General features: G+C 37.2%; 1 protein-coding gene across 4 annotated transcripts; it reads right to left on the bottom strand.

Annotated features, from left to right (window-relative positions):
- Nucleotides 1–1,724: 1,724 nt before the first annotated feature.
- Nucleotides 1,725–47,879, bottom strand: hdac11 (histone deacetylase 11). 4 transcript variants are annotated; one of them, XM_053484503.1, is made up of 12 exons: nucleotides 47,660–47,879; nucleotides 47,433–47,499; nucleotides 47,235–47,295; nucleotides 46,326–46,474; nucleotides 45,519–45,619; nucleotides 38,717–38,833; nucleotides 31,090–31,132; nucleotides 28,120–28,196; nucleotides 27,023–27,085; nucleotides 13,859–13,955; nucleotides 4,700–4,878; nucleotides 1,725–3,181 (listed from the first exon to the last, which is right to left on the bottom strand). In XM_053484503.1, the coding sequence occupies exons 2-12, from the start codon at nucleotides 47,479–47,481 to the stop codon at nucleotides 2,942–2,944; spliced, it is 1,176 nt and encodes a 391-aa protein (XP_053340478.1). In that variant the 5' UTR covers nucleotides 47,482–47,499; nucleotides 47,660–47,879; the 3' UTR covers nucleotides 1,725–2,941. The 4 variants fall into 4 exon arrangements, with proteins under 4 accessions (XP_053340478.1, XP_053340479.1, XP_053340481.1 ...); XM_053484504.1 differs by lacking the exon at nucleotides 47,433–47,499; XM_053484506.1 differs by lacking the exons at nucleotides 47,433–47,499; nucleotides 47,660–47,879 and adding an exon at nucleotides 46,807–47,078.
- Nucleotides 47,880–72,089: the final 24,210 nt, after the last annotated feature.

Here is a 72,089-nt window from a genome sequence, read left to right on the forward strand (position 1 = left end):
CTTAAGGTGTAAAATAGCAGACAGCATTGGTTACCAGAATTACAATCTGAGAATTAAAAATTACTATACTACAGGTTCCAGTTCCTGAACATAGGTAGATATTTTAACACTTAAACCAATGATTTTTGGGTACAATTTTACCTAAGTAGGTATAGTTCAATCTCAATTAGCACCAGATTTATTTAAACCAGTTGTTTATTTAAAGGGTTTACTTACATTTTGAATGTTGAATGAGTGTGTTTAATAAGGACTTGAAAGATCAGAATTTTTATAATACATTATTTTTAATTATAACGTATTTGTCAATACTGGCGGAACGGTTTCGCCTTGCCCCTCCAGGGTCCGGGTTCAATTCCCGACCAGGCTCGATTTTCCTGCAGGTACTTCGGTTTGACGTGCAGACTAGATTAACTGCAGTTCCCAAATTGCCCATTTTGTGTGTGTGTGTGTGTGTGTGTCCTTTCCTGCAATGGATTGGCACCCTGTCCAGTGTGTATTTCACCTTGTTTCCTACGGTAAGTGTCCTGGGATAGGCTCCACGTCCCCATAAACCTCTACACGGGAGAGGCAGTATAGAAGATAAATACAGTATACCTCACGGTTTACACTTTCATTTTGTGCCTTCTATTCCTGCGTAATTTATACATTATATTTTATTTTGTAATTTTAAGCTGTAATTCCCAGCTAATGTATTATTTTATTGCAAATCCTATATTTAGTTTAATTATATTATGTGGTGCAATATTTTTATTGTTGTGAAATCTTTCTAGTTTAGATCATGTGTGTGCTTTTCTGTTTATATCCAAATGGCCTTGTGTAATCCGAATATTACTTAAGTCAATGTGTAAATTATAATGACTTTTTTCCTTTTTACTATTTTAATGAGGATCTAGAACATTAAAATAGTAAAAAAAAATTACCCATTGTTTTATATAAGTCATATTAAGATTACACAAGGCCACAAGGCAATATATTTCATATGTGTATATATTTCTCCCCATCTGACCTTGAATTCACATGCACACACTACAGTCTCATCCAGTTGTGTTTTAACTAGGTAGAGGAATTCCTAATATGGAAATAAACATTAAGAATTCCTCCATCTGGTTAAAACGCAACAGGATGAGGCTGAAGTGTGTGCATGTGAATTCAGGGTCAGAAAATATATAAAATCTTTCCCCACTGTAACTGCATACCATTAATGACGTCTTTTAAAGTGAGCCAGCAGGGAACATGTTCAAACGGACGTTTGAGCAAGTGTGTAATTTTATATCACACGTTTGTGTTGTATAAATGACCTCACACATATTTCTGGGCTGAATCAATACCTTTTTAAAGATAGCCTATGACATCATCTAAACGTCTGCTTGCTGTTTGCACATCCAAAAAAAAAGCTACTTCAGAACAGTTCAGTGGTCTCAAGCATTGTGCAATGTGGAACACCTGGGAAAAAATAAAGTGAATAAATGTGCACCCAAATCACATCAAGAATTAACACCAAGGAGACAAAATCTTTGTGTGCAGAACTGATGATAAATAGTACTTGTATCATTAATCACGCTCTCCAAAACTGAAGAGGGGTTTCTAACAATGAAGAAGGCACTTTTGGAAGTCGCATTCTAATAGAGAAGGAGCTACATAAATCATGTGTACAGCTCACACAAGCACAGCCATAATCATGTGATTAGAGTTGATTTATTTGTCCTGTTCTCACACAGAAAAACCAAAATGCCAGTTAAAAAAAAATAAATGAAGAACGCATATAATATTGTGGCACTTTTGTTAGGCACCACAACATGTAGTGTGGATATACAGTACAGTAAGAGGGTACAATTACACACACACAAACCCACCCACACACACACACGCGCACCTTCATAGACTTTCAAAAAGATCAGATTACAATCCCATAAGAAGATTATACAGTAAGTGCAGGAGTCAGTTTAAAGCGTAGTCATGTCAATAAGGTACACATCAAAATCCAAAAAGATTGCATTAATGTGCATTATAAAGTAGTAATGATGACACATTTAGTGTCTTGGAACATACTTATTAGAACTGACAATCTCACCCCAGCAGCCAAACCCAAACCCACCAGACACAGCTAGACTTGGAAGGAAGATCTTGTTATTAACATTAACATGTGAGTGTTTTGACAACATAAATCACATCTAGTCAGAAGATGACTTGCACATCCCACACTATTATTATTATTATTATTATTATTACTTTTTTTTTCCAATGGATTGCGGATCACTAAGGAGGAGTGATTTCTAATTTACATTCTCTCACTCTCGGATATCTTAAAGTAGATGCTGAGTCAGCAGGATGCAAAGGCTTGCTGCAGGGCATAGAGAGGGGGTTACTCGTTCATGAAAATCACCTTTAAATGAAGTCTGCTGAAACAATGGAAGTGGGGGAGAGGGCAGGCAATCCTCCTAGAAAGCACATTCAGTTGGTTAGTACCACAAAGAAGCCAATAAATTTGCTGCTTAACTCTCTAAGGATGTTCCTGCTCGATTGTGCTGGACCTGGGAGCTGCGGAATTGGCATTATTTATGGCTCTATACTCATTTAGAACAGTACAGAAATGTAATAAGAGTAACAAAATTTGTTCCAAAATGACTTCCGGTAATGTTACAGAAGAAATCCGTAATTACTCTGGCTTTTGTTATCCTTTAAAATAAAATTGTGCAAATAAGCATTGCATAAAGTACAAATGTAAAGAATTTAAACTCATCCAAAAGGTTTAATTCATTGTTAAAGTACCAGAGGTTAAAGTAGGCTAGGACAATAAAAAGAAATATACATTTTCCCCTCTGAACAATAAAATGTTCCCTACACCTCATCAGGATTACATGCTCCTGTTAGTTAATGAAAATAGGGACAGTGCTGCTAATCTAAAACAAACGGGCCAGAAAAAAAACAAATCTAACCAAAATTAGATGGCATTAAAAGTTGCCCCTGCTGACACAGACTTGCTCATCATGACTGGCACCATCGACTGTCCCGCCTCTTCCGGCACCTCTCCACTAATCAGATGTTGTCTGTGCAGGTTCAGGATTGAGTCTGCGATGATACGCGCCGTCTTCTTCTGGTAGCCGCCTGATGTCACCATGAGAATGGGGATCCCTCTCCTTCGTGCTGCGCTAAACACGATCTCATCTCTTTTTACAATGCCCTGGAAGTGGAGGGACAACACTGCATTTAGTGCTATATTGCCTGTGATAACATTAACTAATCATTACTATTATAAACAAATAGTATTATTATACTAACAGAATAATTACTATTATAAAACTCTTCCTGAGCTTTTTGGGTAATAAAACACACCGGCGTGTGTCGTTGCAGTAAAATAATCAATGGTAAATTGGTGTGATGCCACTCAACTTTCCAATAACAACAACTCTGTAGTGTATTTACACTGATCAGCCAATAGCTTATGACCGCCTGCCTAATATTGAGTAGGTCCCCCCTTTGCCACTAAAACAGTAATTCACTGTGTTCTGAAACCTTTCTTTCGGAACCAGCCTTAAACTTTTCCTCAATTGAATCTACAGTATCTTTTTTATTGGATCAGACTACACAGACAGCTTTGTGCATCAGTGAGCCTTGGCCACACATGACACTGTCGCAAGTTCACCGGTTTTACTTTCTTGAAGAACTTTGACCACTACAGACAGGGAACATCCCAATGTACAGTAGCTGCAGTTTTAGAGTCGCTTTGACCCAGTCCTCTAGCAAATCACAATTTGGCTCTTCTCACAGTAGATACATTTTCAATATTTTGTGGCAATGACAGCTGGAAGTGGGTGAGATATATGAGCCAGGAAGTGAACCTTTTTTCCTTTAGTTGATGTGTTGAAAGCAGAAACAATGTGAAAGTATAAGGATTTAAGTGACTTTGACAAGAGCCAAATTGTGAGGACTGGGTCAGACCAACTCAAAAACTGTAGGTCTTGGGGGATGTTCCTGGTCTGCAGTGGTCAGGACATACCAAAAGTGATCCAAGAAAAGAAAACTGGTGAACTGGTGAACTGTGATCTTTCCGTTAGGGGAGATGGCTGGTCAAATTGATGAAATGGTTAATGCTGGTTGGGATAGAAAGGTGTCAGAACATACAGCGCATCACTGTTATGGTGGCAAAAAAGGGATCTACTCAATATTAGTCAGGTGATCATAATGTTATGGCTGATCGGTGCATTTCTCTAAAATCACAGCCAGAGTTTTACCAAATATGAAATATTTATTATTAACTATATTATTGATGTTTTTTGAATTAAGACAATTGAGGAAGCATGTGTAAAGACTGTCTTGATGATGCTGATGATTTGTTACTGAAAACCCTTTGCCTTTGGTACTTTTTGCTGAGGTTTTTTTTTTAAGTTCACTTCATGTATTCAATTTTTGTCGGGTTGAATTGAACAAAGCACATTTTGTATAAAACAGCTTCTTATGCAGAAATTCAAAAATCAAATTCAATATTGCTTCTATATTTATATCCAACACAATACTTTATCTGCAAAATAAACCTAATATTACACCTGGTTACGTAACCCAATACTAAAAAACCCAATAATAGTCTAAATAGAAAACCTAATAGATCTGGTTTTGTAAAATCATCTTGGCATACAGCTAGGTTATTGTAAAACCTCGTGTCAAATATCTAGTTGTCTATGTCACTGGGTTACGTACGTACCTGAGGCGAAATTGCCAGGCCTCCTAGAGGATCACCGTCCAAAATATCCGTGCCGGCATTGTAGACAATTATGTCAGGTCTGACCTCATTCAATGTCCCCTCACAGTGGAGCTCCACCTTCTGGAGATACTCATTGTCTTCTGTGCCCCAGTCCAGCTCCACTTTCCTCTTAATTGCCCCTATACACAAATGAGAGGTCGGATTAGTCTTTCATCTCAGTTTTTCAGCTTCATTCTCACAATAATTTAATTCTGCTCCATTTCAGCAGAAGCTGTAGCCAGTGAGGCAACAAAGCTACATCCCACACCTAAAAAAAAAATCTATATACAGTACAGCAATAATATATATATGGTTAAACAGGGTCACAAATATACATACAGCACACTGAATACACAGAAAAAAGTTCAACCACATTTAGCTTTGCTCCCAGGACCACTTCTGGAAGATGGCTGTGCCTTTAGGTTAAACACTCCATAGATAACCACCGGGTTATTTAGTACATTCAGGTCATCAGCTGACTTTATTGCTACATAATGTTGCTGAGCCTAGAACTGACCAACTGAAGCAACCCCAGATCAACATTCCCCCAGAGGCTTGTACAGTGGCCCCAAAGCATGATGGGTGCATCACTTCATGTGCTTTCCTTCTTACACTGATGAACATATTATCGCATCTGAATTTATTAGACCACATGACCATTTTAATTTATTTTATTATATTAACTTTTTATTTTATTTTTAGACTCACTATCAAGTGGTTTTCTTAAAACCACACAGCTCTTAAGTCGCAATCCTATGCGTTCTTGTCACCTTGTGTGTGGAAATGCTCTTACTTTCACTGTTATAGCTGCGATTTCTAAATTTTTTGTTGTTGTTGTTTTTAATGCAACTTCTATTGTTTAAATGATCTCCAATCATGGGAATTGATCATTTTTTTCCTGGACACATTTTTTTTCTGTTAACAGTTTTTTTAATGCAACAGGTTAACAGGTTTTATTAATGCATTGAATGGCTATTAACCCTATGCCAATAATGTTAGCAGACTTTACTTTGCCCTTCTAAAACATGGCAACGCAGGATAATCATTTGTGACAATGTTACGTTCAAAGTAAATTCTAAAATGAATGCTCAGCTGTTCTCAAATCCAGTATTGTTACACTTGCCCAGATCTCCCTAATGGGAATTATTCACCTGCATCCTGACTGCTCACGATAATGTTAATTGACATCAGTTACAGACTAATTTAATTACGGCATATTAACAGAGCAGTGTTCCAAGAGTGACATTAGTGCGTTCCCATCCAAAATTAGTAGATTAAATGAGTGTAATGACCTGAGGTGGCAGAAGAACACAAATTCAATATGCAAGTAAAAGTACAAGTACTTGCCTAAAAATGTTCTCCACTTCAAGCAGAAGTACTACTTCAATTTTTTTACTCAAGTTGAAGTACTAAGTACATGCTCTAAAATGTACTTTAAAAACAAAAGGACATGTACTCCGCAAAGAAACAGATTTTTTTCTGGATACCTACCTATTACTGATAAAACAGCATTTTAAAAACACGTTAATGCTAATGATAACACAAATGTGCAAAACATTAATTAACCTAATAGTGGGTAGCATTATTAGCCTAACTAGCTAGTTGCTACTAATGCTACCCTTCATAAGTCTAAGGTAGTAGTTGATAAAAATTAAACACAGACTGCACACAGAGTACAATATGGCTAAAGGACATGACAACAGACAACAGTCTTATGCAAAAGTTTGGGCACCCCTTAATAAATAATAGATGTTAACACAGTCTCTCTTGGAAATGGAAAAAATGCACAATATTTTCAGCAAAAACATTGATGCATAGTTACTTTTTATGTCATAAATTGAACAAAGATACAAAATAAAAACATTATTGGGGCACTGTGCAAAAGTTTGGGCACCGTACATAATCAGTACTTAGTAACACCTCCTCTGGCAGATATCACAGCTTGTAAACGCTTTCTTTAGCCAGCTATAAGTTTTTGAATTCTTGTCCTTGGGATTTTTCCCCATTCTTCCTTGCAAAAGGCTTCTAGTTCTGTAATATTCTGCGGTCATCTTGCATGCACAAGATGCTCTTTTAAGATCTACCCACAAATTTTCAATGATGTTTAAATCAGGGGACTGTGATGGCCATTCCAAAACCTTCAGCTTGCATCTCTAGAGGTATTCCATAATGGATTTCGAGGCATGTTTAGGATTTTTGTCCTCTTGTAGAAGCCATCCTCTTTTCAGCTTCAGCTTTTTTACCGATGTTGTGATGTTTGCTTCCAGAATTTGCTGGTATTAAGTGGAATCCATTCTTCCTTTCACCCAACACAACCCCAAAGCATGATGGATCCACCACCATGCATAATAGTTGGCAAGGTGTTCTTTTCATTCTTTTTAAAGTATGAAATGCTGCTTCTTTTTTTCTCCAAACATGCCTTTGCTGATTGTGGCCAAAAACTTCTATTTTAACTTCATCAGGCAACAGCACTTATTTCCAAGACGCATCAGGGTTCTGTAGATGTTTTGTTGCATACTGTACTTCTAACGTTGGATTTTATGATGGAGATGCAGGTAAGGTTTTCTTCTGCTGAGACTTTTCCATGAAGGTCTTGTGGAACGGTGCACCACCACTCCTGAGTCTGCTTAATCTTCTTGCAGGTTTTTTGCAGTCAAATGAGAGTTTTGATTTGTCTTTCTGACCAGCATATGAGCAGTTTTCTCCGAGAGTTCATGGACTTACAGATCTCATCTTGACCTCCACAGTTCCCCTAAACTGCCATCTCTTAATTACATTTCTTACTGTGAAAACTGCAAGCTGACAACGCTTTGCTATTTTCTTGTGGCCTTCTCTCTTGTGGGCATCAATAACTTTCATTTTTAGAGTCTTACACAGCTGCTTAGAGGAACCCAGGGTCGTTGAGTGTCCGCAAGTGTGTGCACAAGGTTTGAAGAGTCAAAGTATTTGTAAAGCTTTGAACTTAGTATTAACTAATGACAGCTGTTACCATGCATCAGATCTAACGAGCTGATTAAGGTCTAAAACCCTGTAAAAAGAATCTGAGACTCTGGAACTCTTAGGGTGCTCAAACTTTTGCACAGTGCCATAATACTGTTTTAATTTTTGTTAAATTTATGGCATAAGAAGTAACTATGCATCAATGTAGGCTGAAAATATTGTGCATTTTTTCCATATTTAAAAAAAGACAGTGTTAACATCTTTTAAATAAAAAAAAAAAATCACCAAAATCTGTGATTTATCACGGGGTCCCCAAACTTTTGCATAAGGCTGTAAGCAATATACTTGTTGGCATGAAACACAAATCAAATGCATAAGATTTCACAACATTGTTGCTCAGTGCAGTATACGGTATTAGCTAGATGGCTTTTACCCTTAAATTGACACGTGTGCCCTTTTGAAAAGTAAAAAAAAAAAAAAAGGAGTTAAAGAATTCACAGCCCAGAGACCAAATGGGTGGACGTAATTCCCCATTTAACCATCAATTATTTTAATGCTTTAACCGATCTGCACTTTCATAATGACCTGTCAGTCACATGATGTGAGCAACAGCATAAATGCTTAGATTTAGAAAATCAATGCACTTTTATGTGATCATCAGCCAAAACGCACGTCTGTATTTGAAATTTAGTGGGCAAAAGTACAGGTGTAATTAAAATGTATACATACACAAAAGAATACAGTAACAAAATTAAACTGGCAGTTAAACAGCCCCAAATAACGATGTTACCACCACAATGGATAACAGTTATTTTTGGTTTGAATGGTGCAACTTTACTCCTTTAAAAAATATTTTGGTCAAAACATCCCTAAAGAAATCTGATCATTGTCCATGTGGTCAAGATCTCAGTTTTGGAGCAGGTTGACAAAATGGTACTCTATCAAACAAGATAGAGACAACCCAAATTCCAATGGAAAATGGTAATTAAAAGCAAAAGCTTTATTGAAAATATTACATCAGCACATTGTTTGATGTTTTACCATGTAAATTTATATATTTATTCATTTTAATATGCACTTATTTAAATCTAATAACTGCAACATTCCTTGCAGTATGTAAAAAAAATCTCCTTACCAGTATGAAACTATTTCTGTTAACACTTAAAGCATTTTGGCACTGTTAGACACCAGTTGGTCAAGGTTAGCTAGTGGGATTTAAACCCATTCTTCCATTATGCAGGTCTGCAGCTGCACAGTTGTATGGGGGCTTCATTAGCGTCTTTGGTGCGTCATAATGCACCACAGTCTCAATTGGACAGTGGTCAGGACTGCAGGCAGGACAATCTAACACCTGTACTCTGTGTCTACACAGCCATGATGTATAATCTGAAGAGACTCCGGTTTGGCATTGTGCTGCTGGAAAATACATGGATATCTTTGGGAAAAGATGTCATTTTGAAGGCAGCATATGCTCCAAAATCTCAGAGATTTGCAATTTATGCATGCAACAGGCACTGACACACCCCCATACTATGACTGATGCTGGCTTTTGGACTTTACCCTAATAACAGCTTGCATGGTCATTTTCCTCTCTGGCCCAGAGTACACGATGGCTGTTTTGTTGTTTCCAAAAACTATTTCAAATTTTGACTTGTTGGACCATAAAACACATTTCCAGCATGCCACTGTTTATCTCAGATGAAACTGAGCCCAGAAAAGGTTTTGGCACTTTTGGATGTTATTGATGTTTGGCCTTAAATGGCAAAGTGGAAGCCATACATCAATAATGTCCATTTGTCACTGTATTTGTAAAAAACAGTTTTAATGGACAAAGGTTTGAAAATAGATCAAAGTGCACATCAGTACATAATCTAAGTTCACTTGCATTCAGAAGTGGTTTTGGCCCTGCCCTTTTCTCATTAAAATTTGACTGGTTTTCTTGAATTCATCTATGATATTGCGCACCGTTTTGAGTACAAAGCCCAAAACCCCTAAAATTTTTCTTTAAAGAAAATTATCCTTAAAGTATTGTATAATTCTCTGGCGCATATCTTTAGGCAAATCGGTGAGTGTCGATCCATCCTTGCTCTAGGAGGGCTATACTCTGTAGAGTATACCGTACCATACTATATCATAATTGGTTAACACCATTTGTTTCTCATCACCTAGTCACATCGTTATTAGTCCTAAATTTGTCCCAACTTTTTTAGAGGATGTTGCAGCTACCAGATTTTAATTCAGTATATATTTTCAACATTGTATTCAATTCAAATACAACACAAATAATGTGTTGTAGACTTTTTATACAGTACAAGGTGAAGAAACATTACTGATGGCTCCTTTTTTGTTTTTATTGCCAAATTCCATTGTGTACTTTTTCTAAAATTCAGGTTGTATTTTAGTTTGAACTGATTTTGGAATTTGTAGTTGCCTATACCCTGCTGCCCACTAAATTAGAGCCCCTACAGTTTTAACTGCTCAACAGAAGACTCTATTACCAACACCCGTTATCTGGCAATCTTCCACTGTACAGACCACTTAAACTGTATGTACAGTATATTCAAATACTGATCATAGACTTCAGTTTAGCATTTAACAGGATCCTTCTTCGGAAATTAATTGGAAAGTTGAGCTTGCTGTGCCTGAACTCCCTCTGCATCAGAATCCTTGACATCAGGACTGGGAGACCTCAGTCAGTTTGGATCATGAACAGCATCTCCAGCACCACCACACTGAGCACTGGGATCTCACCAGGGCAGGGTCCTCAGCCCACTGGTATTCGCTCTGCTGACTCATGACTGGGCAGCAACATACAATTCGAACCACATCATTAATTTGATAATGACAGTTGCTGTGGGTCTCATCAGAAAGAACAATGAGTTGGCATACAGTAAGAGGATGCAGAAGCCAATAGGCTGGTGCAAAGCCAACAACCTGTCTCAGGATGTGGACAGGACTACGACTGCTTTCACACTAGGCATGACTGATTCATACTGTGCCTGAGCAAGATTGCTCCCTGCTCCCCTCTCCCCACTGAGCTCTTACATTAATAAAATTATTCTGCACCCAAATATACATATATATTTACACTTAAAAAAAGAAGGTGCCAATAAACACAAAGTGAAGAAGAGTGCAAGGACATCAAACTTTGTACTATGCCTATTTTTATCAGTGTTACAGGAAAAAAGTCAAGAGTGACTCTTTCGCATGCCTTTCTACTTGTAGTTTGGAAGATAAGACTGGCACCTGGTAAGCATACACAAATATTGAAGGGGATTTTATATTTGAGCATTGCTCGAGTATGTCCTAGTGTGCTTGAGACCATCTTGTCATGTAGACTCAAGGGTTGTACACTAATAAGGATAAGTTCATAGTACACAAATGTACCATTCTGATGTTTCATACAGCACCATGGTCTCTTCCAAGAGACATTTCTGACTTGTGTAAATCTACCATTCTCTTTTTCAGATCTGCACTGAGGTCCTTGTGAGTTGGTTAATCCTATGAGTGCTGTCAAACAATCACTTTTCACAAGTTCAAGACTTGGATTTGGTCAATTACAACAGTCCTGACATTTCAGGACTTTCAATGGTACTGAATTAATAATTTAGGAATATGTATTGTCACAGCGTGCACCTGTGATGGGTGTGCACCTCAATCAGTTTTTGATCGCTCCCTTTCTGCAGGTGCGTGAAGGGGTTGGGGCAGCTGGAAGCACCACGGATGCGGCACAATCAGTGCTAATGAATCGCAGGCTTCTGCCTGCCTTATACAGTAAAAGCAGGGTGGGAAGTGTAGCTCGTGGTCTGGTCGAGTCTGGTCTGTCTGATATTACACTGAAGATCTGCGGAGCATACTGTAGTGTGTGGCGGACGCTTCAAAGTGGAAGAGTGGCATGGCGCCCCAGGGACTTTAGAGAAAACGAAACTGAAATGAACGCTGCACAAGCTCCCACGGCACTCCTGCACAGAGCCAGCCTTCGGGATCCTGCCCTCGAAGAGGAACAGGTTGCTACAGTATGCATCCATGTTAAGGCACCTGTTCCCAGCTGGGAAAGCTGCCCAGCCGTCAAGATGGACTTCCGCCTAAGGATGCACCCAGTGGAGAGCTGTAAGGGGCTGGCTGGCCAGGTTAGCCAGAAAAAGAGTGCCCCATGGGCATCTGCTGCCCACATGGGCCCACTCTGTTATCGCTTACCAGTCTGTGCCCCATGCCAGTTGGGCACTGACGGCAGACCTGCACATGCACACACCTCCATCACATGCTTTCCTTCCCTTCCTTTCCATCCTTCCTCCATAAACCCTTTTTCTTTTCCAATTTTTTCTAAATAAATTAATCCTATTTCCCCATAAGCTTGCCATGTGTCCGTGTTAGTGGTGCCACCCATGTGTCAAACCCATTACAGTATGTATAAATATTTTTGACAATAGAAAATCAAAAGATTTATCTTGTGCTCCATATTCTTAAAGTTTTCATCTATTTAAGGTGTACATTGCACCATCACTTTACCCCAGAAAAATAAAAAAAAACTTTTTAAAGAAATCATTGGGAACCCAATATTACTACGACATTTGTGTACATAATACAGTAGGTGTTGTTTTTACCTGCTTCGCTTAATTCTCAAGTCTTAATTCTTAAGTCCACTTGTTATACAACAAGTGGATGTGCCAGTTATTTTTTTTTATACAGTACGTTTTGCTCAGATGGCCAATGAGTGACAGGAAATTTATATTGATACAAATTAAGAAGAGATTACCTGGAATACTGGGGCATCCAAAATTAAGCACTGTGTAATGGCATGGAGACAAAGCACTTTTAGATACTTTTAAGACATAATTAACCTCTTTGCTTTTCAGTGCAGATGAAAACATGTGTGGAAAAATTTTCTCGTAAGGCCCCTTTTATTTAAATGCAGCATAATGTCACCGAAGGAAAATGTCTCGAAAAAAAACAAGGAAACACTAAGCCAAAACACACCTTATCTTGGGAACCCAGACTGCATTTGCTAATGAATATGTAGGATTGACAGACACATTCATTCATATATTCATATAATAGGGCTTTTGTTTAGAAAATAAAGACTAGAAATGTTGAAAAAGAAACCACGCATTTAGTGAAACTGACAGTCTGGAGTTTGTCGAGAAAAATATGGAACGTTGCTTATATATTTGCAAAATGCCACTCAGCTCTAGTACAGAGCTACACTGTATTAGTGACACAGTAGAGCTAATACACATTAGGGTGTAAATGCCACCAAGTGGAACCAAGCGCAAGTGATTCTAGAGCCTTGCATTTGAATACTGGATATGAGGCAAAAATACCAGAATGCAGGGCTATTACAAGCAGTCATACATCTACACATTGATTAACACCTAGGGGCAAAATTAAGAAACCAAGTCATGGGAGTAAAGTGAAGAACCTGAAAGTATCCCATACAGTATGAACACAGGGAGAACTCCACGAGCACTGTAACCTACAGTATATTCATGATGAAACCACGAGTTGTTAGGTGACAGCGCGAAAACTGTTGAGTCTCAGTTAACTTCAGCAAGTAATGATTTAATTAGTACAATCCTATATACGAGGGTTGTTCAAGTCAAACCAGGCATTGTGATTGCACAAACAAATAGAACACACTTATAAGTGTAAAAACTACTACTATTTATTTTTCTACACAGTATAATCCCCTGCTTCACCAATGCACTTATTCCAGCATTTGACTAGTACCTGGATACCATCAAGGTAGAAAGTTCTCTCAGTACACCGTCACCATGATCGAATTGCCTGCTTTACATCTCGAACGCTGGCCTCCCAGGAACTCCTTTAACAGTCCAAAATTGTGGAAATGGTTTAGTGCAGGGCTAAGACTGTAGGGGGGATGTGGTGATAACGTTTAGCCGAGTTGCTGTAAGAGGCAAGTGGTGCTGGTGAATGTACAGTTCCTATAGACAGGTGCGTTTTTTTTACAAGGTGTTAATAAGGTATCCATCAGTTTTAAGCATCAGGCTGTCTTTAAAAAACATTTGCTAGGTTACTATTATTGTGCTTTTTACCATTTACCCCTTTTTAGTTTTTTACTTTACACAGTAAAACATATTGTACTGCATTTACAGTAAATGTACATAGGCTATGTAATAGAAAATATTATGTGATTTTAATATTGAAGCTTTGAACACATACTTTTGGCATATCCATCTCCGGGGTAAATGTGCCGATTGTAGACGTCCATTATGTAAACCCGTCTGTCATCCAAGAAATCCCTTTCATGTCCATTTCCCTGGGAAAAAAAAAAAGAGGAAGCGAAATACATAAAGGCTCAAAATGGGAAAAAAAGAAGATATTTCAGTAAAGAACACACTGAAATTATATATTTTTTTAAAACACGTATTCACGTCTGTTTTTCCATCTTTTACCCAATTGCTTCTACAAAGCACTAAATAAGGGCTATCCACTTAAATTTCGATGCACTAGAAATAAGCATTCATACAAAAAAAATGTTTGCTTTAGATTTAGAACACAACAAGAGCATCCTTCACTATTTACTTTAACAGGAACATATTTATGCAGTTATCTTCTAGGCCAATTAGATCAGACAAATAGGTTTAATTATGTTCACATAAAACATCAGAATGGGAGGGGGGGTGATTTCGGGGTCTTGCATGGTGGTTGTTAAGTATTTTAGAAAGGTTTTTACACATTAAAACATGTCAAAGCAGCTTAAAAGGGTTAAAAAAAACAACCTAATTTTTATTGAGCAACAGTTCTATTGATAGAAAACCCTTGTTGATAAGAGTGAACCAGTCACAGTAGATTACAAGTCCTGGTGATCTTTTTCCCTTAAACTTAAACCAGTTTATATAAATTTGTGCCCATTAAATTCTTGTTCTGGCTGATGGCAAATGGAACCTGCAGTTGTAGCTCATCTAACTCAATGCTCATTGTTTTGTTCATGTTGTTCTGCTCACCACTGATGTCCTTCCTGTTAGATTAAATCTGTCTGGCCACTGTCCTCTGACCTCTCTTATCACGATGGAATTGATACATACACTAAAGCACACTTCAATTATTCAATTAATTCAAACAGATGATTTTAAATAAATTACTTACATAGGATTTAAAAAGGCAGTACTGTAAGTCCTGGTTTTTCATGTTAAAAGGCCAACTCATCTTTAGCAACTCGGTTGCTGTTGTATTATGTTTAGCGTTATATGCTGTTGTGCATGTTACACAACACTGTGTAAAAGTCATGCCTTATTTTTCCTCATCTTGCTCCCAGAGAGTTAGACTTTCTTTTTATATGCTGTATATTTTTAAGGAATAGTTCTTCAGGCTACCTGGAGGACTTTCTTGGCTCTCATTTTCAGTCCAGTCCTTATACCTGACCAGTTTCAGAGAAACAATTTTGTTTGTTAAGCCACACGGTGACCTATAAATCATTCAAGCATGCAAAAATCTAACTTAAGGCATTTACCAGTGGAAAACGGGTGTAGATACTGTAATGACAGATGATCAGGCTGGTGACTAGAATACTGGTGATGCTGATCAGATGAGAGGGGAAATGAGGCTGCTGATGAGGTTGTTACATAAACAACCAATTTTTAAACAGTCTTTAATATAATCTGCATGATTTAATTTAACTTAATAAAAAAGAAAAAAAAATTAATCATTAACTCAAAATATAAACAAACACTAATTTAAAAACAACAAATTATTCACAAATTTTCCATAGATTTCCAGCTATGCCACCTTTCACCTTTCACAACAAATAATGTTGTGTAAATAAATAAATTGCACGAGTCCATATCATGATTTTATTTTAATTAGATTAATTGTGCAAGCACTACATACAGCCATGGTCCAACATTACTAACATGAAACAAAATTCCTTTCCTGATTCCTTCCAAAAAAAAAAAAAAAAAAAAAAGCCTTGCCTTTGATACCAAAAGTCCTAATGAAGCTTGTATAATCTGGGGCTATGATGTATGAGCAGACATTGCAGGCCACTTTGCCATGAGAGGTCTGTGCCACTAGGACAGATTTTAATTACTTTGTGCTCTTTGATGTACTGTATAAACTGCCAACACTGTAGGAAAAAACTCATTCATTAACACAGAAATGTATGCAGGCCTGCTTCACAAGTCAGAGCAAAACCTCAGGTGTGTTAAGAAGTTCCTTTTATAGGGACATTTTCAGTTATCATTACTGTACAGTGATATACATTTTGCGAATGCTTCTCTCTCTAGACTAATTAATCCACAAATAAACAAACAATTAAAAAAATATATAATATACATAATTTATTATGGCATTTGGCAGACACCCTTATCCAGAGTGACTTACATTTTTATCTCATTATAAATCTAAACAGTGGATGCTTAAGGGCCTTGCTCAAGGGCCCAGCAGTGACAACTTTGTGGTGATGGGGTTTGAACAAAAGATCTCCTGATCTGTTGTCCAATGCCCTAACCATTAAATTACCCCTTACATTACTAATGGGTAGATACATGATAAGTATTTCTGGTCTGATCACAGACATCACTGAAATCATCAATTATTTGTAATTCAACTAATTACACTCAGCTTATGCCTTTAACCATGTCAGTATTGATTTCAAAACAATATGTTTCTCTAAGTTTCAGAAAAAACTGCTGGTTAATTATAAAAACATAAGAAGCACATTAGGGGGAAGTCCCTAGCCCTTTAAAGCTCAATCCATGCAATGAATCAGGAAAACTCTCCTCAGATTCCAACAGCAGGTGGATATATCCACAAAGCTCCTTAAATCACCTGCATCAACAGTGCAGCGAGGTAGTGTTCAAAGAAACTGAAATGAGAAGGCTATCAAAAATGAATCTTTGAACAAGAAAATAAAGGCAGCCTAGTTATGTTCTTCAGCAGAAAATGGAACAGCCGTGTTTTATATGCTGATGACAAGGACGAACACAAAGATCCTATTTTTGCCCATTATTTAAAAATAAGGAATCCATTGGCTGCACAAAACCTTTGAAACAGGGAAATGTTAATTTTTCTGCATACAATTGGCCTAAAGGAAATGACTCTTTAATACGTGTTCTGTCCTGGACAATTAGAGGTGAACCATTATAGACAGAGAACCCAGTGTCCCATTGAGGCAAACACAAGAGATCTGCTATTGCATATAAAACACTGGATCACCTACAGTACAGGCCCTATGGCACTAACACTATTTTTAGTACATGATGAACCTGTCAGATGGACCTGCGGTGAGTTTTATTGTTCTTGGCTATTTTTCAACTCATACCCCCAGGCTAAGCAGCGGCCATCAAAAGAGTCGTGTAATGGCAGTGTGATGACAGAAGCTGCCACAATAACTATAAAATAGTTATGCGATGGGACTGAGAGCATTTTGCGCACCGTAACTCTCTCACAGAATAGTAAATGGCAGAAATAAAATAGGAGGTAGTGGCATTTAGAAGTAACACAGTCATCATTTTACAGAAACCTAGTAACTTTTTTTTGTTATATACAGTTCAAGACTTTGTCAGTTACTCTTAAAGATTGGTACGGGAACTCATAAACACCAGAACACACTGCTGAGTACTATCCTGGTGATGAAAATCCTACCATGCTTGAGGCTAATCATTGTTTTATTGGCTTTTCATGGGTTTCAACATGTGGTCAATGTGCATAATATTTATGGATTACACCATGTAACACTTTAAGCTAGATGCCTTTAATGCAATCCGGATATATTGCATTTTCCAAAGATGACAGTTTCCATAGAAACCCGTGTAACATCAAAGGCTCGGTGATGGGAGATCCACGCTGATTGGGTCATCCTGCCGTAGAGCATCCTAATTGTAAAATGCATAACTATTGCAATTCAAATATATTACAAGCTAATCTTTCTTCCATTGTGTATCTAATTAGCACTTAAGCAAAAATATTTTACCAGCAGAGAGTCTTCCTGAAAAAATAATATATCATCATCGTTTTGAATGTTCAACTCCCATTTTAATGCCTTTCTGTATTCTCTACAGCCCCTAAGCAGAGCTGATACAGTGCTTTCTTGCCCGTTTATGAGCCCACAAGCACAATTGGACTCTTCTTTCCCATGTGGACCTTCATGAATTATTTAGTCTCCGTGTGCATTGATTCACTTCCACCTTGTCTTCATCGATAAGCAAAAGACTATAATTATAATCAAGCTATGATTCAAACTGCTTACGGCATTTCTGTGGACAAAAGCCAAAAACGCAGAGAAAGTGCTCAGCCCATCATCCATGCTAACTCCATTAAGTGACCTGCCTCATTAACAGAGTCATTACAGTAGCGGGGCACGTTTAAAAAGAAACTAAGATTGCAATTGCCTGTTTGGCAATGATTAAGAAAATGATAAAAAATAAATTAAAAAAAACAATCTACTCCATAGTCCATATTCACACAAAACAAGTCATTGCAGCGAATAATTACGCATTAAAACCTATTGAAAAACTTGCGATTTTCACAAATAAAGACTGCATCTGCATCGCAATTTTCCACTCCATTAAATGCATTAGGTATGATTACTGATTGCCGTGCTCTTCAATAAACACGTTTCGTAAACAAACACAGACATTGGTCAAAGAAGTGTAACTACCTCTAACACAGATCAGTTAAATTTTCTAATTTGATTAAAGAGGATGTATTGATAAACAGCTGCTCTGACAGTCGTCCCAGCTCTAGATACAGTAGCTTTACACTATTGCACATTTTCTAACGCATTATTCTTTCTTTTATAACAGCTCTTTGACACAACGATGCAATGGTCGAACTTTTATTGCTAAACACATCAATAACGTACATCAATTTTATGATGCTATCTTTGTGTTTTAACCATTATGGTAGAAGCCTCCAGTTTCAAACTTTTCTGCCAAGTAAAAGTCTTCAGGACAGAGAAGTTTGTTTTTTAATGGTTTTAGTCTTAATATACTCAGCAAAAAAAGAAACGTCCCTTTTTCAGGACTGTGTAATTCAACAATAATGTTGTAAAAATCCAAATAACTTTACAGATCTTCATTGTAAAGGGTTTAAACAATGTTTTCTATGCATGTTTAATTAACCATAATCAATTAATTAACATGCACCTGTGGAATGGTCGTTAAGACCTTAACAGCTTACAGAAAGTAGGCATTTAAGGTCACAGTTCTAAAAACGCAGGACACAAAAGAGACTTGTCTACCAACTGTGAAAAACACCCAAAGAAAGATGCCCAGGGTCCCTGCTCATCTACGTAAACGTGCATTAGGCATGCTGCAGGGAGGCATGAGGACTGCTGATGTGGCTAGGGCAATAAATTGCCATGTCCGCACTGTGAGACGCCTAAGACGGCGCTACAGGGAGACACGAAGGACAGCTGATCATCCTTGCAGTAGAAGACCACGTGTAACAACACCTGCACAGGATCGATACATCCGAATATCACACCTGCGTGACAGGTACAGGATGGCCACAACAACTGCCCGAGTCACACCAGGAACACACAATCCCTCCATCAGTGCTCAGACTGTCCGCAATAGGCAGTCCATGAGGAGGAGATGCACTGCAGTACTTCAAGCAGCTGGTGGCCACACCAGATACTGACTGGTACTTTTGATTTTGTGCCTCCCTTCATTCAGGGACACATTGTGAAACATTTTTAGTTTATGCCTTATGGTGTTCACTCTTAGTCTTCATACAAATATTTACACATTAAGTTTACTGAAAGTAAAAACAGTTGAAAGTCAGAGGATGTTTCTTTTTTTGCTGAGTATATATCCAAGAAAAAAAAAGAAAGGTTGATGATCGAGTGAGCAAGGAAAAAGTGTTGAGTTTTCATGCACACAAAACCTGTTTAGTTACAAAATTTTTTGGTAGATCATCAGCTTCCTCCTCTAGCAGTTTTACTTCAGTATATGGCGACAGCTCTCGATCATGCACCATTTAAAAAACAGCTTTCCACACAGCACGTGCATCTCATGTCTCTTGCACACAAATCACAAAGGCACATTTAAAGTTTTGCTATCGCTCATTCTTTCCTGTCATTTATTGTTGCCAGAGTGTAAACTTCCTTTTCTTGGCTGAGAATTTCTCCTAAAACCCTTTGAACACATTTAAACCAGTCAACACACCTGTGTAGCTCAGAATATCAGTATCTTCCCTTCACTGATCACACTTTACTGAAAATTTGTAAGGTTAAAATTAGGCTTCTAAAATTAGGTTATATAGTGGTTTTCGAATTAAAGGGGAGAGGTAGGGAAGAGTGGCAAGAAGAAAGCCATTGTTGAAAGAAAGATACAGTAAGAAGTCCCGTTTCAAGTTACAGATGGCTTGTTCTTATGGCTTTCTTTCGACTTTTCTCCTTCCTCTTCCATGAGGCTAGATTCGTGGAATGCACGACCAATAGTTGTCCTGTGGACAAATTCTTCCACCTGAGCTGTGGATCTCTCTAGCTTCTCCAGAGCTATCATGGGCTTCTTGGCTGCTCCCTGACACAATGGCATTCTGGTGGTTGAACAGCTCGAACCTTTAACCCTCAACCCAGAGCCTCAATGCCCTAAAACCCCACTTCCCCCAAATACAGTATGTGCCTTAGGTTTTAATTCTCAATTGATTAATACATCATTTTTTTTTTTAAAGTACCGTAACTCAATCTTCATAAAGACATGATGTTTTTGTAATATATAGTTTGTTAGCAGCACATAATTAAACATTAAACAAAAGCAGGCAACTTGAATTTAACCAAAAAAATTTAGCCAGGAAATGCCACCTTGAGAGAGACAGAGAGAGAGAATGTGTGTAGGTGTTTGACTACACGATGTCGGTGCAGATACAATGATCTTAGTAGTATTATAATGTATTAGCTTATAAAGCAGTGGGCAAAGTCTCCTCTGATTTGAAATAAAAATGTATTTCCTTTTGTAAAGGAGGAAATGAGGTTAAACGTTTATTATTCAATAGTTAATTTCAGCCAAGTTATTTGATTTAATAAAAGGCATTGCATGAGTGCTGATATAGAGTATAACAGCACTGGGACGTTTAACTATACTGTATGCATCACTTTGCTTCATAGGTGTTCTCATAATTGTTTATGTCCTGAACTTGGTGTGGGGGACAATCCTATACTTTATATAAGTAAACAATAGTTTTAAACTATTACACACCTACTAAGTAGTATAATTTTATAATAAATTTCCCTATATATCAAAAAGATGCACTTAAGCATAAGTGAAGAAGCATTCAGTAACTGACTGTTGAACACTAGAAAGGCAGCTTTGGTTCTTCTAAATCCATTTTAATTGGCCACATACTTTCATGGTCAATGGTTATTTTAATACAGTAAATGTTTATGTTAATCCACATTAAGGGCATAACATTTTAGTCTAGAACCATGTTTTTATATTTCTAGGGGTGCAAGGCGACAGTGCTAACCACTACACCACCATGCCGTCTGGGATCACAATTACGTGCAACTAATTAGTTTAAACTAAACATTTTTTTTTCCTGCAAAGCTCATTAGAGTCACAGCGTTCTGATGTGTGCCTCTCCATTGGAGTGATAAAACAACAACAAAAAAAATTTAAGACAGGGAAGTGAATGCATACATCTAGCACTAGCTAATGAGATGATAACTGACAAGAAAAATGTAGAATATACATCAGACAGTCAGTGAGCTAGACGATGACACTTTTGCGAGATTAGTAATTAGTAAAAGCATGTCAAACATAATCAACTGCCAGTCCCTAATAGTAAACAAGCAAACAACATTTGTTTAAAACGTTAAGTATAATATGACTAATTAGTAAAATATTTTATCGGTGGTGGTGTCATGGTGGCCTTTTTCATTGATTGATGGGGTGGAGAGACACAAATCAAAAATTGTTTTCCGTCACACTAAACTTTGCAGGACGGAGAAGTTTACTTAATGAATGAATGTTTACAGCTGTTATAAAGTACAGTAAGTGATGACAGAAGCATGTTTTGCAGATGTTCCACAGCATTATATATTTAACTAGACACAGTTTAAAAGCATAAAGTGTCAATCAATAACAAAAAAGAAAAAAAAATTGCCAATTATTAAAGATGGTCAGGGGGAGCTCAGAAGGTCCCAGGTTCAAACCCTACTACTACTGATTTGCCACTGTTGGGCACTTGAGCAAGGCCCGTAATCTTCAACTGCTCAGATGTACAATGAAGTAAAAATCAATCGAAGGGAAAGGCTGCATGGGTTTTTTTACCATAAGAAGACACTTCATCATGTTTCATTTACTTTGTGAAACATTTAATAATCAATAGTAAATACTTAATAGTACAATTGTAATATTGTACAATTCTCCTAGAAGATTTAATTGACCCTTTTACTTGTGCCAAAACAACCTCTGACTATCAGACAACAGGAAAAAACAAACCACCAAACAAAAAAAAACAGAGGAGACATCTGGAATCAGCAGATTTATTTGCTGACAGATGTCTTTCTTCTCTACAGTTTGCCTGACTCGCCCAATCAGTCATCAGATGTTTTGAAGAACGCAATCAAGATGATCAATGACAATTTTCCCTTTGGCGGGTGCTGCTACTGTACAGTACATGTTGGCTGACTAACATACAGTACAGTAGGTTAACGGACATTTGTCTACCTCTTGTCTTTATCCGCCCTGAAGTTCAATTCCACAAATCAGTATTTTTTCCTAGGGACATGTTTTTTCTTTCTTTTTAAATAACAAGCCATTGTGACCTAATTCATATGCATTACTTATAAATCATGAGAAAAGCTTTTATTATTTACCTATGGTTATGACCCATTGTTTGGTAACCATTAATAAAGTATTGACCGTCAGCAAATGAGGAAAAAAGCTGCCCAAGGCCATGCAACACAAGTAATGTGCAGTATTATTTGATTAATTAATCTTTTATACCACTTTTTCTGTGTACAAAGTCACGGGGGCCTGGGATCTTAGGGCACAAGGTGGGGTACACCCTGGAAAAGGTGCCAATCCATCACAGAGCACACACACACTTAGATACTATGGGCAATGGCAATTAACCTAATTTGTAGGTCAACTTTGGAAGGAAACTAGAGACATGCAAACACCAGGCACACAGACCTGAGAATCGAACCCTCGACCCTGGAGGTGCACGGCGACCGTGCTAATCACTATACCACTGTGCTTTATCCATTTATGAATAGACACATGGCTGGTTCCATGTGCTCTCAAATTTTTAAAATCACCTTGCGATTTTTGTTTAAGCTCACTAATTAAGTTTTCATAACAACTGCACATGTCTGGTCTGGCAAGAACTAACTCAAAATCGTTGCTTCGTTCTTCTGCTTGCTCTTTTTGTTTGGTCAGCATCTTGCAACACTGCGTCATCGTCAAACTGATGTTGGAAAAATTGAAGATTTAATTGGCATAGCATGCATTCCCCACAGAAGAATCGAGAATGAAAGTTAAAGTTAAGGTTGATCCTCTAAATTTTATGGTCTTTAAAACATAGAGGATCAACCATCATTTGTTAACACTCAAATCTCAAGCTTGACCATTGATCGTTAAAACCTCTATCAAGAATCTTAAACTTTTTTAGGCAGAATGACTTAGTGCTTTTTTGCAAAAAAAAAAAAAAAAAAGTTTTTTTTTTTTTTTCTCCATTGTCAGCAGAAACAGGTACTGACAAACATCTGGCAAGGATCGTCATTCTCTGCTATTTTCAGTTGCAAGTGAAAGAGAGCCTCTATCTGGTGAAAAAGTCAGACTGCAAGGCACAGGATGCATTTAGAAAGTTCCTAATGTCTCTCCTTTTGTCCTGTCTTCCTTAGAGTACTCACCCATACTCCTCTATCTACTCACCTTCACTTGTCCTGGGCTTCTGGGCTGAAAGCCAACGACCTAGAAATCCTCAGTTGTCACATTTGAGTCTCGTAAGGTCTTAATCATTCTTACAGTATGTAGCTCCAGGTGACTTGTGACACACCAGTCTTTAAATGAACAGCAGAACCAATGGCTGCTTGTGAAGGATTATTCCCAATGTGCCAAAGAAATGTGTCCAACAACTGGGACATTAACAGAGAACAAATAGCTGATTATTTATTTATTTATAGGTAATGAAGGTGTGAAGGCTGTGTGTGATTCAGCATATTACACCTACACACTTTATATACATAGACACACATGATGAAGTACCTCCCAACTGAATTGTATACATTTCTCTGTAAATTGGCAGACTGAATGTGACTTCCAAACTCCATCATGAGTTGTGTCATTAATAAAGATTATCGAGTAGGTTTCAGAATCAGCCATGTAAGCTCAAGCCATGAAACTACCTCCACTGTACTTGCCCCTGAGTAAGTATGCGTTGGATCATAAGCAGACCTTTTTTTTTCTCCACACTTCAGCAAAGTTTAATCGTGGTTATAGAACTTTTGTGGCCCGTCTTTGTATTCCTTCGCAAATTCCAGTCAGACTCTTTGATTCTCAGTGCTGACGATCGGTTTGCATTTTGTGGTATGGCTTCTAGAATTCTGCTCTCAAAGTCTACTTCTGTTATAATCTGCGATTGTCTTCCTTAGGCAACCTGTTTGATGTCTGTTTGAGAACACATCAATAGGTTCTTTCTTTTCAGAATTTTTGAAAAGGCAGAACGTGCTGTATTTACAACTGGGTACCAAACTTTAATACTTTTATGGCACTGACTGTCCGTATTGCTTCGATACCAGCATCATCATTTGATGCTAAATTTCCCAACCCTAAAGAGTATGTCTTATCAGCATCAGTGAGTCAAAAGGTAATGCAACAGGTTGATTACAGCACTCATATCTGGGTTTTACGAGCTTTGTTGTATTTTGAGTGGCTTGACTACAGGGTGCATTACATAGTCGGAGTAAAAATGTATTCAAGTTTATGAGCGTGTGATGCTTATATACTGTATACAAAAGGGATATCGCTGTGCGGACCTACAACACAAAATGAATGAAATATCTAAATGTGTCTGGAAAACATTTAAATGCAAAAATTTGCTATGTGTTCGACTGCAAGAGCATTATCAACATAATGAGGATGGGTTCCCTGTTGAGGCTCCTCTCAAGATTTCTTTCTAATGTCATCTCAGGGAGTTTTTCCTTCCCATCGGCTTGTTCATCAGGGACAATCTGATCATTTTGATCCATACACATTTCAAAAATGTTCTTTTAATTCTGTAAAGCCGCTTTGCAACAACAGCCATTGGTAAAAGTGCTATACAAATAAAATCTAATTTAATTGAAAGTTCCTAACATTACAAAAATTCCTTCAAAATATCCACTACCGGATCTCTCCTAATCTCACTGTATCTTACTTACTATAGGACGCTGCTGTGACAGGGATTATACTGTAGCAAGTAATGCTTAACCTGCTTAGTAGGATGAGGATTTTTATTTAATAATACAAAGACAGTGTTGTGCATGAACATGCTAAAACAGCCCCTTTCATTGCACATGCTTATTTTTCGGGAACTAAACCGATTAGTTTAAAAAAAGAGGAAAGTGAGTGTCATTAACATCCAGAGTGTGAAATCAGGTGCTAAAGTTTTCGTCCATTCCATTGATATTATTGAACAGAATATAGAAGTACCCTCTCTCTTTCTAGCATTTTAGTCAAACAAGTCAGAAAAGAAGCAAATCCTCTGATAATGTGTGCACACAGTGCACTGCTCAGGGTACCTTGTTAAAAAATAAAAAAAGAGAAAAAAAATGAAGAAATGAAGGTGAAGTAATTCATTTTGGGACTGTAAACTTAGTTTAGAAGTAAAAATTGTAAACTATGAATTTCAATTTGTTCACTTTAATGTGTGAACTTTGAGCTAGCTCATTAGAAGTGTAAACTTGCACTACAGTACAATGTTAAGACAACTTCAAGTTTTGGTCGATGGGTTTCTTTTTTTAGCGTGAAACTGATTTGAGTGGAAAGTGGCCAAGTTGCTGAAACATAAAACAAGAATTGAAAGAGAAATAGTTAAACCAACCAATTTTTTTTTTTAGCCTTCATCATAAAATCTTTATTATGTTATGAAACAACTTTAAGCATGTAAATCTGCCAAGAAGAAAATGTACCATTATTTTATTAGTTCTTGGGCCTTATAAATTGGTACTGAAAAACAAGTATTACTAAGGAACCGGTATTGAAGTCCAAGTATGGTTACCGAATTTTACTGATACCCAGACATAGATGTATTACAAGCAAAACGTGCTTCTTATGCATTTTACTCAGGATGTGCAACATTGTGCAATCATGTTACTGTATGTTTTTATTTTTCCTAAAACATTTCTATTTGCATTCCACTATGTTGTATTTCGCAGACAGCATGCAAAATCCATGCACACAGGACACGAGGTGGGAATCAAACCCAGACTCAAAGGATCGAAGTGCTAACCACTACGCCTCCGTGATGCCCAACATATATTATATAATATGATTAATCTTTGTTTTATTTCTGACCTTACAAAAAGCTTAAATTTTTAATTGTGTGTTTTTTAAGGAGACTGGCTCATACAAAACCTTAGTGGAAAAAAAAAAATATGAAGGCTTTCTCTTCACCAGTGGTGAGATACACATCAACAGTGATGGAGATAACATTAATGACATCTTCGTTTCTATCAAAAAGTACATAGACTTAAGTTTGAGACCAGCTTTGACAAATTCTAGCGCAGAGCAAGAATTTTTGTAGAAATATAAAATTTTAAGTAAAATTTGCCATGAAAAATGAAGACACATTTGAAGAGGCTTGCAAGCTGTGTCAGAACATACCCTGCAAAATGGTATATGAGGTTCCCAAATTTGCTGTATTGACATATGATGGTGAACTCCCCATTGAAACGGGAAGTGCTCACAGTTGCACTCCCTAATATGGTAACTTCCATAGTAACTCTGAAACTGAACCTAACTGTGGATCCCATTGTCATAGAGACATAGGGGTGGGCTCATTTTACTCAGGCAACCAATCAGTCTCTCAGAATAAATAACATGCCCTAGCAACCACTTTAGAGCACCTTAGCAACTGATCCCGTAGACTGTCATTATGAAAGGCCCAGAGGCAAGCACCACTCACATTTTCTTTAGAAAATGTACCCGTCTAGTTATTATTATTATCCCACAATAAACGCTTGACTAAAATTTCTGCATGGCATGCAATAAACCATTTCAAATAAGTTATAAAAAAAAAAATCTATGTGTTTTATGCTAAGACCTGGTGCAGATGTAATGTAGGAAGCAACGATTAGAAAGTGCAATGCAATTGATTGCAGTGCTAAACAGGAGGTATTGTCTTGTCTTTACTGTCAATTTCTGTGCGGCATCTCAGAAAATTACTGTTGCTCACCTGATGAGCATCCAGATCGATGATGGTGGCCCTAGAGACCCCCTCCACTCGGTCGAACAGAAACTGGTGAAAGAAAACACATAATGGTCCAGATTTTACAGGTTACCAAAAAAAGGACAAGGAGATTGTGTGTACAGGGTTACGGATTGTGGGTAACGGCTGTGGGTTACTGGGTTACTGATCGGAAGATCGGGGGTTCAAGCCCCAGCAGCGCCAAGTTGCCAGTGTTGAGCCCTTGAGCAAGGCCCTTAACCCTATCTGCTCCAGGGACGCTGTATCCTGGTTGACCCTGCGCTCTGACCCCAGCTTCCTAACTGGGATATGCGAAAAATAAATCATTTTACTGTGCTGTAAGGTACACGTGACAAATAGTCAAATTATTTGTAATTTTTTTTTTTACATGCCAATAATTACAGTTTATGTGGCAGAGGAGAAAGAGAGGGAGGACCAATATGTGAATTATATATTTAATAAAACAGTTGTTTAATTTGCCCCTTATTTAATGGTGGGTAAACCAGATGTTTTTTTGTTTTTTTTTAATTGTATAAATAACATTTTATGTTATTGGGGTTTAATTCATTGTTAAATTGTAAGAAATTTAAATGTTTACAAAATGATTGCTCTTAAATAAAAATGGTCCATAAGATTTTTCTTTTTTAAATCTATGGGGACAATTTGTGCCTCTGTGTTTATACAAAAAGTATATATAATAAATTTTTATTCGAGAAAGCTCTGTATGCACTGTAGACTAAGCTGGTGGGGCGATTAACGTCAACGTTCAACGTTAGTGAAGATTATGTACACCCAGAAATACAAATTAAAATTATACAGACAATATTAGTTTATTTTGCTAATAAAGAAAATACAGATATTACATACTATAAAATACTGTAAATTAAGAAATATTACACATAGTCCCTAAAAAGTAAAAAAAAAAAACAAAGGTTAAATAAGGGAAAAGATGAGGGTTAAATGGTCCAAAACTAAACATTATTTAAATCTAATGCTACTTTTACCATCTATTATTATAAAAGAAAGATCACCTGTATCAAAATAAATCACAACTGAAAGATAATTTCCTAATTATTGTATTGTACCTTAATAGCAAGTGTGATGTCGGCGTATGCACAGAAACCCCCTCCTTTGTCGCTGGAACAGTGGTGGAAGCCTCCTCCTGAGACAGAAAGACAGAAAGGCAGATTGAATGCTATCAGGCATGCACAGCGCCCCAGGAGATGCCATTAAAAAAAAAAAAAAAGTCCCACAGAGAGGATAGCATGGCTGGGGAGCTATAAGAAATAAGAATCTTGTTTTCCAAAAAAAGAAAAAAACTCTTTACACCTGGGTAATGCATGTTCAATGGCTTTTTGCATATTTATCTGGAGACAGAGCCTTGGGAAGCTGTAATTCAGAATCTTTTTGAGATAAAAAAAAAACCACAAAAAACCCCACATCCAATTTAGTTTCATGGGTGGGAATAGAAGAAAGCTGTTTGTAACCCAGGGTCCAATGTCAGCTAGATGTTTGCAAAGGTTGACCGCCTATTCTCGACCCGTTAAAATGTTTAAAATATACTGCTTCAATACCAACAAGACACATTCAAGTCTAGTGGCTTTTTATTGTCTATTCAACCATATACATCTGGTACTGTTACAGTGAAGCAAAACAACATTCCCCAGGGCAAGAGTGCTACTGTACATAAAACAACACAGAACTACTGTACTTGAGACTACACATAGCATGAAATGGGATGACAACATAGGGATATATAAAGTGCAAACAGCATGAAACAGTCCAACTACCAAAAGAGGACACTGCGATACACGGATCTATTGTGAACAAATTGCAAAAAAAAGATATTACAATATAATAACCACAGTAATATAGTTAATACACTACAGTATGTAGATTACAGCAGTGGACAGAGTATACAGCCCTGGAGGGCACCAGTGCTTAGTGGGGTGATGCTGGAAATGCTGCTCCCAGTCTGGAATGTGTGGGGTCTTCCAGTCAGGAAGTCTGTGATACAGGACCAACAAACTTAGCTTTCCGGGTGCTAGGGAATGATTGCATTGAATTCTAAGGTAAAATCTATGAACAGCCAGGTCATGTCAAATGCATAAACTTTGTCAAGATACAGTAGGTAAGTGCTAGATGGATGGAAGTTGTGATGATATTATCCATTTAGCGGTTAGGATGATATCTTTAGGTTACTGATGTGTTGGAAGTAATCCACTATCCAAATTATTTCAGGAATACCACAGCTGCAGGAACACTGTATTTACCCAGATGGCAGCAAAAGTGAATAAATAATGGATGGCAAATTGTTTAGAGCTTAAATTCCCTTGACCTGCCAAAATAGCTTCAAGATGTAAACATATGGACTTTACAAGATCGGATGATGTGCTGTGGTATCTAACACCAAAATATTGGTAGCATATCCACTAAGGCTGTTTACAAATGAGGTACGATTGCCTTGTACCGTGCCCGAGCTTCAACGAGTCAGTTTAAACATAGCAATGTTCTGAAAAATGAAAAATCTGTTTCCTTACTGGTGTCTATACACTGCAATACAATGAGGTGTACAGCAGTGGTGCACTTAGCTTGCAATCCATGAATAAACATGCAGAAGAAGAGTACAACAGAGTTGACATTTGCATTTCACTATTATTGATTTTTGGGAATTGGAATGACCCTCTTACCGGCCTTTCTACTCTATCAACTATGGCTGTGCAGTTCAGAAGATGAGACTGGCGCATGCTGCATGTGTATGCAGATTAATGGCAAGACAGAAGACACTAATGATGTGGCATTCTAAATAGCAGTTTACTTTTGTGTTTCGGTATAGTAACTTTTATAATTGATGCAAACCATGCAGAATAAATGGTTGCCTGTGCCTGGTACACTGATTGGCGCCTAGGTACGGTAGGATCACACTACTTAAACAAACTGATGTAACTGTGAAGTCAAGTATATACTCAAGTATATCCCTTGGGTGAAAGCAGTTCTAGTCCTATAAGCAAAAAAGTTAAGGCTTACATGGATCGCACTTGTTTGACAGATTCTTGATCGGAGTAAGATCTATGGAATTTGAAGGCCAATTCAACTCAAAGTCAGTTCCTCAAACCACTCCTGAGTAACTTTTGCAGGGTACCGGGGCGTCTTTCAAAGGCAGGAAGACGTGGGCTGCAACAACGTTTAGGTAGATGGAAAACCTTGAAAGCTCACTGTTCACTTGCTAGTTCACCTGTCAGTGGTTTTAAAATTATGGATCATATGTATGTTATGTTTATACAAAATACATATCAAATATACATATTTTAAACATACTCTTAATCATATGAATAGTATTCTTTTTGCCTATCTATTGCCTGTCTTTCCATGCACAGAAGGAAAACATCTGGGATAACACAGCTCTCTTTTCACTTTTGGGATTTACAGTAATACACTCATGGTGATTCACTGAGTAAGAACAAAAAAACAGAATAAAAGATTGTTCATTTTATTTTGTAGCAGACAATGTTTTCCTGACTAGTCTTACAACTTATTATAAAGCTTACCAAACAAAAAAGAAGCATCACCACTGCAGCATTGTCAAGTGCATATTAATAAACTTCCATAACGAATGAAATCCTCAGTTTTTAAAAGGTCGAAACGAAGTGGTTGCTTCAGCTACTTGTCCTTCAACCCAAACATGGATTCTGCTTGCCCCGGGCACCTGAACTTCTAATTTGTACAATCTTGTATTACTGCTGAGATCAAGGTCTAATGTTTCTGTACAGTACAGTATATGATTTATAAAGCATTAGAATATAGGAAGAACTACAGCTTAGAAAAACATAAAAAATCTTGATCGGTATATTTATATGACAGTACTGCTTTTAGTGAATAATCTTTCTTCTTCTTCTATTTTTTTATAACAACCCAAGGTAATTATGCACAATATAAATCATACAAGCTGACTAACATTACCATTTAACATTGCCTAAAATACCTGGAAACAAAAGAACATTGTAGAGTTAACAAAATGAAAGACTATAAAAAAATAATAAAAAAAAAACACTCACCCACGTTAATTGCCCAGCCTCTGTCCATGGCAAGCTTTCCAGCCTACAAAACAAAAGTAGTCTGTTAAAAACAACAATAACAACAACAACAGTTAAAGAATTTAGCTACTGGGGAGGGGCCATACAAATATAGGTTTTTTAGAAGAGGTTTTTGAGTGTCTGAAGCACTATGAAAAGTTTAATGTTTCTATGATTACATTAGGCATGATGATGCAATTTGAATGCAAGCTCTGAAAAATGCCACTATTAAATATAATGTATAGTCGCATTCACAAAAGTAATAACTCTATTGTATAAACCCACCAAAGCATTGACATCTAGTTTGATATATATCATATGTGTATTAAGTACCCTGAATATTGCTACCTTTAAAACAACAATGGTAGGTGAACTGTGTGTTTAAGTACTTTTGCTAGCCGTGCACATTTACATCACTCGCCAAATGCAACAATCTGCTTGGAGGAAAAGGAGCTCCAGGATTTGACTGCCTTCCCAATTTGCTGCCCTTAAGTGCTCATTTCTATTTTATGTAATTCCCATATGGTATGTTGCTAACTAATTGTTTCGAAAATCTCCTGGTGGTAGGTGGCACACATCACATATCTCAAAATATCACACCTCCTCCTTAGGAGATGCTGGCTCTCCCTTACATACAGATCTCCTTTCATGACTGCTGCTGGCTTAAAAGTACAACGATGACCCCATTCTTTCCTGCGCAACAGAACAGGTTGTGTGAAAAGCTTTTGACTGAGTTACACAATGGCATGCATCAACACAATGAACAAAATCATGGAGATGCAGTTAGATCTTCAGTTAATGCTTACAGTACATCGAATCCCAGAATAGGGTTAAAATGTGATCTCTGTGACTTTGCTCATTGTATGCTTGCTCATTCCAGATTAACTGTTGCTGCTGTTTCACATTGCTAATCTCCTAGGTCTTTTACAAGCAACAATCTCTAAAGCTTTTACACAGAATGGTGCATAAAACAGAAAAATAAAAGGGAGAAGCAGTTCTTTTGATAAGAAAAGCCTAAGGAGACTGACCATGAAGGCTACAATGATCCAAGATATCACTCTTTACAGGTGGGTTGGGCAGTCAGACTAAAAGTGAAATCTGAGACTACAGTCAGGACAGGTTCATAGAAAATACACAGTTACATCAATTGAAAAATTGGAAGATGTCAGTCAATGTATTTCAAAATAGAAAACAAACAAGGATAGAAACTAAAGGATGTATGCGGCTCTTAAAGGCTCTTATAAAAACAAAAGTTTGTCATACAGGTTATTAGACAATATACGGTAAGGTTTCAAAAAAATTATATCATGATATTTTATTACTAATAAAATTGTACATATTTTAACACTTAATTAACCAATTACATTGTCAAGTGAAGAGTAACGGGACAAAAATATGAATAAACTCTATAAGACGCCAGCAGAATTATTACCAGGCTCTACAGAGTATTGCATCATTCTACTGAGTAAAAATAGCACATTATAATGAATATGCAATCTGGATGGTTTCTACTTGAATGTTCGAAATACTATATATACACACACATACATTTACATATATGATAAAAAATCCATTAAACCACCAATAGCTTTGATTACACTGTTTTAATAACTTTAATCAATGTCACACCATTTATTACCATCAACATTTGCATTCATTTTTGCCTAGAGCTCTTGTATGGATGATGAGAGCCAAATCCCAAAGACCTTCCGCAAAGATTGAGTTCAGGACTTAATTTGTGTGTGAAAATGATTCCTCATGCTCTCTTTCACGATTTGAGCTTTGTCATTTTGGAATATAGACATTAGGGGGGAAAAGATCATATGCATGGATAGCCTGGTCGTTCAGTACATTAAGGTCGTCGTCTGCCTTAATTTTATTGCCACATACTGTAACGTTGTGGGGTCTAGACCTGACCAACTGAAGCAACCCCAGATCATAAGACTACATCCAGAGGTTTGTACAGTGGCCACTATACACAACAGGTGCATCACTTCGTGTGCTAATCTTCTTACCCTGACGCAACCATCACTCTGAAATAGGATAATTCTGGACCTACCGGTCTGGACGGTACTCACTTAATAGAGTTTAGGGTTTAGTTTGAGTTAAAAGAATTGTTGCCAGCTGGAATATATCCATCACAGCAGTAATTATCCAGTCAAATAATCTTACATATTTGCTTTTTTCTTTTCTGAACGATTACATCAAATCCTATTTCGTCGTACTGTTTTTAAAAAAAATTAATCACCTTTAATCTGTTATCGTCGAGCCATAAATGTCAGCAAGTTGCAGTTTGACTCTCCAGGAAGTATCTTTTAGACCAGAAAACACCATAACCACCAAAAAACAAATAACACATAAAAAACTCATTTGCACACTGTTTTCTCCATTACACTGCACATAATATTGTTGAGTGATGATCTGCAATTTCAGTAATCTCTGCAAATATGGGTTTCGTTAAAGAAGAGCAGCATTCAAGAGAGCACATTCATAGCTATATTTGCATACAATATTTTTTTGACACTTCTTTTATAGTGCAAAGTCATATAATGTAAAGGATATCACTATAACATGCCCATCTGTTGGAAATAACTTTTATAGAAGTATGTAGATAATGTTTATAAACTTTACAACAGCATATAAACAAATCGGAAAACGATCTACAGGTACATTAACAGATTCAAAAGATCAAAGGGACAAGGCTCAGCTCTGCCAAGCAGAGATCGATGGGTAGGCAAGACCCTTAACCCTTTTTTTTCCACAATTACTTATATGCAAAGAAAATATTTTCAGTATACTGTACTGTATATATGGCAACGTTTTTTTTTTTATACACAGCTCTCTAATGTTGTTAGACATATTACCAGAAATGTAGCAATCATTACATTTTTTTATTTATTTAAGGGCATCCGGCATAAATAATAAAAAAAAAAATTTAAATCTCACGGCTGGTCGACTGCTCCGCTGTGGCGACCTCTTGACGTAAGCAGCCGAAAGAAAGTTTTTCTTCAGTGCACATGTTTATGAAAAAGTGGAGTTGGAAGTCCAGAGCCAAAAACTGATAAGTCCTCAGTGCTCCTACTCAACTACTCATGCATCAATATCTCATGCATTACTGCCCGTCTCCTGTGAAGAAGCCACAGCAGGGAACCGCACTCCAATAATTTATACAGTTACACCGAGAAAACACACTACAGTTATATTAAGAAAATCACACACACATACCTACTCACATACACACAGCCTTACTTTGATAGCGGACTCCCACAAGTCCACAGACAAGGCTTTGCATGATGACAAAGTTATCGAGGAGGGGTTGTCTCCAGGGGGCAGATCCTTCCCTTGCTTTCTGCACCATCACTCTATATAACAAGTCATCTCTCTCTCCCTCTTTCTCAATTCTTCACCCTTTATTTCTCTCTCGCCATGCCTCTCCACCCATAGTTCCTCTCTCTTTCTTTGGTTTCACACACCCTCCGTCTTTTTGATACAGGACCCACCTGTTTTTTAAATTGCACACAGTTTTTTAAATTCCAATCATCCCTCTCCAATTCTGCAATACAGCCCGCATATATTGGCCTATGTATTACATTTTTGGAAAGCTATTAAGTTTGCTGCTCCAAATGTCAAGCAGAATCATTTTGAGGAAATCATCAATCACGACACTTCTCGTACCTCTCCACAACCCTCATTCACACACATTAAGCCGAGAGGAAGCGTCACACATGGCTGACAGCAGCAAACGGTTACAGAAGCTACGGACTACACTGCCTGTGTCAGCATAAGTAAAAAAAAAATAATAATAAATAAATCCACATGTCTGTTTTTTTTTTTTTTATCTGTTAGGTGGATCGAAGCAGTTTGCCTCTTTTCAGCACCCTTAAAGCAAGACTAAGAGCTGCGTATGATCGCTTGACATGGTTATGTCTCTTGTTTATTTTTGCCTCTAGATCGGTATAAACTCAGACCATGTCATATCGACCCCAGCCTTAATGGAGTAAAATAGAAAAATGCTGGAATGCTGGACTGTAAGCACAGCAAGGAAAGAACTACAGCTGAAACATACTGGATATTGTACACAAACAAATCACACACAAGCAGATAAAGAGAGGAAAACTTCCTCCATAATGGCGCAGAGAAATTAAGTAAGAAGTTTGAAGAAAAGGTTAAAAGCCTCTCTCTGTCCCTGCGGTCCTGCAAACCAACTGCAAACAACATTCACACACAAACCCTTCCTCCCAACCAGAGCACATGCTGCTCTACAACCAGACGAGCCCGGTGGTCAATTAGCAGCGCATGGATGCTAGTGAGAAGGGCTTGACAGGTGGCGTAATTACACTCTCCATTTGAAGGACAGAAAGAGTGATGTGAAGAAAACTTATCACAAGCTCCAACCATTATGGATGAGTCCATCAAGGCGCAGGTGCCCCACCATCACCATCTGGCACAACTATAGAGAAAATGCAGATACTTTGCAGAAATCCCTCTCACTCACTAGTTATTATTTATACCCCAGTGCAATTGAAATCTTTGTTGTGATTGGTCCTATATAAATAGCACAGAGCTGAGAGTAATGCCAGCAGACACGTTTAAAAATATTTAACAAAAACATCTGCTGGCATTACTCTCGGCTCTGTGCTATTATTATAGGACAGCTTCTGACCCGAAATAGCACAGAGCCGAGAGTGATGCCAGCAGACATTTATGTTTAAAATATATTTAACAAACATTTCTGAGGTTAGCCGAGATTAACTGATACTAATATATTTTATTTTGCTTGAATGAAGTGAAAATATTCTCCTATTAACATGAAAGAACCTGAGAGACCTGCATGAGCATCTCTGTGTGGAACCAGGGCAAGTGGGAGTAGATTCCAGGACTTAATATTAATTGAATAAATATTGGTGAGTTCAAAACATATGCTCTTCTTAAGTCCCAGTTGGACATGAACGCCCCTTGTAATACAGTATAGAAATGATATCATGGCACAAGAACAAGCAACTCACTTTTTTCAGTCTTGCCAATTTCAAACTCCTACCCAGATCTTTTGTATTACATGACAGCGACCCCAACTGGGAAGAGTAAAGCCTAGCTAATTTAAGACATTTAAAGCCAGAAAACCATATTTTTTAAAACTGCTATGCATTCTGCATCAATAACCAGAATAACACACTTGAAGGAATGTGCCATCCACCCTCTTCAGCATACATGAAGATACTCAAAGATGACTGCCATTTATGGAAGAGGAAGAGTATGCCACCCCAACCACCCAAGTCAGCTTGGATTCTTGGACATTGGAACAGGTGTGGAGTTGTTTTCTAGGAGTTAGTTGGGCTCAACCCCTTACTAACAGTGAAAGGACACTCTTAACGCTTCAGCAGACCAAGACATGTTGGACAATTCCACGCTCCCAACTTTGGGAACAGTTTGAAAATCATGTTCCAACATGAATGCGCACCAGTGCACAAGGCAACGTCCATAAAGACATGGATGAGCGGGTTAGGTGTCAAAGAACTTGACTGGCCTGAACAGTCCTGACCTCATCTCGATAGAACACCTTTGGGATGAATTAGAGCGGAGACTACGAACCAGGCCTTCTCGTCCAATATCAGTCTCTAAACTCACAAATGTGGAAGAATAGTAAAAAATTCCCATAGACACATTCCTAAACATTGTGGAAAGTCTTCCCACAAGAGTTAAAGCTGTTATGGCTGCAAAGAAGGCGAGGCCAACATCATATTAAACCCTATGGATTAAGAATTGTTAATCCACAGGGTTTAATATGATGTTGGCACACACACAACGCCTACTTTAACCTTCACAGACACACACACTCTTTCTCTCTGCTCTACACAGAAACACTGCTCTGTCGCGATTCTTTTCAAAAGGTAAAGTGCAGGGTTATTTCTTTAATTTTTACTTTGCAGCAGTGATTTCGTTAAAGTTTAAAAAAAATTTATTTGGTTTACGAGTGTTTTGGAATACGAGTCGCTTCAGGAACAAATTATGCTTGTAATCCAAGGTTTCACTGTATATATTTGGCAGATGTAAAGCATTCATGTCTATGTTTTTTTTTTTGTCCATTTTTATTTTATTATTATTATAACAGCTCAAGGAGCAACATGTTTGTGCACTTTCTAAAGATTTAGTTCTGTTTTTGAATACAGCAATGAATGCTTTACTTGTTTTTTGTTTTTTATCAGATTAATCTGAAAAAAAAAAAATTATCGACAGATTAATCGATTAGTTGCAGCCCTACTACTTACACACTAAAGGAAGACAATACACAGCAGTTTCTTTGAGCTTGCATTGCACTGGTTATGAGGATTAACAAAGCTATCAACCTGTACAGAAACTTCACACTTACCATGTATAACCTTTACCAGTTAACCAATAAGACCAGTTAATAAGACCAAGTGTTGAAAATTTTTGGAATTTTAGCCATTACTGTGCAGTTCTCCATACAGCATCTGTGCACCTACAGTACAATATATTCATTAAAACCAACAAATTATCATTCTTTTAAGTGCAGAAACAACTAAAGGTTTCAGTGAAACATTACAGAAGTGACCTCTCAAAGGAAGTAACTGCATCTTAAGTGTCTGCCACTCCTATGATCGATGCTCGCCGTGAGATTAGCCTGTTCAAACATCCGCTTCTCCACGCTAAGCTAACTTATTAGAGATTCCTGAAACTCTCTCTAAAAACAAAACACTTAGTGTCGACAATGCAGCGTTCGCGCATCCTTTGTACTGCTTATCTCGCATGTCATAAGTCTATTTCTATAATCATTTCAAAAGGGGACGTCAGGCTTAATGCAGCCCTGTTATCTGGGTGTCCTGCAGATGTTCAAATTAACCATCCCTCCCAAGATTACACTTGATTCTGTTAACAAGGTGTCCGAAATGGCTCTTTTCTCAGTATCCCATAAGCAAAAAAAAGCACTTGTTTTGTGAATAAATCACTGAATCGTGCCCAGTGGAGTCCTTTCCTGAGCATTGGCACTTCTCCCCTTATTACTTATGCTACAACACATAAAACACTAAGGCAGTAAAAGGCAGACCCAGAGGATGAGAAACATTTATGAATGAGATGTAGCGGCCATTACTGGCCATGAAACCACGTTCTGAGATGCAAAATTAACATTTGTGTTAAATGAAACATGATCATTGGCTGTATAATACCCACAGGCAAAAGCTAAATATGAGATTTAAGGCGTATAACCCACTGAATTTAAAAACACACCCATCGCTCCTCTAACAGAGACATTATCTGTCATCATCTCATGTTTAGAAAATAGTAATAGAATAACGCTGAAGAGCGAATGCTCATTTTACCATAACTTCCTCCTGCACATTCATGTGTGTATAATAAATCAAGAAAAGATCAGCAGTTTAATAAAAAAGAAAAAAGAAAAAAAAAAATACAGTATACTTTCCATATCCAACACTATAATGACATTCTTAAGTCCCAGATTCCCTACCTGAAGGACAAGGGGAGGAAATGTCACATCTTTGCTAAAGATAAAAGCATTGAAGCGTAACAGGTCTTAAAAGGTCTTGAAACATTTTTGTTCTGCTGTGTGTGTAAGATTCCCTCAGGGACCTACCATAATAGTGCCGCCGGTCTGGGTGCGTAACGGTCTCAGCACCTTGCGCTGCACCAAGAAGTTGGGCAAAAAAACGAGAGGAGGGATTTCTGTGATGGTGGCCACCACCAGAGACCACTGAAAACATAAAAACACACAAATTTGCTTGCTAAAATGAAAATGTTGGTGGTATTTCGGGATATGACAAGCAGATCAACAAGAACAACAACAGGCAGGAGACAACAACGTACCTGTGAGACAAGAAATGAGAGGATAACATAAATATGTGAAGGCCTGGGAAATCCTTTCATAGGTTGAAAACATACTGGTCAGCAATAACATTATGACCGCCTTCATAATATTAAGTAGGTCTTTCCTTTTGGCACCAAAACAGCAATGCACTATATGTTCCGACACCTTTCTATGGACATTAGAATGAGCTTTTTCAGCAGTTAGAGCTACACTAGCGCATTTATTAGATCGGACTACACAGGCCATTCAACTTTTGGTAAGCCCTGACTACTGCAGAATAGAGACATCTTACAAGAGCTGCAGTTCTGGAGTCGACCCAGTAATCTAGCATTACAATTTGACCCTTGTTTAAGGTCACTCAAATACTTGTATTTTCCCATTTTTTCTGTTTCCAACACATTAACTTACAGAGTAGCTACAATTGCAATATATCATTCCAATGGCACTTGGAATGAGATATTGTAACTGTAGCTACTGTGAGAAGGGTCAAATTATAAAGGCTAGGGGACTGGCTCAGAGAAATTTTAAAACTGCAGCTCCTGTGGTACGTTTCCAGTCTGTAATGGTCAGAATGTACCAAAAAGCGATCCAAGCAAGAAAAAGTGGTGAACCAGTGACAGGATCATGGGGGGCCCCTCAAGTCTGGCCCTTGTAGTCCGATCGAATAGAAGAGCTACTATAGCTTAAACTGCTGAAAAGGTTAATGCTGGTTCCCATAAACAGATGTAAGAATACACCACAGTGGTGGCAAAAGGTTGATCTACTCTATATTATGCCGGTGGTTATAATGTTTACAAGAAATAAACCTCTCGCATTTTAAATCCTGGTTGCTTCCAGTAAAAAGGCAAAAAAAAAAACACATTTGAAGATTTAATTCAAATTCCACAGGAAGACGTTATCTACGCACCACTTACAGTAAAACCTAGTTTACTTATGAAAATGTCCATTACAGCCAAATGTTTTTTTTTTTTTACATTTATAAAAGGAAATGACTTGAGTGCTGAATTTAATTATCAGCGTAGTTCTCATCAATCTCTGTCTCATCACTTGACTGATCCGGGTTCTACTGAGAAAATTTACTTTTTTATTGGGTAAAACTTTGTTTTTTTAAAACTTTCTTTGCTGTCGCCTCTGCAACATTATGCCAACGTACAGTTGGTTTAATGATGGCATACTGTTGCAGAGGCATTACAGATATTTCAAAAGATTTTTTTTGTACAAAATTGTTTCAAAACATTGTGGACACCTGACCATAATAGCCATACTGTATGTTGGCAATACCCAAACCGTTGCAACAAAGAAGAAAGCAGTGGCCTCCGAGTAGTGCAGTGGTAAAGTGCTCGCCCTATCCTCCTGAGAAGTTTGACTCCTGGGTGATGCTGTAACCTCTCCCAGCCGGAGGTCTAGAGAGAGCTGATTGGCTCAGCTCTCTCACAGGGGAGGGATAAGAGGTACTTGGTGCTCCCACATTAATCACGGCTCTACAGCCAATCAGGGGCGTCTGTGAGCTCGCGCAAGCAGAAGGAGCGGATAGCGCTCTCCTTCGAGTGTGTTGCGCCGCCCCCAACCATACGTGAGCGAGCAGTTCGAAAAGATGCAGTCGGCTGGCGTCACATGGTTCGGAGGAAACGCGTGATAGTCTTCGGCCCTCCCGACTGAGTGGCAGTAGTAGCCTTAATGTGGGAGCCCCCTAGTGATGGGGAGGAATTGAACGCGACTAAATTTGGGAGAAAATCAGGAATAAATCAAAAAAAAAAAAAAAAGCAAGCAAGCAGTAACATAGAAAGCCTGTGTATGCTGTAGTATTACAAATTCCTGTCAAGAAAACTAAGAGGTCCCAACATATTCCAGCATGGTACTGCCTCTTTTCACAAAGAGAGGTGCAAGAATACTGTTCATAAATTTGGAATGGAAAAACTGAGTGGGCAGCACAGAGCCTTGACCTCAGCACCAATGAACACCTTTGGAATGGAGTGGAACTCTGATATCTTTGACTGATTTTTAATGCTCTTCTGGCAAATTCCCAGAGCCTCGTTCCAAATATCTAGCAGAATGCTTTCTCAGAAGAAGTGAGGTTATTATAATAGAGAAGGAAGACCAAAAAAAAGGACCTAAAATAAGGTCCAGAAAGTACAATAATGTTGAAAAGGGTTTTGCATTTTTAAAGGTGTATTATTGTCAAAAACAGGTTTTCCAGAATTGAACATTTTTGACATCTGATGCGTTTTCCCAGACCATCACACAAATAATATCATTTAGATTTACATTGTGGACACAGTTTTCCAAAAGCATTGTAATGCTAAAAATCACAATCCTTCTATTCATGTCTTTACACACAATCCCTTTGAAGAACTTGCCCACTAACAGGTAAATCAAAACCCAAATTAATTTCTGACTCTTGTTTCAGTTTGCTCTTTGGAGTTATTGACAGACAAATAACCAAAGTATACAGTGTAGCCAAAGGTATGTGGACACCTGACCATCACCCCATATGTGGATCTCCCCCCAAACTGTTACCACAAAGTTGAAAGCACACAACTGTTAAAATCTGCATGCTCTAGCTTTACAATATCCTGTCACTTCAACTGAGGGCCCTGAACTTAATCTAGCATGATACTGCCCCGTGCACAAAGCAAGGTCTATGAAGGTACTGTTTCCCAAAGATGGAGTAGAGGATAATAAAAGAGCCCTGACCTGAACCCAGCTGAACAACTTTGGGATCAATTAAAATGCCAACTGCACCACAGGACTCCTATTCCCACATCAATACCTGACCTCACTAATGCTCTTGTGGCACATCCCAAAACCACACTCCACGAGCTAATAAAAAGCATTCAAAAATGTTAAAACAGCACAGATGGGTGTGATGGTCAAGTATTCACAAACTTTTGGCCATATATTCTATCAGTGGTTACCAATTCTGGTCCTGCAGGACCCCCTGCCTTTTACATTTTTGTGTTTTCCCTGCTCAACCACATTCATTTCTACTCAGTAAAGGCTGGTAACTAGCTAGTTAAATCAGTTGTGCTGGAAGCTGAGAAAAAACTAAAATGTGCAGAGCAGGGGGTCCTCCAAAAGAAGGGTTGGGAACCACTGGTCTGTTATACAGCAGTAGAAAAAAAGTACAAAATATATTTGGCCATAGTGGAACTGATATACCTCTCTTGAGCCCTCCAAGATATCGTTCTGCATGCAGAAAGGGAATAAATACACAGAGGCATTTTTAGGGATGATGAACTCTGTCCAATTTATAGAACTGATACTTCCTAGCTGAACAAAAGATGTCCATCATCTGAGAATAGTCTCATGCTGGTAAAGGGTAGGATTTGAAAGTGGAAAACACATTCCAGCTCAGCGGTAACACCCCAGTGCTCTGTTGTCAATATATGCTTGGATCACGGCGAGCAATGGGGATTCGCACTGCACCGAGTCATGCATCAGTCAACACAGTCAGTGGCCAGGCCACATACTGACCTTGGCGTGTGCGTTCTGAGCATTGGGGAGTCCCTCAACTCAGCCTTGTCGCAGAGATAATAACAAAGTGTGGTTGACTCGTTCTTAAAAAAAAAAAAAAAAGAGCAGGGATGATTGTGACCTCATCAAACTGGAAGGAAACCTGGGATGCTCCTTGGGGTATGTTTTAATTGTGTCTGCTTTTTAGTTAGTTTGTCACTAACAGAAGGGAATGCCATATACAAGGGTGGAATGTGAAATTTAATATTAGTCAGGATTAATATTAAAATATTATGCACAGAATGGTACAGAGCAGCACGGTGGCTTAGTGGTTAGCACCGTCACCTTACACCTGCAGGACCCCCGCAACCCTGTATACAGGATAAAGCAGCATGGACGATGAGTGAGTGAGAATTGTACAGTTGGTATTTTTAATACTTGCTGTTGGAAGTTGCAATTCATTGAAATAAATACAACATTTTACTTCAGCATTCTCTCCCAAGCTACACCCCAAAACACATGCTTACTTTTAATCTTCATGGAAGATGGGGAGCTTTCTTAACTGACAGACAATAGGACACAAAATTAGACACTTCATTTTGTCTCAGATTGTGTTTCTCTGTCTTCACAGAATGTAGGGCACCTCAGAGACCAGTAGGTGACTAATTCGGTAGTTTTACTATAACAGAACAATAAATTTAACATAGCCTTAAGTTGTTAAACTTGCACATACCCACTCCCATAAACAAAACTACTCTGTAATTCTGTCCAAAGTGCAGTCTGTACATGTCTAGTTGAAACAAATGTTTTTTTATTTTCTTTTAATTTAGCTTATGTGTGAACTGGGAAAGGGTTTTGTGATCTATGATCACCACACTTGCAGGACCTTTGAGCAGAAAGTGAGGAACATTTCACTGATTATATTAATAATTATAATTAATATATTAAGTTAAAATGTTTAACATCTTTAAATACTAATCCAACAATGAATTGGATAGGTGACCCAGCAGCCAGTTGCACCGGTTGAATTTATGCTTGTTCATAAGTCTGTACTAAGCCAAACGGTAAGAGCATTGTGTTAGCACAGTGTGGAATTTGGTTTGCACCACAGACACTTTTGGTGTCCCTGCACAAATCTTAAACCACTCCTTGTTTCTTTGTATTTTGCTTCCGAAGAACCAGACTTTTTGAATGTAGTATTTTTAATGTAGTCTTAAGGAATATTTTTCCAGCCTTTCTAAAGGACTTTTTGTATCTCATTTTTGGAAAGTTTTAGTCTCTCATTTTTAGTCCAGTCTCCGTACCTGACCAGTTTCAGAGAAATATTTTTGTTTGTTAAGCCACACAATGACTTATAAATCACTCAAGCATAAAAAACCTCCAACATAAGGCGAGAACCAGCAAGAAAAAGATGCAGATGCCGAGTGGTTGAATGAGATGAGAGGGAAAATGAGGTTGTTATTTTTTTTTATTGCATCTTTAGGTACTTTTCAGCCTGTCACAGTAAAATATTTGTTCCCATTTTCATAATTTATTCTACATCATTTAATTTAATATGTAGAATAAGGGGTGGCTTTTGCACAGTACATCATGAAAAACAGCAGATAAAACTTTTTACAATTTTTTATTACCAGCCAATTAAAAGCATTGTTCTAAAAACAAACAGGAAACCTTACATCCAGAGCAAAGACATGGTTGAAAGAAATGGTTGGTGCACATATTTTTTAGTATAATCTACAGTCTAGCTATATTTTTACCATATATTGTTTAATGTACCTTACACCAAGCAGAGATTTTAATTAATTATTTATGTAATTTGTACTTTATACAAGCATGCACTTGTTTGATTTTGCTCCCTGGGCTTCCATCAAAGATCCACTGCCTGGTCCAAAAAAAAAAAAAAAAAAAGTTACGTAAAAGTTACATAAAAACCTTCCACTGGACAATTACTGCAGTGATTAATATGGTTCAGTTGGAAACAAGTTATTAAACTAATGCAGTAAACAGCTTCTCATTTTTTAAACAACTACGGTATGTCAGAAGACATATCCTGTGATCTAAGGAGATTGCTGAACCTGGTAAAATTGTGTTTAGAACTTTAAAACGCTTTATTAAACCTGAAAAGATAGTGGTGAACCCATCATCCTCATTAAAGAAATCTGGTGTTGCTTCTATTGGTCCGGTCTAGGTTTAGCAATGTTATGTTCCAAAAAAATGAGGTCAGCCAACTACCTGAATATACTGAATGACCATGATTATTCATCAGTGGATTTTTTTTCTTCCCTGATAACATGGACATATTACAAGATGACAATGCCAGGATTCATCAGTCTCAAATTGTGAAAGAGTGATTAAGGGAGCATGAGATGACATTTTCTCTCATGCGTAGGCCACCACAGAGTCCAGACATAAACCCTACTGATAATTTCTGGGAAGTGATTGAGAAGGCTTTACACAGTGGCCTGACTATCCCATCATCAACACAAGATCTTGGTGAAAAATTAATGCAACCCTGGACTGAAATAAATGTGACATAGCATAAGCTTATCAAACAATTTCACAGCCGTGATGAAGCCGAAAGGTTGTCCAATTTAATATTAGAATGTATAACTTTTCTCTCTTTTTTTGGCCAGGCAGTAGATAAAGCATTTAAAAAAAATGAGCCACAGCAACAAAATGTATCTAAACATCAATAAGTTACTCTGTATTTAAATATGCTGAATGAAAGCATAAAAATTACATAAATGGTCATTATGGTAATTATAGTCACATTATGCCTCTTGTTTAGATGTGCCATTACAGACACTGTACTTCAAAAGCCGTCCATGTCGAATGATCATTGATTATAATTTTGCACATACTGAGAGAGAAGCAATGTAATACAGAAAAATATAATGGTCTTTTTCTCCCTTGGTGGACATTTTTTATTGTCCTTTGTAAACTCCATTGCAAAGTACTTACTAAAGAACTAGTCTATAATAGAAATGAAATTGACTGCTGATTCTTTGACTTTTCGTATCTGTTTAAATGTTAGGAAGGAACGAGGGCTGGAGAAGCACCGTGTTATTTCTCAGCAGGTGAAAAAAGTGCAATAACTCATACAAAGGCAGAGAAATACCTTGAGTCTGCTCAGGTAGCGTTTGGTGTGAACCACGAGGAGATCCTCCTCGCTGGCCTCCCTCGCTGTGACAATGGTCTCATCTGTGATGAACTGCTCCTCTGTGTGTGAACAGAAAATAGTTACTTAATGATTAAATAGAAAACCATCTACTTTGTCACTGTTTAAAGATGTCTTGTAGCTTATTAGAGGGACTTCGTCATCTGACGATACAAGTATCCACACGATTAACTAGTAAAACAGAAATCTTAATTCGCTGAGTCATGTTTGTATAGTTAGTTACAATAAAATATAAAATGAAAATATATAATATGAATCATATTGCCTAAGTTGTGCTAAATAAAAGGACATGTCACTCTATACTGCATAATCCATTAGCCCTACATTAATGCTGAACCTTAAAGTCAATGATTTAGCAGTAAAATAACACCACTTTTTTACGTTCTTATCAGTCTTAGATTAGGTGAAGCATTTTCCATGCAACCCCAACAAGTGCATTAATATAAACCTGTGGTATTTTTTTCTTTTTCTTCGACACTGATGCAAAAGCTGCGGATATGAACAGTCAACCACGCTGCAGTATAAGCAATATAACTACTACTACTACGGTATAAACTCAAAGTGACCTAGATGACTGAAATCCTTCAGTGATGTAAACTTCATTACCTTCCAACTTACTTACAGCTACTAAATACACAGCTCAATAAACCATTCTCCAGGGTTTCCTTATGGCACTTAGCTGATAAATAAGACCGTTAGAGGATTTTTAGACGACTCATTATTGCTTGAAATCCCTATCGTAATTACCTTTTAAGAAGTGAATGACTTTGCCCCATTTGCCAGCGTCAAATGGATGGAGTTTCTCCAGACCCATAAAGGTGATGTTATATGCAGGTGAGTAAACGATTGGCAGGCATGTTTCAGGAACCCGCTCATACAACTCGGTCTGGTGTGAGCTGGAGAAAAGAAATCAAATAAACAGGCATTTAAGTTACATATAATTATTATATATTAGGAGAAGAAAAAAATGTAAAAAAAATTTTTAATACTAACTATTGCGGTATGTTATATATTGCTATATATGATAATATTATGATAATAACAAGATGACACTATTAATATTATATCAATACAATATGCATCATACTGTACAATCTTTTTTTCCTGAAGTGTATACTTTTCTGGCTGACTCTGTGCATTTATATATATATATATATATATATATATATATATATATATTACTATGATATTGCACTATGATATTGCATTGATGTGAAAACTCACTCACTCATTGTCTATACTACTTATCCTGTATACAAGGTTGTGGGGGGCCTGGAGCCTATCCCAGGCTACTTAGGGCACGAGGCGGGATACACCCTTGGCAAGGTGCCAATATATTGCAGGGCACGCGCACACACACTCAGGGCAATGTGGGAACGCCAATTTGCATGTCTTTGGACTGTGAGAGGAAACCGGAGCACCTGCAAGAGACCCACCAAGCCCAGGGAGAACATGCATACTCCACGCACACAGACCCGGGGCAGGAATCGAACCCAGACCCTGGAGGTGTAAGGCGACAGTGCTAAATACCACGCAACCACACTGCCTGGAATAAAGGTCAGATTCTCAAAAGTTCTTGCAGTAACTACAACAATCACTCACACACACAAGGCTAAATATATGGGCTTTTATAATAGTTTTGTATGTAATACATACCCCCTTTTTCCTTCTGAACTTTCTTTACTAGACATGTCGACCACAGCATTCCAGATTTCAGCTTAAAATTTGGATTTAAAAAGAAAGAAAAAACAAGACAGTGAGTGCAGCCAAGCAACTGGCACAAATAGATCAATAACAAACACAGGCTTTTTTGTTTTGCCTTCCAAGGACTGAGAGGGAGGGAGAAAAAAATACATTTCCCACAATTCTCTGCAACTCCTGCGCAGGCGCAATAGGAATTCATGCGACGCAACGCCCCGTCCTGTGGAAATATTTTCGATTTAACGTCTTTACTCGGTTTCGTATTTAATGCGATGGGCTTGTTTAATATGATATTTATTGAAAGTATATTTACAGATATTCTATTTGATTCTGGCGTTCATAGAAAAGCGCTGTAAATGCACCACAGAGACACGACTCACCTGCTAGCCATTTTATTTTGGCTCTTTATTTCTAGAGTCAGCTTATTTTCGTCGTCTAGTCGTTTACTATGCAAGGAATATACGCTGACATCTTCTAAAAGATCTAGTCATTTTGTATTAACATGCCCAAATGTTTCCAGACAAAGCTGTCACAGCCAGTCACGATTATTCCTCGGTTACACTTTGCTTTTCCTGCTTTTCTCCTTTCAGCGCGCGCTTGCGTCTCTTATTACGTCACGTCATTAACCGAATAGTACCGAAATATCTTTAGGAACCGTGAGAACTTTTCTAAAAACAGACGGGGTGACAGCAGAAAGAAAGAAGTTTATAATAAAAATAATGATATATAATAACAATAATGATAATAAAGACTATAAACACTGATCAGTCGTAACATTATGACCACCTGCCTATTATTGAGTAGGTTCCCTTCTTGCACTGTGTGCCTGACATCTTTCTATTACAACCAGCATTAACTTTTTCATCAATTTGACTTACATTAGCACTTATTAGTGGTGGGACGTTTGAATCATTTTAGTGACTCGGTTCTTTAAATCTCGTTCATCAGAATGAACGAATCTTTTTTGAGTCATTAAGTTCATTTCGTTCTTTTGATAAGAAATCAATATAAAATGTTGCATTTTCAATTAAAAAGACCCCCGACAGGTCTACATACACACATTTTGGCTATAGTTCCAGTTAAGAAAATATTACAATGCAGCTAAGGACATATTATAATATGACCTCCCACTGAGCCACCAGTGCATATTGTAGCGTTTTTACGCCGGAAAGAATGCTGGAGAGCAAGTGAGCTTATTTGCTGCCCAATGCAATGGCTGGGAGTACTTTATTAGGCACACAGCAGGTATGGCATGAGCAGCACCTTCACTCAGGAGCCTACATCGAATTCAGCTTCAGCCTGAACCAGAGCACATTTCACACGTCACACCCCCACACACACAAACAGGGCCGAAGCCACTAACCAAAACACCTTTCCCCAATATGGTGAACACACCGACATCCCCGCAAGGCATGCTGGTCGTCAGCTGCCGCCCCGCCCACGCCACAATATTAACCGAATGAGTAGCTCACCTCTCATATGTTCTAGTCTGAGTCGTTCGTTCTTTTGAATCTATTGCACCGCATAACGTCTATGGGAGTCACGTGACAAAATAACGAACGGAGTAGAAGGGTCGTTGAAAAAGAATCGCTCAATTCTGTTCTCTCTACATAACATGCATGCGCACCCAGTAGAAAACGAACAAATCACTCTCTGAGACTACTTGTTCTTCACAGTCATGTTAAAGATCCGTTCATTCAACGATTGAATCATTCATGAACGACCCATCACTAGCACTTACTGTATATTGGTTCAGGCTACACGGGCCAGCCTTCGCTTCCCATGTGCTTCAGTGAGCCTTGGCGACACATGACCCTGTTGCCAGTTCACCTGTTTTCCATTCTTGGATTACTTTACATATTTGAATATTGCAAACCAGGAACATCCCACAAGAGTTGCACTGTTTTTTTCACAGAGTTTTTGAGTTGCTCTGACCCAGTCTCCTAGCTATCACAATTTGACAGTCCAAAAGTGGTCCAAGGAAAAAAAAAAACTGAGACTGCATCAGGTTCTGATCCGCTAGAAGAGCTCCTGTAGCTAATATTAAGGAAAGGGTTAATGTTGGTTGTGATGGAAGGATGTCCATACACACAGTTCATTATTGTTTTGTTGGGGGTGGGACATATTCAATATTAGGCAGGTGGTCATAATGTTATGGCTGATTAGACTAGTCTAAGCTTCCACTAATAAAACTCCACAACACATTATGCATTGCTGTAATCCTCAAGGAGTTTTAGCTATGTATTGGGCAACACAACTTCTACAGACAATTTTTCACTGATCAATTAAAATAAGCACATAGTTGAATTAGTTTGGCATATTAATATCATATTAATATTACATACTATACTATACTAAGTTTATATTCATGGAAATTAGCAGTAAGACTGTTTATTTGTGTAGAAGGAGGAACAGTTTCTCTGACAAATGATTAGAGAAATTCCTCCTCATAGGTACAGTATAACTACTGATTGAACATGTCAAATAACTAAACCCATGCTCTGTTGACAAAGCAAGTCGATTGTGCTTTGGCCTTTAAAATGCAGTTATTTTGCAATTTCCCACCTAAGGATGTTTATTTTTATTAGTAAATACTCCAGAACTTATTACTGGACATGTTTTTATTAAGTTTAAGTTGTTGTTAGTCTTTCGGCTGCTCCCGGCAAGGGGTCGCCACAGCGGAATACCCAGTCCGCACAACAACTTGGCACAGGTTTTACGCCGGATGCCCTTCCTGACCCAACCCCCCTATTTTGTCCGGGCTTGGGACCGGCACTGCATCCAGTGGCTGGAGGGTTTGGGCACTGGCTGGAAATCGAACCTGGGCCTTCCGCATAGCAGGCAAAACACCTTCCACTGAGCCACCAGTGCCCTCATAAACACATTTACATAAAGTATAGCATATTCCAAAAAAAAAAAAATTCTACATATATCAGACACATACATTTTTTGATGAACTGACGATGATAGCCTGACATATGGCATATTACAGGAAGTAAACAAATGTTATCCTCATCTTCATTGTGTGGCAAAATAATTTGCTGGAGACAGCGTATATGGAAAGCGCTGGATTGTGGGTAATTGAACTGTTTACTATAACATTGTGACCATTTGTGCATGCACATTTAAAGCATTTTTATTTATTTTTTGTCCAAATGTAGTGACTGTTTTTTAGTAACTGTACGGCAACAACAGCCCTCATGAACAAAAAAAAAGTATAAAAAGGCTGTAGGGGTGGGGTGGGGGGTAATATGTACAGAAAAGAGATTCTGGTAGTCAGTGTGTGTGTGAGACGCAAATGTGAAAGTCACCCTACACAGTAGCCCCCCTGCTCCTGCTTCTGTTCTCCAGTCACGATTCCTCTCAAAGGTAAAGTGCAGGTTAATTTGTTTTTTTTTTTTATTTTATATTTTATATTAATTATTTTTATATAAATATTTTTGGATTGTGAAACAAATCATCTAAGTTTTTTATTATTTCTTATGGGGGAAATTTGCTTTGATATACGAGTGCTTTGATATACACGCAGACTTCTGGAACAGATTATGCTTGCAATTATAATACAAGTATATACAGTGGTGTACATACAGTGGTATTAAGTATTGCAACAAAAGCAAAAGTCACCGTTTTCATGACAATCTCTAACATTTAAATAATGCCAGTACAAAAATATAAGAATAACTCATTTGTTTTATGCAATTAAATTGCCATTCAACTATCAGTATCAAAGTGTATGAAGTCATTTTCTTCTAAAACTGAAGATTTTGTGCAGAGGTGGACCCAATGGCTTCAGAAAGTAATTTGTTCCATTAATTAACCAAAGTGGCTGCTTTTAATTAACACAACTCTTTACCCTAATTAGCTAATTAGTGACGTCACCTGTTTTGTGCACAGAAAGAACAAATACCTGGAGTATGCTGTCTTAATACTTTTGGCCACCACTGTGCATCTTTCTCGTGTGTGTGTGTGTGTGTGTGTATAAAACAGTCTGGGTCTCATGCTAGCTAGCCCAACTTAAACTAAACTTTGACTAAAATCTTCCAAAATGACTAGAAATCTGAGGATATATATTTTTAGTCTAACACACTGCAGGTGCACTTACCAGGCCGCTAAACTCCGTCATAACAGTGAAGCACCTCCTTCTGCATAAACAAATTTGGAACCGGTATTGAAGACGTCAATTTTCCTGGGTCACATGACTGACGGATGGATTCTGTTCTAGCTTGACTGCTTTTCCTGTATTGAATTTTACTCCTTGAATTTTCAAGCTTGAATCTAAATTTTAGAATATTAAATTAAGTGTAGATTAAAATCAAGACTTAGAATGGACTAATGAGAATTTCATATGGCATTCATAAAGATATTGTTTTATAAGTTCAAATATTTTAGTTTAATAAATTCATTAGTATTTACATTTCAAAACTAATGATTTAACAGTGATTAAAGTTTAAAACGTGTTTTTCAAAGGCTGATATAATTCAAATAATTACTAATTTGCTTCCATACATTATCTTTATTTTTTTATTTTTACTGAGTCAGTACATAGTCTTGGTTATTTGACTAAAGGCTAAAATGTTAAAACCAGTTAACTAAGTAAAGCAATTACTCATTGCCCATTTTATCTGGGCTTGGAAAGAATTGGAAAGAATGATGTTCTGATCCATGTGATTTTTGTCTAGCACAATGCTATGTACATTAACTAAATTTATCCATGGCTAATTTTAATTAAATGTGTTATGTTTAATTCCAGGTTTTTCGTGGTTTATGTCTGTGAATATTTGTAAATTAGTTTCTTCCCTTTTCTGCTGAAATGGTGCCGGTCACCTCAATTATATTCAGCGTCCGTCTTGTCTAGAGAAGCCTTTCTTGTTTTTTGTTTGGTGGTACTTCTTGTTCTGGTAAAGTCTGCAGTAGTTTGTCTTCTGTGAGAGGCTAGAGCAATGCTACAATATATGACTTTTTGTACTCCAATTGTGTCCATATAAAGCATGCTTTACTGTGAGTTAAAGTCTCATCACTATAATGTCCCCAGTTTTCTGAAGCTGTCGGTTTTTACGCCTATGCAAGAAATTTAATCACAAGTCCCGGTTTGACTTGAACACTCCTCATTACAGTGAATACTTCACTATATTCACTAAATAAAGTATGGTGAGGTTTATTATGGAAGTAGCAGGGTTATAGCTTCTGTAGTTACAGGTATCTAAAATACAGTCAGTGTTAAGAAACAGAGCAGTTTTTGGCAAGTCTTGATAAATCATAGCAAAAAGGTGTAGAGTATTCATTTATTTATTCATTCATTCATTTTCTATACCGCTCTTCCTGTGTGCAGGGTCACAGGGGCCTCAAGCACAAGGTGGGGTACCCCCTGGGTGGGGTGCCAATCCATCTCAGGGAACCCACACACTCATTTACACACTACAGGCAATATGGTCCAGAAGGCCAGTCAGTCTAATCTGCATGTCTGTGGACTGTGAGAGGAAACTGAGAACCCAGAGGAAACCCAACTAACACTGGGTGAGCATGCAAACTCCAGTATGGGACATAGCTGGTTTTAGCAATAAATCACATTTCAATAACATATTATATATCAATAATACAAGTTTTAAAAGCCTCTGCCAAACAATTCCAACATTTTCCAAAATTAAATGAAAATGCATTCAAATTGCACAGTAGGCTGAATGAAATTGTCTATATATTAAGATGGACTAAATACTATTTTATACTTTTTAATTCAGCACATCTTTTTTTTATTTTAACTTCCAGCTTCTCTTTAAGCATGCATCCCTGAACACACACAGCTCTGCGTGGTGCTACTCTATGAGTGAAAAGTCACTCTCTCCGACAACACAAAAAACAGATATAAAATCTCGATGAATAACAAGCCACAGGTGGAAGGCATTAAATGTTACCTAATGGCTTCACCTGCCTCTCTCCATTTGCAGGTGATGCTCGACGATGCCATGCACCTCCACCACCTGACTCCAACCTACAGCTGAGTCGAATTTCAAATTTAAATTTTTCTTTTTATTTGTCACAACCATACACCATATGATTTGCAGTCCAAAACTTTCCACTATTTTCCCCCTGATTGTCTATTAATGTATTAGCAATGTGTTTTGGGTCATTGCTTCATGATAAAGTTCCTCCCAACTAGATTAAATGCTTTTCTCTGTAAATGAACAGGCAGAATGTTTCTTGATTTCTGCAATTCATTCTGCCTCTACCATTTAGATCATCATGTAAGATTACTGAGTCCATTCCAGATGCAAGGCCATGGTATGGTACTACTCAGGTTCTAGACAGGCACATATAGGGGGGCAGTCAGATATGTGAAGGGGGTATCATGTTCGAGCACTGTTTTTTTCCCCCCTGTGCTTATAGTAACAGTATTGTCCTTACTGGTACCGGTACTACTGCCAATGTGCTTGACTGTTGAGTTTGTATGTTTTGGATTATGAGCAGATTCTATCTTTCTTACCACTTTTATAGAGTTTAGTCTTGGTTTCAGAACTGTATGCTGTAGTTCTTTAGGAATTCCAATCTGATTTGTACTGCTGACGAGTATCTTTTCACCTGTGCCCTGTGAAGGTTGGTGGTGATGTCACTGACTAGAAAAACAGGAAAGTGTGTCTAAATTAGTAGTTATGTTTTTAAAATAATAATTGTATTTGATTCTCGTTAATTACATTTGCTAAATATTTAGTTTACATTTACATAATTAATATTTGCAGGGTCATTTGCATAAACAGATAAATGACATTCTTCAAGAAACTGGGCTGTGTATAATTCTTTATACATGCCACATTCTGAATTCTAAATAAGACAAGTGAAATTAAAACAACACCACACCAATTTGATTTATAGTTCCTGTGGTGCATAATAAGAAAAAAAATTGGGGGGAATTTTGTGACGATCAAAATGGTTACATTTTATATTTATGTAAAAAATGCATTTTTTTAATGTAAAAGTAAATTTAAGCATGTCATACTCATACATTGCGGTATCCCAGATTCCAACATCTGTACTACTGTTGAATATAGTTTACTCAGCATCCAAATAGTGTCACAGAAGATTTTTTTTACCCAGCGGTCTCAGTCGGGTGACTAATTACTAAACATTTGTCCTATAACAAGGTGTGATGAAGACTCATAGAGGATGACCAGAAAATCAGGTACAGATGGTCTTTGTGAGTCAAGATTCTTTATTTCTCTTTTTTTTTTTTACTTTACCTTCCAGCTTCTCTGTAAGCATGCATCCCTGAACACACACAGCTCTGCGTGGTGCTGTAAGTGAAAACTCACTCTCTTTGAAAACATAAAAAACAGATACAGTACATAGAGATGTTACCTAATGGCTTTACCTGTCTCTCTTCGTCTGCAGGTGATGCTCGACAATGCACGTCTCCCATGCACCTCCACCACCTGACTCCGACCTGCAGCTGTGTCAAATTTTAAATAAAAAAATTTATTTGTCACATATACACCAATACACAGTATGATTTGCAGTAAATTGTAAATAAACAAGCTGTATAAAGTACAGTGAAACTTTGGATTACGAGCATAATTCTTTCTGGAAGCGGGCTCGTAATTCGAAACACTCTTAAACCAAAGCCAGATTTTTATAAGAAATAATGAAAACTTAAATTATTCGTTCCACAGCCCAAAAGAATAAATACATAAAAATAATTCATAAAAAATATAAAGTAAAAATAAAACAAATTAAACTGTACTTTACCTTTAAAAAAAAGGAAAAATAAATCCTGACAAATAGGTGTTTCCGTTAATGCGCGCAGGCTCTGTGTGTCAGACCCTCCCTCTTCTCGTCTTACACAGTACCCCTTCTTCCTCTCTTATTTGTGTTTCTCACACATAAACACACAAACACACACACACACACATTAACAAAAAAGACTGTTTTATCGGAAAAATTAACGAGGATCGCTAATGACACTAAGTAAAACCAAAACTAACTAACCTGCACTTTAACTTTGAAAAGAATCACAGTGTTTCCATTAGAGAGAGAGAGAGAGAGACAGTGTGTGTGTGTGTGTGTGTGTGTGTGTGTGTGTGAAGGTGTAGGAAGGAGCGGTGTGTGTGTGTGAAGGGGCACAGTTTCCAATGACGCGCACGCAGGCAAAGTGCAGGCTGATACAGAGAGGGAGAGAGAAAATGGATCTTTAACCTCTCTAACAAGACTTCTTTTGCCAGAGCCACTCTCACCTTCGGTCTCTAACTGACATGGAGCAGATGTCAGTAAACCTGACAAAACCTTGCCAATATTGTGCCTTTTGCACCACACCTACTTGTAGTGCAGGTCCCATTCAGCATTCTACCTATTAAAACTGCAAAAAGCATTAGAGGATGGGTAAAGCAGTACCTTCATTCAATGCTTTTATCCATCAATTGAATGATGTTGCAAACATCACCGTGAACACATCTCCCTTCACTTATCATGTAGAAAAGGTGAAGAAGGACTGAAAGGAGAAGCAGATAACACACTGCCCACGTCTCTGTATTCCGTCACTAGGTCCTCCCTGGAATCTGGGGCCTCTGTCATGGCAGTTGCATGATGGACCTATCCAGTACCATCAGCTCAATAACGGCCTTGGTGTCACATTTCCCCAACAACAGGAAGCGGCAGCAAGCAATCCCGGACCTGGTGTGCCAAGTGTAAACAGGTGGCCTCTCTCCATCAGCAGGAGACACTCAAGGGTTCCTTGATCACTACCTTAATAACAGTATGTGAAATAAAAGGTGTCTTCCAGTAACAATGATAAAAATGTAGGCCTGTTTAGTAACCCTGATTCATGCTCTCAACAAGAGAAAGTGAATGTGGCTTGTAAGCACCTAATTTTTCAACGATAAACTTGGGGCTTATTATACAGATCAGCTACCCTACTGAGCTATCCAACTAATAACAATTTGTCATTCCATAAAGATAAACTATAAAATTACATAAGTCTACAAATTGCTTGGAAGCTGAAACATCCCGAGTAATTTTCTAGAATTATGGCTTACAATTCGAATAGTTGAGTCTGAATAGCTCCCCTTTGTGAACTGGCATCATGACAGTTCAGTGCTCTCTGCTATTAGAAAAGAAGCAGCATGTGTACTATAATGATAATGTCTCTGTACAAAATCAAAGATGAGGTAACACTGAATGTGCGTTTTAACTGATTATAAATATAGTTCACCATATAGGCCAGGATATAAAAACAGCCATTATATCAAAAAGTTTTCAGAACCTTTAGAGCTGGTTTAAATATTAAAAATTTTATTAGCAATGTTAAGGTATCGAGAAAGCTTAGAATACAAAGTGTATTATGTCTGCAGGCATGTTCTTTTAAACAAGAAGATCCCATGTCATGGCCTGAATTGAATTAATCACTAAATGTTAGGAAATTAATAAATGGTGCTGTCAGTAATGATTTTCTTTTATGATAGACACAAATGACCCCATTTCAAATGCAGATAGTACATTCGCACCTGTACCCCTACCCAGGAAAAACATTATATAAAAGGGATGGGTGGATATATAAGGGGAATTCAGGGCAAACTGGGATTTGCATTGAAATTTCTTGGGAATTAAGGTGTTAAAACTGATTGACATTTACAGAAGACTTCAAACACTACAGTGGTAAGATTCAAACCATTAACTATATATTGGGAGACACCCGTCAAAAGTTTGAACCTGTGGCATTAGATAATTTAGTAACAGTAATTATTTTAAGACACAAAGGTTAGTTGTTCTGGAATAATTCTTGCAAGAACAGTGTTGTCAAGTGCATTTGCAAAACTCATTAAGCACTACTATGAAACTGACTCTCATGAAGGCCGTCACAGGAAAGCGAGACCAAAATTCATTTAGAGTTACAAGTATCTAAACTCATTAATTAATAGTATATATTATGATGTATATATTATTAATATACAATTGTATATATTACATTTTTATTAATTATTTTATAATTTTAGTCCCAAGGTTAATCCAAAATAATAAAATACAAGCAAAAGAAGACTATGTAAGATGCTTGTAATATTTCTGTCTTAAAACATAATAAAAAATAATATTTTGAATACAATAAATAAACAATAAATGAATGCATCAACATGACCTTTACATTTTAAAATGATTTCTTATTTTATAATTATAGTTTTACTTTGATTAATAATTACTATATTATCCATACCGACCTTGTCCAGAATTAACTAGGTTAATGTTAGAAAGATTTAGTTTGGTTTTATTATTTTTTTTATTATATGTGTTTTCTCATTTAACACTTTCCTTTAAACTTTCCCATTCCGCATTCTATTTGCCACCAAGCTTCCAGTCACGTATAACTGCATCTTTTGGCCTGGTTGTTAATGCCATAGCAACAGGAATTGAAATAATAACATAATCCCTGCTAAAACCTACAATATATATAACTGTTATGTCAGTAAACTCAGAGCTAATCTTAGACCAGCTTAGAAAAGCTCTCTGATTGGGTCTTTCAAAACTGCAGTCAGGATTTAGTCCTGCAGAAGCATTTAAATACTTTAAATAAGAATTTTTGAATGAGGATACCAAACTGCATTTTTCCTTGTTGCTGCAGTGAAACATTAAGGGTACAGCCTGGAACCAACAATGGTTTAAACCTGAAGTAGCATTAAAGCTGCTTTCTAAAAATTTATTCTATATTATTAGGTGTATATATTAAATAAATTTAGTTTTTTTGCCTTTACTCCTGAGAAAAAACATAGAAATACATGCTATTGCTACATTATTTTTGTTGTGCCACGACTGTGGGTTTAAGCTAATAAGGCTGTTGAATATCTTATCATATTCACAGTAACATGTTAATATACTAGGTGATATGCACATCCTCACATAAAACTTTTGGTATTAAGATGAAAATGGAAATGTACCCTAAAAACATGAGCAAAATCTAGTGTGATTTATTCCGATTTTACCACCTCCATGTGATTTGTTGAGTTTAAGACCTAAAAGCATTTTAAATGTGACATTTGTAGATTGAAGCTAATATGTAGTGAAATATGATAAACTGATTTTTGTTTATTTTAATAAACTCTCCAAACATGACTAAGCAAAGAAAGTAGAAAATGGGTCACACAGGCAAAGACATAGCTCAAATACACATGATCACGTGTTTTTATTGTTGTTTTCAGTTGTTTCTATGACGAAAAATATTAATATGCTAATTTTGAGAGTTTTGGTGACATCATTCCCATATTCCAGTAGTGGTAGAATGTACTTTTTATAAAAGTAATGATAACTTTTGTTCTATCTGACATCCCTGAAAACTCAAATATACAGTTTAGAGTCTGCAGCCTGCAAGTTAACGCACACCAGCAAGGCTTCTGTATAAGCACATATATTTTTGACCTACGCTTGAGTTTTAATGGTTAAAGAAAATCCCAGATATAAAAACTCATGCATCCAGCTACAATTAAATCTCCTCCATTACAATGCAATAATTTATGCTACAATTTGATTACACTGTATATTTGCATTACAGATGACCAATATACACATAAGCTACATTTAAAAAGTGAAAAAGTGTCCTTTTGAGAGACAGAAGATGTGTAGATTGAGAGTAATTTGTTGTTGTGGGACAATGCTGCAATCACCAATCCAATGTAAAATCAGCAGGGCCTTGCACTCTGTAATTGACTAGTAGGTTAAAAGCAGCTGGCTCTTTCATGTGATGAGCAAGCAAAAGTAAGTCATACACCTGGCATTACAGCATCTCACTTTGCTTTGTCTGTCATCACTTTTTTCTCAATGATTTTTATACAATATGAATGAGGACTACAAAATTATTTTTTTGACTATTATAGAATGTGTCTTAACTTTGTATATTGGATTTTTGTGCTTTGTGACAGATTTTTTATCATCAAGAAGTAAAATGTGTTTATAGATGGATCTGTCTGTCTGCTGTCTTGGCATTGACAATCCTAGAAACAGTCTTCTGCTTGGCTATTCTCTATGCTGACAGCACAGTGACAGCGTTCATAGATGTCAGATTTAGACCCTGATTCAAAGTTGGTTCTTACCCATTCGTACCCGAGTGCCACAGTCTAAAAGAAAGAGAAAGAGGAATAGCAATAGAAAAAATGCCTCTATGCACGATAAGGCCATGTAAACAACCTAAATCTAGTGCAGCATGTTACCAGAAAACGACAGAATAATTTAGAGATGTCTGCCATGTTACCTACACTTGTGTGCTTGGTCCATGTCATTTATATCAAGTATTTCAGTCAGTCACTTTGTGGCTTGTTTTGAATGTGTTGGCATGTTATACTAATTCATGCAAAAGGGGTCACAATGAATACCACAGCCCCTGGTGGTCATATTGTGTCTATAAAACTCTAATAATACAGTTGAGTCAATAAGCAGTTGTAAAGAGACATATTTTTATAATTTTGCATCTGTTTTGTGACAAGATTGTTTATAAGTTTGCCTCTTTTACCACCAAAAAAGATTTTAAATGAGGCCGTGAACAATCAAAAGTAATTGGACAATTGACTAATTGCTAATTATGGCTGTGTGGCCTTTTCCCTATAATCTTATGACAGATTAATTAAATAAAATGGTGGTTTCAAGGGTTGAATTTGCATTTAGCTGTTTAGGGGGGCTCTCAAGATTTTTTCCTAAGAGGTGTTAATGTGAGTGAAGATGACCATCATTAGGCTGAAAAAAAAACCTTTATTATGGATATAGGAACTTGATATAGGAGTGGCTAAATCAATAATTCATTACATTGTTTAAAACAAAAATGCCAGATCAAAATGGCCTGGAGAATCACCATCTTCCAGGATTTGGCAGAATTCTTATAAAATAAAAATCAAGCCAAGTCAAGAAGACTCTTGTGGGTTAGGTATATCATTGTCTACAGTCTACAATCATGAGATACATGAATTAATGTAAATATAGAGGGTTTACCTCAATATACAAGTCACTGCTAACACTCAAGAACAGAAAGGCCAAATTAAACTTGGCTGAAAACTGAAAGTGAAAGTGCCTGCCCAGTTCAGGAACAAGATTCTTTGAACAGATGAAACCTAGATCAACTTCCATCAGAATGAGGGAAGAGAAGAGTATATAGAAGTAAAGGAAGGCTGATGATCCAAAACATAGACCGATCATCTGTCAAATATGGTGGCAGCAGTAATATAGCATGGGCGTATATGGCTGCTAATGGAACCCAGTCTGTGAACTGTGAATAACCTGCTAGTGTTTTAGGATCTGCAATGCCTATACTTCAATCAGAGGATGCAGGCTGCTTGTCAGTACCGTATATTATGAAACTTTAGCAGGGGCAGAGCTTTTTTATTTCTTACAAAGCCAGTTAGTATTCGGGATTCACAGTCTCAGTGTTTAAGTCTAATCTGAAAGTCTGTTTATTTAGCCAAGGATTTTTGTAAATAGATTGTCTTAGATATGGGGGACTAAGTGTATTGGATGTACAGTAGAGTATTGTGAAGTTGTATGTTTGGATGCTGTCTTCCCTAGCATCAGGTTTGTTGATGATAAAGTGACTGGTTGCTTTACTTTTCATTGAGTCCTCATGTCTGTGTTTCCTTCTGGCTGTTTCTTTTAGTTATGCTGTCATAATTAGTCGCGCCTGTACCTGAGCCTCCAATAATGAACTGAAATCCATATCAACACAATATGACTGAAAAACAATTCCTGCTATGCGTTATCACCCAAACGAGGATGGGTTCCCCATTGAGCCTGATTCCTTTCAACGTTTCTTCATATTACCATCTCAGAAAGTTTTTCCTTGCCACCATTGCCCTCGACTTGCTCATCAGAAACAATCCGATCATTTTGTTCCATACATGTATTTTGTCACACATTTCATACTATTTTTTTAGAATTTTCTTTTGATTTTGCTTTGTAACAATGACTATTGTTACTAGCGCTATACAAATTAAATACAATTTAATTTACTTGGTGTTTGTTAATGTTGATGATGTCCTGATAGAAGTTGCAGGATGAAATCAGAAGTGTAAAAAGAGGTCTATTTTCTTAGATTATGTCAAATGCTGAAAAGCTAATAGAAAAACTCTTTAAAATACAAATGGGTACAGATTCATAATGTACCATGGAAGCAGCAACAGACAAGCAGCAACTAAAGGAGGGTGCAGAAAATGACCAAGCATCTCTAAGGAGGAAACTTGGAGGAGTTTAGTGATGTCTATGGGTTCCAGAATTCACTGACTCCAAATGATTTGCATCTATTAAAATCTAATCGTTAAATTTAAATTAATCCTATTACTTTTGAGCCTATGACAATGAAGGGAATTTGTATATATAAAATGTATAATGGGTTAATGTAGTATCTTGGGTAAAACCCTTGAATTAAAGCTGAAAGTCTTCAGCTTCACCTTTAATCACATCTTAATTGCTTCATTTCAAATCCATTGTACTGGAGCGCAGAGGAAAAATTATTATCAATATTGTGTCACTGTTAGAATGCTCATGAAAATGACTTTATATAGAAGTTTTGGTCTACAGTTCCAGTGTGTTGCATTGATATAAAAGTTGATCCTGTAATAGGTGGGAAAATGCAGTTATGCAGCTCGGAAAGTGTCTATCCAATTATCACCAGTCAAGACTTCGCCTTTTTACTATAGCTAACAACTTCTGGACAGGGAAAAGGCTATCATACATACACTATGCTTTGTCTAAACAACACAGTTTTGCTTTTTGGACTTCAAGCTTTGATTTCCATATGAAAGGAAGCAATAAAGTCATTTGTCCAGTGACATATTGTAATCACGCTTTGCTCAGTGTGTGCAGCTTGAGTTTTTACTGATGTAAGGGTGCACAGCTGTCTCTGCATTTCTTCAGGCTGATATCTATATTATGTGCTATTAGTTTTTATATTTTTTCTACTCCATCATATATATATTTTCATTTACAACCCTAAAAAATATTCACGATTATGAAATATTTCATAAGTCACATGTTCAGAAGAAATTGTTCTTATAATTTCAAGGATCTTGAAATATTGACTGTGAATGAAAGATCAAATTACAGTCAACAATGGTGCCTTTAAATGACAGAGATCCTGTTACAAATAATGTAAAAATGAAATAAATCCAAAGTCCTTATTGGTCTCATGCCATTAGCAACTTTAAGGTAGGACTGCAACAGCAGTATACTAGATTCCATATCTGTCAGTGAAGGACAGGAATCTGCAGGATGCTGGCTCACCCATACTACACAGATACAGAGATTATAAAAAAAAGAAGCTCCTTATCTTTATCCCATCTCTAGCTGTCCAGCATTGGTAAGTCTGTGCCCATGATAGCATTATATTCCGGTTCTTTCTTGGCTGACAGGAGTGGAAGTGGAACCTGGTGTGTTGCTCAGCTGTTATAGGATTACAGGACAATTACTGTATAGGACATTCAGCCTATACTGTTGGTTGATATGTATAGATGTTCCTATTAAGGTACCAGTGTGTGTGTGTGTGTGTGTGTGTGTGTGTGTGTGTGTGTGTGTGTATGCGTGTGTGTGTGTGTGTGTGTAGAGAGAGAGAGAGAGAAAGAGAGAGAGAGAGTATCCTGGTGTCTTAATGGCGGCACAAGCATAGTAAATGGGTAAATGCACCTTTTTAAAAAAATAATATTTATCCAGTATTGCTGTTGTTCTTCTTTCAGCTCCTCTCCTTTGGGGTCACCACAGCAGATTATCCAACTCACATAGTTAATTTGACAGGTTTTGGGTAAGGATTAAAAATATGGGAAGTAATTTAGGCAGTTCTGATAATCATAATCTGAGCCAGTTCAACATGAATACATGAAAAGCTTTTCTAGGACCACAAGCATAAATTACAGTTAAATAGACAAACAAAAAGGTGCAGGAGCAAAGTAAACAGACGTTATGTGATTTAGTGAAACTTGAGTGAAAACTTGGCTGTATTGCAGGTTGTTGTGTTCTGGTTGGACTGCAAACAGCAATTTTAACCAATTAAGCAAGACTCTAATGAATCAGTTTCATTTAATACAATACATTACATCTAGTTGAATACACTAAAAAGGAGAAAGACATACAACTTCATGTTGACCAGGGAAACCCTAAGTAGTTAGTATTTAAAATATGGATCTAAAATTTTTGCTACAATTTCTGAAATTCTTTGCATGTAAAAAAAAAAAAAACACTTTTCTATTGTTGGATGGATGTTGTACATGACTCTGGAACATCTGCTACTCTCTTCTCCAGCTCTGTGATGTTTGAGAAACACTGGGGAGGAACTGAAACTTGCTCTCTGATGCCCAGTTGATCTGTTTCCATGACAACAGTCATAAAAGGATGACAGCAGCAGTCTACATTGTGAAGCACATCACAGCGTGTTCCAGCGATGGACAAGTAGCTGGTCATCTTAGTGTCTCCAAGTTTCCTGATGCCTTATGGGTAGGTGTGAATCATGCAACTTGGTAAAAAATAATAATAATAATAATAAAAAAATTCTCACCAGTTCACAGTAAAACTGATGAGGATCCTCCTGTGAAAGGTGAAATATTTTCAGGATTATAGCTCATGTATAACTGCCCTAACATTCTACTTTTGAGACAATTTAAACACAGATGACTAAAACTCTTCAAAGACTACATTTCTGGCTGGGAAGTGGGGATATTAGACCACTAATGAGCAATGAACATTTGTAATATAAAAAAGACTGGATCTGGTATAGAAATGCTGTAAAACTTGGCCCTTTTAGGGATTTGCTAATAATGTTAAGGAATTATTTGTTCAATTGCAAGAGGCTCAACTGCTAAAATTAAAAACCTGGTGAAGGCTCTCATAGGAAAAGTTCCAGGGCCATGAAAATGCAAATGATGGAATAATTAAGGAAAATTAATATACAGGATGCACAATAAATGCACAACATTAAAACTATAACATCAGCTGATTCTTTTAATCCCAGATAATTGAAACTGATTGTGTTCTTTCTTCCAATAAATGCTGTGAAAGTGTTTAGATGAGAAATGAGTTTAGAGATTATTGCAGTTAAATGAATTAAATTTTCCTACAAAATAGAAAAATATATTTATTATCTCATTAACTACATGACATTCCCGGTGGCAACGGTGCCTACAAAAAAAAAATAATATGAGAAACAGCACACCGTACAAGTGAGGCAGTGTACTATGCGAGATACTGTATACCTCACTCACTCATCTTCTATACCGCTTTATCCTATATTCAGGGTCGCGGGGGCCTGGAGCATATCCCAGGAGGCTTAGGACAGGGTGCCAATCCATCGCAGGGCACACACACATACACACACCCATTCACACACTACGGGCAATTTGGGAACGCCAATTAGCCTAACCTACATGTCTTAACCACTACAACACCATGCCGCCTACTGTATACCTGTACACTTATATAACTGAAGAGACCTGTTCAATCACTTCACAACAGCTCTCTGTCAGGTCTTTGATTTAGTTAAGTACAAATATATACTGTATATAGAGTCAGCCAAAATGTGAAAAAATATATACACATTTCAGGAAAAGAAAACTTTTATTAATATTTTAATTCTTAATTTATTGCTATACATTACATATTGATATATACAATAATATTATGATCATATTATCTATATTCTATTTTATATTTTGTATTTTTCTTTACTTTGTATTTTCATGCAAAGAGTTTTTATACCAAATAACTGACTGTTTAACTCCTACCCTAACCCTATTTTATTACTTTTTTAGTTCTCTTTATAGAAGTTTCTTTTATTTAGAAATGTTAATAAAAAGGGATCTATGCTTATGAGGTTTTTTTATGTGGCCAAGATGTTTGCAGGGCAATGTAAGTAAAACAGCTCTTAGGTATTACCGAACATGCTAGAGAATATGAGTTCTTCTGGTAACTTTGTCACACGCCATTTTATTTTCATCCCAAACCCAGGAGCCTTATTTACAGGCATGCAAATACCCCTTTGTAATGTTTTTTTTTCATTCATTGTTTCATTGTTTTTTGTTGTTTCATTTATTCATTTAAATTATGTTTAGAAATGGTTTTGACATAATAATGCATGATAAACATATATATTTTTTTATTTTGTTAAATATAAAATTTATACTATATATGGTAACTTCCTGACCTTTATTTGCAACAGAAAAATAAAACATTTTTTTTTTTAAAGTAAACTTTAAAATCATGCTTAACACTGTCAGCTCCTCTCACTTTCACTATTATACTTAATAGAAAAAGTTTTTTCAGTCTTCACCTGCCCAATTTCTGACCATTTATTTAAGCTGCATGGCTTCTAATGAGCGTCTAAGAAAAATTCAAATGTATGCAAAATGTTAAGACAAAAATGTGTTTGTGAAATTATTGACAGATAATTGACCAGCCACAGGTACGCTTGACAATCATGACACCACTGTGTTTTTGTTTTTATTTTTTCAAATCCCAAACAGAAATACATGTTAAAACCAAGACAGTCTCATTGCCAACCAAATTTGGTCCCAGCCACATCTAGCTCTCATTACCTGTGAGCTTAGCCATGTTATGCCAAATCATGTCAACATCCCTGAAAATCACTTAGTCAGTCTTGTTAGCATGGCAATGCTGCTAAAAGATGTCTGCCCAGCTAATGCTAACCGGGCAGAGACCATCTATGTAGGTCGGAGGTATTTCTGGTCAAATGGCAGTATAGGGTCAGTCCAAAAACAAGGGAAAACAATTAGAGGGATCGTTTATCTTGACTGTCAGTGCTTTAGATATAGTTTAAATACAAATATATATATATATTATATATATATATATATATATATATATATATATATATATATATATATGTTATATTTAGTCACCAGTCTTCCACACAATTTTTTATTTATTTTTTATTTATTATGTTACAGGGAAACTGAAAAGCACAAACATGAGTCTTGCAGATATTCCATAACATTAAACATTACAGCCTTTATAAGGAAATTTAAAAATTGCTAACAAGTCAATATATTATAAAAGGAATCTGACAATCATAAAGTACACATACATACTGTATAATAACATTTTTACATTATTATGATGATGATGATGATGATGATGTAGTTGTTATTGTAATGAGTTGTTATTGATATCTATTTTATTGTAGATATTGTCTGTCATTTCTTATGTCTGCTTTTTATAATTTATAATTTTTTTTTTTTTTTTTTTTTTTGCAGGTATATTCAAATATTAAATAAATACCATGAAGGTCCAGATTGGTTTGAATTGGTTTTAGGCTAATATAGTATTGTAAATACCCACTCTACAACTGTGGTACAGCAGTAAGGATACACTCTTATCCAAAGCTTTGTACACATCCTGCAAGGCATAAATGATTAAAGCCATTAGCCTAAAAACGTAAATAACGTAAAAGTATAAAATATAAAAAACAAAAAAAAAAATAATATTCTGTGTAAGTAACACACCAGTTTGGAATCTGCTGATCTCCTGCTGTTGAAGAGGTAGTTCTTTAGTCTTCTTTTGAAGCCAGCCAATGATTCACTATTGAGACAGCCAAGAGGGAGATCATTTCACCACCTGGGGGACAGAAAAGAGTCTTGATGCAGAAAAGCATCTCAGAACACACAACATGTTAAACTCTGAAGTGGATGAGTTACATCGGCAGGAGATCAGCGGTTTCTGAACTGGTATGTTTAGATGCTGTCTTTACCCACTCTAATTGATCATTTAGATTTATTGACAGTGGAGTGACTGGTTGCTTTACTTCCCAGGAAGCCCTCATGTCTGTGTTTCCTTCTGGCTCTCCCTTTAAGTTATGCTGTCATACTTAGTTACTGCTCGCACTTCACTAAATATACGCTGACCTTAAACAATCTGTGACTGTTCTATCTTTCTCTCTTCCTCTCTATCTGTTTCTATCTCTCTCTCTTTTTTCTGTCAAGCTACACATGGCACTCCTGAGATATCAGTGATCCTGACCCTTTCTGCCCTCCGGACCTGTCTGACTCATTCTGGTGCCCCACTTTTTATTGGAGTGCTCGTTCATGGAGGCCTCTGCCTGCTGCTGCGGATGGCCTGTATGCACTGCTTGGGGATGTGTGTGTTGATTGGAGACGATTCCAATTGATGATCATGAAGATGTTCTTGGACTCGACCGATGCAGGCAGTTTTTTGCGATGGCTTGTGACTGCAGTCACTCAGTAGTCAATTAACTAAAATTTTCTTTTACCAGTTTCGTACCCAAAGCCTCCATCATTGGAAGTGCACTTAATAATATTTACTTAAACAACTTACCAGTTATATTGAACTTTTATCCTTATGGCAAACATGTTTATCAGGGCTTGATTTGTGGTCAACCGATCTGATATCACCAAAATGTTCCCTGTTGAATCTGGGTCCTCTCAAGGTTTGTTCCTATTTCCATCTAAGAAAGTTTTTCCTTGCCTGTCTTGCTAAACAGGGACAAACCAATACTTGTAATTTAGACCTATTTTCCTCACATTTTTTATCATTTATATTTATCATTTAAATTTCTGTAAAGCTGCTTAGTGACAATGAAATTTTTTAAAAATGAATTCCAATAAATAAAAAAATGAATTGAATTTAATTGACAGCACAGACTTTAGGCTCATTTTTCTCCATTTGTATGTTGCATTTAAAAATTAACCGAAGCTCATGGGCTGTGTGTGTATGATTTTATGCCCTGAACGTCTGCCATATGTACTGATTAGATAATTACATAAATGAACAGGGGTACAGATGTTTGCAATAAGGTGGCTTATGAGTGTCAATTCTGTCAAAATCCTTCTTTGTTTTTAGGTGGGGTTAACGAGACAAATCGGAAACACACACAATGCAGCACCCCTGTCTAGGACACTTGAGGGATTGTGCTTGTTGGGAGTTGATCATTACACTCACATTACACTGAAACAGGTGAAGAAATGTTTCCTCACAGTATAAAGGTGATCTGTCAAAAGAACTTTGTAGTGATTTTCACTGATGTAACCCCCCCACCTGCCCCCCAACCCACTCACTACAACACCACCACCAACAGAACTGTCACCTGTTTGTCTAGATAGGCTAAATATATTGACAAAGATTCACACATAACACAGACAAGCACTAATCCCATCTCACGCTCATACCTCTGCAGTGGAGAACTGAGATCACATAGTGGTCATTACTCTGCAGCAACCCCAGTTCAAATTCAGAATTTAACAATCCTGTTCAAATTAAAAATGCTGCATTTCATATATACCATTGCAATCATTTTTTTTTTGTAAACCACCATTTGGTAAACATTTAAGATTATGTATAAAAGACCCACAAAAACTATTTTTTATAACAAGCCAGTATTCTGACTATCTGCTTATATTGCTTTGCATTATCCCTTCTCTTTTTGGCGAGAAAAATCTTTGATTTATTTTGCAAACCTTTTACAGATTGTTTGGATTTGAAAATAAGCTTCGCTATTTACAGTAACATCCCTATATAACCATGATTCTTGTCCTTTTGTTCAATAAAGCCCAAATTTCTTCTATATAAATTTTATTTAACTCATAAATAGTATTTTAACTAGGATTGGTTTATAAATCACTAATGCATAGTTAGTTATGATAAATAATTGAATGCCCTTGTTATGCAAATTAAATCATTTGGCGGCATGGCGGCTTAGTGTGTAGCACTGTTGCCTTGTACGTCCAGGTCCTGGGTTCGATTCCCTGTCAGGTACAGTATGCATGCATGGAGTTTGCATGTTCTCCCTATGCTAAGGCTAATTGGCATTCCCAAATTGCCCGTAGTATGTGAGTGAGCCTGTGAGTGTGTCTGTGTGAATCTTGACCTGAAGAACCTACCGCATTCATATAAAATTCTAATAAATGCAATGAACACCATTGGCTTCCACGGTCCCTGGTTGGACTACAGAGATTCCTAGATGGATGGAGTTAATAATTTTAATCACATTTATTGTTTAAGTGGGGCTACAGCATTTTAAACATCTCTGAGTAAGCTCATGACCTGAAAACAATCACATTAAACCTTTATGAGGTCATTTCAGTGAAAGATACCCAAATCAGTTTGTTGCAAGGGTTTTGCTGCAGACTACAGACAGGTGAGAAATGGTTTGAAATTACAGTACATTAAATGTTATTGAAACTATTTAAACAATAGGTGAACAAACCTAAGTGTTATTATAGCCTTATTGCATAATATGATACTAATAAACTGATAAAATAGGCGGCTTGCTGGCTTAGTGTTAAGCACTGTCGCCTTGCACCTCCTGGGTCTGGGGGTCTGGGTTCGAGACCTGTACATGTTTAATATGTGCCATGTGTACATGTGTTACTGAACAAGTTTCCATGTTCTCCCCGTGCTTTGTGGGTTTCCTCCAGGTACTCCAGTTTCCTCTCAAATTGCCGTTCGCAAAATGCATGTAATGTGTGAGTGGGCGTGTAAGTGTGTATGTGTCTAGGTGTGCCCTGTGATTAATTAGCATCCTGTGCAGGATGTACCCTGCCTTGTGCCCTAAGTCTCCTAGGATAGGTTCCAGGCCCCTGTGACCGTGTGACGTGAGTAAGTGATTAAGTCAGTTATCTTTTTCCTGTCTCTTTTTTTTTTCTAAATTGGACACCTGATGGCTTTGACCTTTTCTTACCTATTTAATTTTAATCAACGAGAATCAGGACATTGCCCACCCCTGATCGAGAGTCAAGACTAAATCATTTCCCCTTGATGTGTGTACACTGGTTATATATTATTCTTAACAAAGTTTTACAAAATGCATTTTATATGGTGATTGATTTTTTTTGTACAGTTAGATGTAATTTTTTCCCCCTGCTCTCCAGTCAGGCTTGCGGTTGGGAGACCTGAGGTAATGTCCACTTAGCCACCTCCTTCCCCATCCTGTACTTTTGAATGAGACCTGCCCAGCCATCATCCTGCCTCGCTCACAAACTCGTTTAGGGCACCAGCAAGGTTAATTGCCCCATATAGTGACATGAAAAATGTGACATGCAAACAAGCCATAGAAAACCAATCGCATAAATGTTAGCATCGTTCTGGCAAGATGCCGCCCTGGGCAGCTACTCATGTCACCCATATCTAAATCCACCTCTGGGCAAAGGTCACATGATCAGCAAACAACATTACCTAGGCAGGAGGATCAACTGGAAAACAAGTACAGGATCAAACACAGAGAATAACAGTGCTTGGTAACAACTTGATAAAACAGACACAAAGCATTTACAGTACAGTGTAAGATGAGGTCCTACATGCAGGCAGCAGGAGTCCATATACCGTATGCTGTGACTGTGTATGTATGCATCATATACGGTACTGTAGGTAGAGTGGATAGTGGTAAGCCTCTGCTAGGGGACCTGGCTTGACTGAATCGTGGTGTGGATTGAAGAGTCAAGCAGTTGTGAGAGCCAGAAATTTTAAACCTGTAGTGAAGGAATAAGTGTATACACCCGGGTAGGGGGTAGGTTCCTGTTAGAGAGCCACACCTTATTTTCGGGCTCATAAACTTGGCCTTTTTCCTGACAATCCTCAGCAAATCTGTTGGTTACCTATGTGCCCACTCTAGATGACTCTAGTATGCACCAGCTGTGCACTGTACTGTATGACCAGTGAGTCCATGTTCCACAGATGCCCAGTGGTTGGTACCCCAGCATAGAAAAGGGGTAAGCTGGGTTTGTGTGCAAGTAGGTTGCTACGGTAGTAGCTGATGTGCTATAGGCTCAATGGTTAAGGCTTTGAGTTACAGAGCAGAAGGCTGTGTGGTCAAATCTCAGTGCTGCCAAAGTACTTTGGTTGGTTTGAGTGTAAATCCTCATGAAGTCTCAGCTGACCCAGTTAAATCAAGCCTTGTTTATAAATTGCATCTTTTTTAAATATTTGTATTGGAATACGAGATATGTTCTAATATAAAAAATATTACACTACTCTACATCTGTTATTTACTACACAGTACCTTTTTTTTGGTTTAGTCTTTGTTTTTATTAACCCTAAATCAATACCTTACCTCTTTAAAATAAAGCTTTACCAACATGGAAAAAGCATGGAAAGAATTACATTTCTGACTGAAGCACAGTTGTGGTGATAGTTCAGTTGTAGTAATGTGACCTCTAGGGCATTTATACATTTTTGATATTTTCTACAATGTTTACAGTTATAAAACAGAAATACTTTTTTAATCAGATTATCTTTTGTTACTTAAATAAGAAAGGATTCTCTTTTGCATCTAGTTCCCCTCAAGATTTCTTCTGCATGTTGTTTTTCAAGCAATATTGTCTCTGGCTTGCTCATTGGGGATAAAAATAATAAATTTAAAATTGATATCCAGCATTTGTTAATCTAAAGCTTCTTTAACACATGCTATAGAAACAAAATTGAGTTGAACTGACGTTCAATAGGCAAAGTAACTGCCTTTGTTGTTGTGTTCATTAAACTAGTATCTTACACAGGTAGAAAAAAAACGTTTTCACAAGTACATTATCAGCAAAACAATGTTTTTTCACTGTTCTTAAATCAAAATTGACATTTAAAAAGTTCAATAGACTTTTCAAGTCACCACATCTTTCTTTAGATCACATTGCACTAATCGGCTACAATTAGTCATTTTAGTCCTAATGCTGTGCTGTATACTGTATGAAGACTAACCATGAAACAAGATGCACACACTATACAATTGTACTGTGGGTTTTTTTCTTCTTTTTCTTCTTCTTGTGGCTCAATTTGTATCAACAAAGTGTAAAGTAGGTCCTAAAATTGGCTTTATCAAATTATCATCATTAAAGGCCGATCAAGGCAGTTAAGCTGTGACAG

This window comes from Clarias gariepinus, chromosome 23 (genome assembly GCF_024256425.1).
Source record: "Clarias gariepinus isolate MV-2021 ecotype Netherlands chromosome 23, CGAR_prim_01v2, whole genome shotgun sequence".
Classification (NCBI taxonomy): domain Eukaryota; kingdom Metazoa; phylum Chordata; class Actinopteri; order Siluriformes; family Clariidae; genus Clarias; species Clarias gariepinus.

Bases quoted from the DNA above. Each gene is read 5' to 3' on its own strand.
- hdac11 (XM_053484503.1), bottom strand. From the start codon at position 47,481: ATGAATTCCTATTGCGCCTGCGCAGGAGTTGCAGAGAATTGTGGGAAA. The intron at 31,133-38,716 runs GTAGGTCCCTGA...TTTGTTTTGTAG, and splicing joins AGACCGGCGGCACTATTATG to GCTGGAAAGCTTGCCATGGA. The intron at 13,956-27,022 runs GTGAGCAACAGT...TTTTTTTCCCAG, and splicing joins TCGATCTGGATGCTCATCAG to GGAAATGGACATGAAAGGGA.